Raw genomic sequence first — 72089 nt, 5'->3', positions numbered from 1 at the left:
CGCTATGGCCCGGCACCTAAACGATGCGGATTGTGCCATCCTCAGAGAAGGCGTTAATCTCTTTTTTACTCTCCAAGGCTGTTCGTGACCTTACCATCCTGGTTGTTATTGCCCTTATGGCAATTTTACTATCGGTAACGATGTTCACACTCGACGTCCTCGCGTTAGCACTACACCACTTCAAACATTCCGTGATCGCCCGGATCTCCGCCTGCAGGACGGTATTATGGTCAGATCTCAGTCCTTGTATTCTCAATGTAGACCCCCAGAACCTCTCTGCCCTCTAGCTTTGAGCCATCCGTAATCTTCCAGATGGCAATACTGGGGTTCCGTCAATCCAAGCCCTGTGCCGCTGGCAGCAGTGCCTCGCACTCGATCTCAAGTGTCGTCTCAGGTTTCCGATCGGAAACCTCTTCCCTTTCTTCCAGGTTGACCATTGTCCCATTACATCTCGCATCCCCAATCCATTCTCCCATCGCCTTATGTCTCATAGCTGCAGTGTCTGCCTCATACTTAATCTGTATATCAATGGCTTTGATATCTCCAGTGCCTTAGTAGGTGTGGTCCTCATCGCTCCGTATATGTCATGACAACATATTCTCTGAGCCTTCCAGGTTTTCTGTGCACATAATGGTTCAATTCGTCGCCTCGATTATACCGCAATGGCATGGCCTGCTTCTATGCTCTATCTCTTCTCCCATTGCTGTAAGTCCCATAGCCGCAGTGGCTGCCTCACACTTAATCTGTATGTCAATGGGTCGGATATCTAGAATAGTATCCAGTGCCCTAGTGGGCGTGGTCCTCATCACTTCGCCTATGCTAAGACATCATGTTCTCTGAACCTGTTCTTATGTTGCACTTTTTCTCCATAGCAGTCCACCAAACTACTGAGGCGTAAGTAAGTATTGGTCTAATCACGCTCCTGTAGAGCCAGTCGACTATCCTCGAATTCAGGCCCCATTTTGAGCCTCTGGCCCGCCTACATAGAACCCAACATCTGTGAGCTATCTCAGTACGCTCCTGAATGTAACATTTCCATTTATGTTCCCTATCCAAGATCATTCCTAAGTATTTGACCTTATCAGATGTCGAAATCGTTTTGTTCTGGAAATGTGGTGCATCAAATTGGCCCACCTTCGTCTTAATCGTTAAAAGGCAGACTTCAGTCTTCTCTGGGTTAATATTGATTCCCCTAGATCTAGCACAGTTATATGCTATATGCAAAATATGCCCAACATCTGTGAGCCTTCTCGGTATGCTCCTTAATGTGACACTTCCAATTCAGTCCAAAGATCACTCATAAGTATTTGACTTGTCAGATATCGAGATCTTTCCATTGAGGAAACGTGGTGCGTCAAATTTGCCTACCTTCGTCTTCCTCGTTAACAGACAGATTTCAGTCTTTTCTGGGCTAACGTTGAGATTCCTAGGTCTATCGCAGTTATATACCCCATCTGCAAGACCCTTTCGCCCCTTCTGCATAGAATCCTTACCGCTTTGAAGTATCATAACATTGCCTGCATATCAGACGGGTTCCCTCCTCAGTCAGCATCCGTAATAAGTCTTTTATAGTGGCCACCCATAGTGTGGCGATAAAATGCCCCCATGTGACATGCCCTGTGTCACTTTCTTTCTTATATTTATGTGATAGGACATACAATTTATCTACCTGTTTCTTAGCATATGGCTTATCCAGTCTGTAAGGACCGGATCTATCCGATACTGATCTAAGGATTGGATCAGGGTGTCGCTCCGCACATTGTTAATAGCCGCCTCGATGTCAATGCATACCGTACGTCTTAGCATCGAAGGATTCTTCTATTTTATGCGCAACTTTGTGCAGGACACAACATAGGCGTGCTTTTTGTACTTGAGAAGTTCGCTGGATGTCCCACTCTTTATCATGGTATCCACAATACCTTCCATGGTTCTGAGTAGAAAGGACGTAAGGCTTATAGGTCTGTAGGCTTTTGGTGTCGCTTAATTTACCTTGCCGTGCTTGGGTATAAATACCATACAGGATATGATCCAGAAAGGATTAACTGGCATGTACATCAATTATCCGAATGAACTTTTGGGTTCATTATTGGTACATTTGTCACCATATTGTAACGCAATTTTTCCAAAGTTATTACGGCCAATTTTTATAACTTGGTTAAATCTAGCTTTTCTTAAATTTATTGTTTTTTTTTATTTTTCCATATTAACTTAAAAAAGCTTAGCTTATATTTATTTACTAAACAACAATAAATAAATAACATTTACGAACTAAACCTTCTTTTCAACAAGAAAACGCTCGTTTAAAATGATGCTGAGCTTGCTATATTCAATAGTTGTGAAGCAAAATCAATCACCAAATTTGGACCAAATATTGGTATAAGAAAGCGAATAAACTTGGAGAAATATCGGCGCCCATAACGACTTAAGACGCGATACATGGACATCCTTAGCTATTGTATTCGTTTACTGATGGAATCCAAAAAACTGTATCCCTCATAGGCTTTGCTCGTGCTCCAATCTTTGGAGTAGTATTGTCCGCCAGCCTCATGAGGATTAGAGCCAGAAGAACCGTGGTAGGAGTTAGGAAAACTGCTGCCCACGAATTGGGAATAATCTGATGGCGATTGTGGTCATCGGTCAACGAGGAGTGGTGATCAGAATAATTCATGGAAACGAAAATAAACAAATTATTTGTATTTTTTTCTTTAAATTAATTGAAGTACCTACCAGCAGGATCCGAGTCATAGACATGAGAATGATGTTGCACCAATTGTGGATGGATTTTACACAACGTCTTGAATTTGAGATAATGTATCAGCCATCCACCGCCACCCACTATGAGTATGTTTAGAGCCAACACACCAAGGATGAGACCAACCAATGTCATCTTCAAATGGGCAATTTTCATGAGGATAATTAGCGGTAGCAGGATCATCCATTTGCGTTGTTTCTTTTTATGCAAGCGTGGCTCTGAAAATAAAACAAAGCAACAACATTTTGGGTGATAATTTTTTAGTAAGAAAATCTTTTTTTGTACCCATACTGATTTCGGCATTCCGTTTTTAGCACCTTGAAATAATAACCTAAGACCCTATAAAGGATTTTCTCGATAGCACTGGCATTCGGAGTCAATCTAGCTATGTCCGTCAGTCTGTGAAAAGCAAGCCATTTCGAACGAAATGTCACAAAAATACATTTTATTTTCAACAATAATTGTTTTTCGTACACATGTCGTTTGTGGTCAAAGTCATTTTTTGTAGCATTTGTATTTTTAAGCTTTCATTGCGATGGTCATTTGTTATCACAAACTATTGATTTCCTCCAAAGTATCTTCCTTGCAGTTTCCTAGAAAACTGAAATTAGTTCATCAATTCCCTTTAGGTCTTTTTTTTATGTTTATTACATTTATTTGCCAACCCTTAAGTATTAAAAACAAGTAAAAACGTGCCAAGTTCGGCCGGGCCGAATATTTAGAACCCAACAGGCAAATGTGTACTTCAAAAATTGCAAATTTTGCCCATGAACATTCCACTGAGGAATAGGGGCAAACTTCTCACATATCAATTAGTGCAGTCCGATTCAAGTTTTAGCTCAATGATAAGGGCCCAGTCCGAGACCTCTTTGGGGAGAAGCTTTTACATGGCGTCTATGCATGCCATAGTACCTCATAAATGTCGCCAACATTTAGAGAGAAAAACTACCGCAAAAAATTTTTTTCCAATGGTCTCGCCAGGATTCGAACCCAAGCGTTCAGCATCATAGGTGGACATGCTAACCTCTACGCTACGGTGGCCAAATGTGTATTTTACGTACCAAATTTCCGCCAAATCAGGAAAAAATTTTGAATTTTCGAGGCCGTAGAATACTAATCGGTAGATCAGATAGATACTTACCACAGATTTTGGAAATCGTAATATGTGCAGACAACGGTATAAAAACTGAGGTTTCTAGGGGCTCAAGGAGTCAAATCGCAGGACCACTTTATATGGAAGGTATATTCAAATCTGAACCGATATGGCCCATATGCAATCCCCCCTGACTAAAGACGGGTTTCTACCGGGTAAATACCCAACGCTTGGGTATTACTTTGCTTTAATTGGATATGACAGAACATTTGTTCCACTAGCCGAACGTAGAATAGCGTTCCAAGCGCCTTGATCTTCGGCGCTCTATCTAAAACCTCTGACACCCAGTTTCGAGGTGTCTCCCACCACTTGATCTTTCCATCGGTCTCTTGGTCTTCCCTGTTTGCGTGTTTGCCTTCAAAAGACTTCTTTGCTGGAGCTTCTTCATCGATTCTGACAATATGACCTAGTCAACGCAGCCGTTGTATTTTGATACGTGTAACTATGCTGTTGTCGTCATACAGCTCATAGAGCTCGTGCTTCATACGACGCCTATATTCTCCAGTAAAGCAAACTGGTCCATATATTTTACGAAGAATCTTTCTCTCAAACACTCCAAGCACTGCCTCATCTGCTTTAACAAGTAGCCATGCCTCAGAACCATATAAGAACGCGGGTTGTATCAGTGCCTTGTGTAGTGTAATCTTCGTTTGTTTATCCTGACACCATGACCCAGTCAACGCAGCCGTTGTATTTTGATACATGTAACTACGTACAGCTCAAACAGCTCGTGATCCATTCAACGCCATTCAAAGTCCATCGCACTTCCTGTAAGGCGGTAATATCTGCCTTGTACTTCTCTAATACATCCGTCAGCGCCTATACTGCACCTTCTCTATAAAGAGTACGGACATTCCAGGTGCAGATCCACAAATCATGGTCCTTTTTTCGTTTGCGTGGGTCGTCAACGTTGGATGGGGGGTTCGTTTTTATACCCTCCACCATAGGAAGGGGGTATACTAATTTCGTCATTCTGTTTGTAACACCTCGAAATATGCGTCTAAGACCCCATAAAGTACATATATTCTTGGTCGTAGTGATATTTCAAGTCGAACTAGCCATGTCCGTCCGTTCGTCTATCTGTCGAAAGCACGCGAACTTTTGAAGGAGTAGAGCTAGCCGCTTCAAATTTTGCACAAATACCTCTTATTAGTGTAGGTCGGTTGGGATTGTAAATGGGCGAAATCGGTCCATGTTTTGATATATCTGCCATTTAAACCGATTTTGGGTCTTAACTTCTTGAGCCATTAGAGGGCGCAATTCTTGTCCGATTTGACTGAAATTTTGCGCATGGTGTTTTGATATCACTTCCATCAACTGTATGGTCCAAATCGGTCTATAACCTGATATAGCTGCTATATAAACCGATCTTGGGTCTTGATTTCTTGAGCCTCTAGAGGGCGCAATTCCCGTCCAATTTGACTGAAATTTTGCACATAGTGTTTTGATATCACTTTCAACAACTGTGAATAGTATGGTCCTAATCGGTCCATAACCTGGTATAGCTGCCATATCAACCGATCTTAGGTTTTGACTTCTTGAGCCTATAGAGAGCGCAATTCTCATCCGATTTGACACATATTTTGTACAACGGCTCCTCCCATGGCCTTCAACATACGTGTGTAATATGGTCAGAATCGATCTATAGCTTGATACAGCTCCCATATAAACCGATCTCCCGATTTTGCTTCCTGAGCCCCGAATCGGACTATAACTTGATAAAGCTGCTCCTCCGTCCATATTCTAACACTTTGTTTGCCTAAAAACAGATACTGCGCAAAGAACTCGACAGATGCGACCATGGTGGAGGGTATATAAGATTCGGCCCGGCCAAACTTAGTACGCTCTTACTTGTTACTATTCCTTTGTTTCTCATAGAAGTTCTAATAGTTTTCCGAGGGCGGGGTACTGGCCCAGCGCTACAACCGCATGGGTTTGGTGGGATTGCACATGTATTTCTCGTTATGGTGAGCCACTGGCTCCAAGATCCGACGCTCGGCACCAGCCTCCCCTTACCTGGGAACAGACCCTAATGTTGGCGATAGGTTATTTAAAGGCGCCAATAACTCGTCTCGAGTATCATTGGCACTCAGTATTTAATTAAGAGCCAATGCCACCTGACTCCTCACTGAGACTCTCCTCTCGAAAATCACTGAGAGCCCCCGGCTGCATTTGCGGGTACACCGCATAAAAACGGAGCTTTCCACCATCTGCAACCGGTGAACGCGCCCGTTAGCTTTCAGCTAAGCTTCCCGTGGTAACGATGGACAATACACATATCGGAGCTCAAAGTTCCAGCCTGTGTGGTTATCCCGTGAAGCTTGGGTATTTTTTGGGCAAATACCCAATACCTATTTTGGGTATTTATAATTTTGAAGATATTTTGGGTATAAAAACATTTTCCAAACAATTTTTGAGATTTAGTTAAATATAGCCGCTATATATATATATATAAACCGCGGCTATATACAACTAAAATCCGATTATATGAAATTAGTAGGTCAGGTTTATATACAAAGAATATGAAATCATCAAAAATTGTTTGGAAAATGTTTTTATACCCATGATATCTTCAAATTCTAAATATCCAGTTTTTGGATATAAATGGGTAAATACCCGGGTACCCAATTTACCGGGTATATACCTTTTGAGTATTTACCCATCGCCCATCTCTACCCATGACCTACATCAATAAGAAGTACCTACACAAAATTTTTAGGTGAATATCTTTATCGTTCCACCGCTATCATGATTTCAACAGACGGACGGGCTTGGCTAGATCATGTCAAGACAATCAGGAATACATTGCGTTATGGGATTGTAGATCAATATTTCAAGGTGTTACAAACGGTATGACTAGTTTAGTATACCCTCCCTCCTTTGATCATGAGTATGAAAACAAACTTCAAGAAAAATAATTTCATAAGACCTAATCCCTTGGCATCCCAAAAAATTATAATGAATGTCATTTTTTCCAACCATGATGGTCCATTTCTTGAACATTTCCTTGCAAAATACTTGTTTCACCCTTGAGGAAACAGCATCAACAAAACCACTTACCCATTTCATTAGATGTAACCCTTACTCCGCTATCACTTGTTATGGTCATCTGTATGGCATGGTTTCGTCCAAAGTACTCCAGCGACCTTTTGAGAAATTTTGTAATAGCGGTTAGTTCATTGTCACCTAAAGCGCGAAGGAAAATAAGAGAAAATGATGTTTACAAATTATTATAATTTGAATAGAATAATTAGAAATTCACTATTCCTGCATAATTAGTAGAGATGCTTGAACTTGGAATCGCATGCCACAGTTGCTTGTTTACATTGGTCAAAGATGGTGGCATGTCCTTTATTATTCATTGTAGTAGCCTCATAAGGAAATACCCTGGAAATGTTATTATCATTTCATGTTTCATCTTCTTCTCAACAATGTTGTCAAAGCTGTAACATATTCTCCAAGGGAAATGTGGAATTTTCAGTTTGAAATGACATTCCATTTAATTATATTAAAACAAAAACTCATCATAGTATCTATGATGATATTGAGTGTTTGCCAATTACAAGCGATATGGTGGGGTTGCCACTCTAGACTTTTTAAATAAATTTCAAGATAGGTATAACAAATAAAAGCTTTAAGTTCTGCCGGGCTTAATTTGATATACCCTTCCCCAGGGATTGCAGAATGGGAAAACGTATAAAGGGTGATTTTTTAGCTATTATCCTTTTTGCAACACTGGCTTAAACAGCTCACGCAACTTTCGTGTTAAGTTTCATTATCAAACATCTTCAGTTTGGTCTATAATTTAACCATAAATTTTCTTACAAAAGAACAAGGTTTGAAAATTATTGAATTTTATTATCAAAATACGTGCTCTATTTTGTTCATGGCGCGCTTCTTCCATTTTATGGACCAAGCTCATTTTTGCCTTGATGGGTACCCAAATAAGCAGAATTTCCGATTTTGGAGTGAAGATCAGCCAGAAGCATTGCAAGAGCTACCAATTCATCCAAAATTAGTCACAGTTTGGTTCGGTTTATGGGCTGGTGGCATCATTGGACCGTACTTCTTCAAAGATGATGCGAATTGTAACGTTACTGTGAATGGTGAGCTCCACCTTGAGAACATATCCCACTTTTTTTGCCCAAAATGCAAGAGCTTGACTGGCATGACATGTAGTTTCAACAAGACGGTGCCACATGCCACACAGCACGCCTAATAATAGACTTATTGAGAGGCGAGTTCGATGAACATTTTATTATACGTTCGGGGCTGGTCAATTGGCCACCTAGATCGAGCGATTTATCGCCTTTAGACTTTTTTTTGTGGGGTTATGTTAAAGCTTCTGTCTATACAGATAAGCCCTCTTGAATTGACGCATTGGAAGACAACATTGAAGCATTTATTCGTGAAATACCGGCCGAAATGTTGAAAATAGTATGCCAAAATTGGACTAAGCGGATGGACCATTTGAGGCACAGTCACGGTTTGCATGAAATAATCTTCAAACATTAAATAATATGGACCGTACTATCGATTCAAATAAAGATTTTATCCGTTTTTCTGAACATTATATTTTTTTTTTTTTTTGAAAAACTTTCCTATAGTTCTTAAAAAATAACCCTTTGAAAGCCGTTTAGTTCGGCCGGGTGGAACATTGGATACCAACCACCTCGGATACAAATAAACATTAAACAAGTAAAAGCGTGCTGAGTTCGGCCGGGCCGAATTTTATATACCCTCCACCATGGATCGCATTTGTCGAGCTCTTGCCACTGTATCTCTTTTTAGACAAACAAAGGATAAAAGAAAATAATTGCTATGTTATTGGAACAATATCAAGTAATGGTTCATTTCGGACCATAATTGAACTGAATAGGGAGATCGGTTTATAGGGGAGCTGCATTAGGCTATAAACCGATTCATGCCATATTCGACGCGTATGTTAAAGGTCATGAGAGAAGCCGTTGTACCGCGTTGTGCCGCGCCCTCTAGTGGCTCAAGAAGTCAAGACCCCAGATCGGTTTATATGGCAGCTATATCACGTTATGATTATGACAAATCGGATAGGAATTGCTCCCTGTAGAGGCTCAAGAAGTCAAGACCCCAGATCGGTTTATATGACAGCTATATCAGGTTATGGACCGATTTGAACCATACTCAACACAGTTGTTGGAAGTCATAATAAAACACCTCATGCAAAATTTCAGCCAAATCGGATAAGAATTGTGCCCTCTAGCGGCTCAAGAAGTCAAAATCCCAGATCGGTTTATATGGCAGCTATATCAAAAACGTGGACCGATATGGTCCCAATTGCCCTTTTTGCGATTGAGTATTGTTTTTGACCTATGTAAACTGTAACATATTGTTTAAGTTCTTAAATGAGTGATAGAAAATATTTTTCCCATTAGCAACTCTGGTCATGCACCAAGGTCACAATGGTGTCCAACAGCTGCCCAAATACCCAAGATGGCAAAGAATTCGTGGAACATTTTCATTTCCATTTGCTGATATTTTTAATAACGCAAAGAACAACAAAACCCAAATATAAGAAAACAAGTAAGAGCGTGCTGAGTTCGGCCGGGCCGAATCTTATATACCCTGCACCATGGATCGCATTTTTTGAGTTCTATGCGCGGCATCTCTTTTTAGGCAAACCAAGAATATTGAATGAATGCTGAACATTGTACAATAGATGTCATTGTGTAATGTTTCAGTTCATTCGGATAAGAATTGCGCCGTGTCAGGGCTCAAGAAGCAAAATCCCGAGATAGATTTATATGGGAGCTGTATCAAGCTATTGATCAATTCAGACCATATTAGATGCTTATTTTGAAGGTCATGAGAGAAGCCGCTGTACAAAATTTCTGCCATATCGGATGATAATTGCGCCCCCTAGAGGCTCAAGAAGTTGAGATCCCAGATCGGTTTATATGGCAGCTATATCAGGTTACTTTTCGATTTGCGCCAAACTAGGCACATGTGTTGGAAGTCATAACAAAACACCTCATGCTAAATTTCAGCTAAATCGGATAGAAATTGCGCCCTCTATCGGCTCAAGAAGTCAAGACCCATGATCGGCTTATATGGCAGCTATATCAAAACATGGACCGATTTGGCCCATTTACAATCCCAACCGACCAACACCAATAAGAAGTATTTGTGCAAAATTTCAAGCTGCTAGCTTTACTTCTTCCGAAAGTTAGCGTGCTTTCGACAGACAGACGGACAGATGGACGGACATGGCTAGATCGACTTTAAATGATATGACGATCAAGAATTTTGGTTTATATGGCAGCTATATCAGGTTATGTTCCGATTTACGCCATTCTTAGCACAGTTATTGGAAGTCATAACGAAACACCTCATGCAACATTTCAGTCAAATCGGACAAGAATTGCGCCCTCTAGAGGCTCAAGAAGTCAAGATCCAAGATCGGTTTATATGACAGCTATACCAGATTATGAACAGATTTGAATCATACTAAACACAGTTGTTGGAAGTGATACCAAAACACTACGGGCAAAATTTCAGTCAAATCGGACGGGAATTGTGCCCTCTGGAGGCTCAAGAAGTCAAGACCTAAGATCGGTTTATATGGCAGCTATAACAAAACATGGACCGATTTGGCCCATTTACAATCCCAACCAACCTACACTAATAAGAAGTTTTTGTGCAAAATTTCAAGCCCTACTCCTTCTGAAAGTTAGCGTGCTTTCGGCAGACAGACGGACGGACAGACAGACTGACGGGCGGACGGACGGACAGACGGACGTACAGACGGACAGACGGACGGACAGACGGACAGACGGACGGACAGACGGACGGACGGACGGACAGACGGACGGACGGACAGACAGACGGATGGACAGACGGACGGACAGACGGACGGACAGACGGACGGACATGACCAGATTGACTTAGAATGACATGACGATCAAGAATATACTTTATGGGATCTAAGACGCATATTTCGAGGTGTTACAAACAGAATGACGAAATTAGTATACCTCCATCCTATGGTGGAGGGTATAAAAATCATGTCTTGCTTGCCAAAAAGCTTTAAAGGAATTTTTAAACTTTAACTGTGTTTAGCTAATAAATGAAATATAACAGAAATTTGGACTATATTCTCTTTATGACTTTTTCAATACCAAACTAGCCTCTTCTCATTGCTACCAACATATGGCGACATTTAGCCATTCAGGAATGCTGACATAAGCCGATTGGCAAAAAGGGAGCTGCTTAGGTTTGCATATTAATTGAATTTCTTAATGTATTTGCAATTCAATGGTTTGCTAATGAGAATTTTCATAATCTTGGGTAGAAATTCCTATGGGAATAATGAGTTGAGAGGGACATTTTAAAATCTTAGCTATAAAAGATAAAATTTTAAAATATTTTGGAAAGGACTCAAAACTCAACATCTTCATAAAAAAATTCAAGAAACTGTGTGTTGTGCTATTCTTTCTATAAAAGTATTGATCTTAATGGTCTTAAGTGGGACAATGTCGTGTTGAAATTTCACCATTTTAATAAACTTTATTAGATAGCATCATTGCTGGTGCTGTGTTTCCAAACCATGTCTTCATGAAAATTCTGTATTCATTAGGCCTCAACATAAATTTGGTATTGTTCATTTTACTTCCACTACAAGTCCTTTCACTTTACACAAACTCACTCACACACCATCAAAACTTCTGGCATCACTGAAGACAACAAAGTTGGCAGGCTCACTTAGTTGCACCAGCCGTATTCGTCGCTTATCCTCTGACAATTCTCGCCCAAATTCCTTGGGAAAGTAACCCAAACTATTTGTGGCCAGTTTCCAAACAATTTTGGAGGTTTTGTACTTGATACACGACACTAGGTTACGCGATTGCAAACATTGTTTTTGATTGCGCAGCACATAGGCATCACTGTCGGCCAATAAATCACGGGGACGATTATTCAGGGTGGCATTTACGGCCGTTACAAATGTCCTTTGGATAAGGGCAAAACTGATTATCACAAAAATGCAATTCAATGAAACGAATTTTGTTAGGGTTAACATTTTTGTTATGTTTTTCTCAAGGAACTTGGGATTTGGGATTCACTTTTAGTGCAATGGTTTTCACTTTTGTTTTCTTAACGTCTACGTCTAAAATTGAAAGTGCTGTTGATATGCAACTGCAAGGAGCTTAACTGATAGAATGACAGGAAAATTAACTGGGCAACAGCTTTTATGTGCCAACTATTATCCATGGGATGGTGGCCAAGACGAGTACATTTCTAGCAACATTCATCATTGGCATGCAATTAGAGTGCAAGAGAAGACAAATGTCAGGAGGATGATGATGTTGTGGATGGTGATGCAGGCATTCACATTGGCACTGTGAATATCTCACGTACTCGAATGTGTAACATGATCTTATAAACATATATCAGTGTTGCCAATGTACCTTGGATTTTTATATGCAAGTTACACAAAAGACTTGGAGCCCCATTTAGCCGCTATTTTCACAACGTACTTAGGACTAGCATATACTCCGATTCTCTTCTTAGTGGAATATTTCTATACCAAGATATACACATTAGTGGTAAGTATTGAATTTAAGGGGCTTTAAAAATATAAGGTACTAGCCGAAACGGGCCCGCTCCACTGGGACACTTCGCCCTGAATGTGTACATCGTATTCGTGCCACTGTAGCCTATGTCCGCCTATAACGCTGAACTCCTGCATTCAAATCCTGGCGATATCATCGGACAAAATTTTAAGCGGTCGTGATGCCCTCTTAATGCTGGCGACATTTGCCATGCATGGTCATGTAAAAATTTATCTACAAAGAGGTGTCGCACTGCGGCGCGCCATTCAGACTCGGCTAAAAAAAAGTCCCTTATCACTCATAGGAGTGCATCCTCCCTCAGTCACGCCAGAGGGAGGATGCACTCCTATGAGTGGCCACTAGACTGTCCCACGCTATAAAGGAGATTTTTTTCACAAATGGGGAAATACGAAATATTATGGCTATCAGTTAACGACAGCCCGTGCCGATTTCGATCAAAATACGTACATATTGTAAGAGCCATAGAGTAAATCGTTGTGCAAGTTTGGAGAAGTTCAAATGAGAAATGGGCTAGCGAAGGCCTTAAAAGTGAAAATCAAGAGATGCATATATATGGGAGCTATATCTAAAACTAAACAAACTTCTATGAAATTCAGCAGTCATCAGAAGAGTTATAAGAAAAACCTTTTTCAAAATCGGACGAAAATATATAAGGGAGCTACATCTAAAACTGAACTGATTTCTATTAAATTCAATAGTAACACCGAGAATCATAAGGGAATCCTTTGTGCCAATTTTTGGACGAATGGATTAACAACTGATCAAATTGTTGCAATACTAGTCCAAATCGGACGAACATATAAATGGGAGCTATATCTACATCAGAATCGATTTCTATGAAATTCACCAATAATGTCTAGACTTTTAAGAGAATCACTGGTGCAAAATTTCGTGAGAATCGGTTTACAAATGACTATATAATTGCAATTTTAGTCCAAATCGGACGAACATATATATGGGAGCTATATCCAAATATTAACCGATTTTTTTCCAATCAATATGCTTCGGCTCTAGGGTCAAGAAAATACTTGTGCCAATTTTGAAGAGGGTTGGATGAAAATTGAGACCTGTACTTTGTACACAAATTAATATGGACAGACGGACAAACAGATGGACGGACAGACAGATGGACAGACAGACGGACAGACAACTGACGGACAGACTGACAGACAGAGAGATAGACCGACAGACAGACGGACGGACAGACAGACGGACAGGCAAACAGACAGACGAACATACGGACAGACAAACAGACGGACAGACAGAAAGACGAACATACGGACAGACAGACGGACAGACAGACGGATAGACAGGCGGACAGATGGACAGACAGACGGACAGACAGATGGACAGACAGACGGACAGACAAACAGACAGACAGACGGGCAGACAGACGAACAGACAGACAAACAGACAGACGGACAGACTAACAGACAGACGGACAGACGGACATAGCTAAATCGAATCAAACAGTGATTTGGATTCGAACGGTATACTTATCAGTGGGTCTATTTCTCTTGACTATGTTATAATACCCTGTTCCACAGTAGTGGTATAGGGTATAAATACCACCAAAATTTCAGGCAAATCGAGTAAAAATTGCGCCCTCCAGTGGCTCAGAGTGACAAATTGGAAGATATAATACCCTGTTCCACAGTAGTGGTATAGGGTATAAATACCACCAAAAATTTCAGGCAAATCGAGTAAAAATTGCACCCTCCAGTGGCTCAGAGTGACAGATTGGAAGATAGGTTCATTGCAAATTTTTTGCCCAATTTTTTTGCAAAATTTCAGCCAAATCGGACAAAACTTGCGGCCTGTAAAGGCGCAGGAAGTCAAATCGGCCGATCGGTTTATATGGGAGCTACAGCAGGTTATAGACAGATTTAGACCGTACTTAGCACAGTTATTGGAAGTCATAACGGAACACTACATGCTAAATTTCATCTGACAAAAATTGGGGCTCCCAGGTGATCAAGAAGTCATATCTGGAGATCGGTTTTTAAGGGAGCTATATCAGGTTATAGACCGATTTGGAACGTGCTTGGCATAGTTATTGGAAGTTATAACAGAACATCGCATGCAAAAATTCAGCCAAATTTTAGTTAAATCGAACAAAAATTGCGGCTTCCAGGTGCTCAAGAAGTCAAATCTGGAGATCGGTTTATATGGGATCTATATCTCAATCCGAACCGATGTGACCCATTTGCCATCCCCAACGATCTACGTCGATATTTAGAATATGTGCGAAATTTCAAGCGGCTAGCTTTACGCGTTCGACCTCTATCATGATTTCGATAGACGGACGGACGGAAGGATATGGCTAGATCGATTTAGAACGATGAGATGATCAAGAATATATATACTTTTTGGGGTCTCAGACGAATATTTCGAGGTGTTACAAACGGAATGACCACCACCCATCCTATGGTGGTGGGTATAATAAAGAAATTGTCTTTTCATATCTTTACCTGGTACCAGATTTCCTTCTTTGTCTCTGCAAGAGGATGTGGGTGTAACAAAACTTGATGTTGGATTCATTTTTAAAATTTCGGGAATTCATTCTGAAGAAGCGTATCGCTTATATTCCTTAAAAACCTCTACAAAGTCTACACAGCCATCCCAGCATGCCTGGGTTTTCTTCCACTGGACTGCATTTGTTTCTTTGATTATCGTTGCCGTTTATATTATCGGTTCACGTAAAGTGAATTTTCTGGGTCAGTGTTGAAGTTATGAGCAGACGAACAACCAGCGGCGTCAAGCAGTTGAAACGCTTTTGTTTTCTTTTGCAACGCCGAGGAAAGAAATAAGAAAAACAATTATTAGCAGATACACAGACCACTATTCACCTCAAGACGACGCACAAAACATAAAAAAACAACAGCAAAACGGATAATCACATGCCATATACCAGCAACCGCATGTTGGTAATAAACGGTCTCGAAAGACACACCACCACCCCGCAGAATAACATCACAGCGAACATGTCACTTCACTTCCCAGCATCCGTTCGGACAAAAGTGCCAACATCAGATCAAAATGAGGCCTCCATGTGACCACAACAGCTGCCACAGTTGCCCACAACTGGCCGAGAGACAGACATTCACCACCAGTAGCACTGAGCTGGAATTGATGCCCAGCCTGTTTACAATAATGACTATGTTGATGGATACACAGATCTGAAGTAGGGAGCTGATATTTTTCATTTAAATCACTGTGGCCATTCCTTGGTCCATTTATTTTGACCACAAATAACTTAACAAGTCTGTGTGTGAAGCTGAAAATGTTATGGCCAACACATTGCCGCCACAATGGCATGGTGACATGCCACCATCACAAATATTCAAAAGATGTGAGGCAGACAGTTTTTGCACATTTGGGCGCTCAATTTGCTCGAATTGGCCGCATCATTAACATTAAGAACTCGTGCGTTTGTCAATTGAATGGAGCTACTGTTTCACTCTTCTCTCATTGTGTCTATTGTTTCCAATCACTTGTCGGCGAGCTAACACGTTTTTTTACAAGCGAAAGTTTTACTGAATCAATTTTTAAGTTGCGCGTGATGATGAATGGCGGTATGAATTGATTTATTTTTCCAGTTTAATTTTCAATTCGTAAAAAAAATATGAGTTATTCATGAGAGGTGATTTCCAAAATCCCAAAGGTGGGGGAAAATCATGACCACTCAAATGTGGTTCACCAATCAGTTGGCCTCAACATTTCACATTCTCTGCTAATATGGATAGAAGAGGGAGGAGCAGCTCTTTGGCAGATTTTGATTTTTGTGTGGAAAGCTACCTTGGAATGGAAAGCTTTTTGAGTGCTAATTACTTGGGAATGTTCAGAATCGATTCATTTGCCGAAATTCCCATGAAACTTTGAAATTACCCCCCTTTTAAGAACGATGAATTGGGATTCTGCACCTGGAATGACTGAATCCTCTATAGGGAAGTTCCATTCTTCTTATATATAAAATCTTCTTATATATAAAAATAAATTTGTGTTTGTTTGTTTGTTTGTTCTGGTTCCTTACAGACTCAAAAACGGCTTAACCGATTTTCTTGAAATTTTCACTGATGGTGTATAATGATCCCGTGGTGATATCTGAAGGGGGAGCGGACCCTCCCCCTTACTCTAATTTTCAGAAACGCCAGATTTCGGAGATGGGTGGTGCGATTCAAGCGAAATTTTGTGTGCTTCTTATAGCACCCTACAAACAAAAATTTGGTAACCAAATTTCGGATGGGGTACCCACCCCCAAAACCTGTCATATATATAAGCGCCAATCACGACAATATGGGACTCAAATAAAAGGTATTTAAGATTAGAAAACGTATCTGATATCGAATTGTCGAACCAAGTGTTTGGGGGACCACCCCAACCCCCAAAACCCTCCTAAATCAGACATATTTACCGACCATGGCAATATGGGACTCAAATGAAAGGTGTGTGCGTTTAAAATACGAATCTGATATCCAAATTTTCAGTTTCTGGGGGTCCACCCCTTCCCCAAAACACCCCCCAAACAGGACATATTTACTGGCCATGGCAATATGGGGCTGTAATAAGAGGTATTTAAGAGAAGAACACGAATCTGATATATATTTTCAAAGCCAAGTTACTGAACGACCACCCCATCCCCCAAAACACCCCCCAAACTGTACATGTTTGCCGACTATGGAAAAATGGATCTCAAAAGAAGGGTATTTGGGAGTAGACCATGAATCTCACATCAACATTCGGGACCAACTGTCTAGGGGACCTCCCACCACCATAACCACCCCCAAGTACGACGTATTTGCTCACCAAGACAATTTGGGTCTTCAAGACTGTGGAGCTCGATATTCATAGTTTTTAGGGCCCATTCCCCAAACCGGACACCCCTTTCAATAAGGAGTTAAAGTGAATGGCATTTGAGATTAGAAAACGAATTTGATATCCAATTTTGAGGCCTATGGCAATATGGGGTTCAAATATATGAGAATAGAGCACGTTGCTGATATATTTTCAGGGCTTAGTGCTTGAGGGACCACCCCACTCACCGAAACACCCCTAAATCAGGCATATTTACCGACCATGTCAATGTGGGGCTTAAATGAAAGGAATTGGAGGTAGAGCAAGAATTGATACCCACTTTCGGGACCAATTTTCTGGGGGTCTACCCTTTTCCCAAAATACCGCACAAACAGCTATTTTTACTGACCATCGCAATATGGGGCTTAAGTATAGGTGTTTGGGAGTAGAATACGAATTTTATATCCAAATGTAGAACCATGGATATAAGGCATCACCCCTTCCCCAAAACACCCCCCCCCCCCCCCCCCCCAAAAGGTTAACATTTTTCGACCATGTCAATATGTGGGTCAAATGAATGGTATTTGAGTAAGAAAACGAAATTGATAACCAATTTTCCACGTTTCTGGGATTCTACACCACCCCCTATACCCACCAACCACCATCCTGGGGGCCTTTCCACTTCCAAAATCCCCCAGAAAAAATTTCGACCAAATTTTTTATAGGAAAAATTTCGATCAAATTTTTTATAGAAAAAATTTCGATCAAATTTTTTATAGAAAAAATTTCGACCAAATTTTTTATAGGAAAAATTTCGACCAAATTTATAGAAAAAATTTCGATCAAATTTTTTATAGAAAAAATTTCGATCAAATTTTTTATAGAAAAAATTTCGTTCAAATTTTTTATAGAAAAAATTTCGACCAAATTTTTTATAGGAAAAATTGCGACCAAATTTTTTATAGAAAAAATTTGGACCAAATTTTTTATAGAAAAAATTTCGACCAAATTTTTTATAGAAAAAATTTCGACCAAATTTTTTATAGAAAAAATTTCGACCAAAGTTTTTATAGAAAAAATTTCGACCAAATTTTTTATGGAAAAAATTTCGACCAAATTTTTCATAGAAAAAATTTCGACCAAATTTTTTATAGAAAAAATTTCGCCCAATTTTTTATAGAAAAAATTTCGACCACATTTTTTATAGAAAAAATTTCGACCACATTTTTTTATAGAAAAAATTTCGACCAAATTTTTTATAGAAAAAATTTCGACCAAATTTTTTATAGAAAAAATTTCGACCAAATTTTTTATAAAAAAAATTTCGACCAAATTTTTTGTAGAAAAAATTTCGACCAAATTTTTTATAAAAAAAATTTTTTGTAGAAAAAATTTCGACCAAATTTTTTATAGAAAAAATTTCGACCAAATTTTTTATAGAAAAAATTTCGACCAAATTTTTTATAGAAAAAATTTCGACCAAATTTTTTATAGAAAAAATTTCGACCAAATTTTTTATAGAAAAAATTTCGACCAAATTTTTTATAGAAAAAATTTCGACCAAATTTTTTATAGAAAAAATTTCGCCCAATTTTTTTATAGAAAAAATTTCGACCACATTTTTTATAGAAAAAATTTCGACCACATTTTTTATAGAAAAAATTTCGACCACATTTTTTATAAAAAAAATTTCGACCAAATTTTTTATAAAAAAAATTTCGACCAAATTTTTTATAGAAAAAATTTCGACCAAATTTTTTATAGAAAAAATTTCGACCAAATTTTTTATAGAAAAAATTTCGACCAAATTTTTTATAGAAAAAAATTCGACCAAATTTTTTATAGAAAAAAATTCGACCAAATTTTTTATAGAAAAAATTTTTAACTAATTTCTATAGACCTATTTTTTTTTGTGGCAAAAATTCCGACCAAATTTGTTATGGAAATTTTAAATTGGCCTTATCTCTTAAACTAAGGATCCTAGTTCAAAAGCCAAAACAAGTAAAAAGGCATTTATCTCGGCCGAGACAAACTATCGATACCCAAGGCCTCGGATATATATTGACCACCTTTCGTCATAATACGGTGAAAAACGTATCATTTATATCTTAATATGGTCCTATTTGCGCCAAACTAGACACGGACGTCGAGGAGCCTAACCCAATATATTCCTGATCGTCATGTCCGTCTGTCTGTCGTCCGTCCATATAAACCGATCTTGGGTCTTGACTTCTCGAGCTTCCAGAGAGCTCAATTCTTACCCGATTTTGCACATATCAATTTGGTATGACATCCAACAACTGTGTCAAGTATAGTCTAAATCAGCCTATATCCTGATATAGCTGCCATATAAACCGATCTCCCGATTTGATTTCTTGAGCCTCTGGAGGGCGCGATTGTTATCTAATTTGGCTGAAATTTTGCACATGTCGTTTTCGTATGACTGCAAACAACTGTGTCAAGTATGGTCTAAATCAGTATTTATCCTGATATAGCTGCCATATAAACCGATCACCCGTTTAGACTTCTTGAGCCTCTAGAGGGCGCGATTGTTGTCTAATTTTTCTGAAATTTTGCACATGTCGTTTTCGTATGACTTTCACCAACGGTATCGTCTAAATCAGTTTATAACATGATATAGTCGCCATATAAATTGATCACCTGATTTGACTTATTGAGTCCTAGATGGCGCAATTCGACCCGGCCGAACCCGCTTTTACTTTTTACTTATTTGTAATAAAACTTTATGTTGGATAGAGTTTTATTGAACTGTTGGTTATTGAATTGAATTGAATTTCAAATAAATACTCAAAAGAATTGTGTAAATATACGAATGTCCACCTCCTCCAGATGGACGAATGGGTAGAGCTAAACTGCACTTCTTGTTAAATTATCTACATGCATAATAAGTGCAATCATTAAAAGTCGATATCATCGCTTCATAAAGAAATAATTCAATTCAAAATCCATTATTTATTGTTAACAGTCAACAGCTTGTATCATAATGATGTGACTTGATTCACATTTGTTTGAGTCCACTACTCTGTCCGGCTATGAAGCACACACATACATGTGCTTCATAGAGTGTGTGAATACGAACATGTCTCAATAGCTTCACATCACATGCAATACGTTTTCACATAAATTGGTGCATTGTTCCTAATGCCAGACAGACTACAGGATAAAACATCCAATCTATTCAGTTAAGAGGTTTGTGATTCAAATTAAAATTTCAGTTATGATTTCGATGACAGAGGGAGAAATGGAGAGAGAGAGAAAAATAACATGGACTCGAATGCCATTGTTGCAATTATTTTCATTTGTTTCGAATATATTGCAGATGATTTTAAATTGTATTCGCACACACACAAACACACATAGGAGCCATGGGGATATTGTATTGATTAGTTGCGATTTTATTGAGCCATATACACATGCCATGGTAACTGGTATGGAATTCACTTTGAGTTTCGAAAGTAATGTGAAATTGATATGAGATTTATTTTGATAGAAATAGTAATGCATTTATTGTTTATGAAAAATTTGCTCTCTAATAAAAATTTTTAGATCTTAATTTTGCAAATTATGGGTTGCCCAAAAAGTAATTGCGTAATTTTTAAAAGAAAGTAAATGCATTTTTAATAAATCTTAGAATGAACTTTAATCCAATCACAGAGTCACAAGCTAGGGAAAAATTTGTCAACGCCGAAAAATGAAAAATCCGCAATTACTTTTTGGGCAACCCAATAACTTGCTAACAAGACGTGCTTCCCTAGGTAACGACCAGCGGAGCATAGTTTTGACAGCGCATATTGAAAGCTCCTCGTTTTATACGGTGAATGAGGATGCCTCTACTAAGATTACGAGAAAGTGCAGAGGCTCGCCTGACCTTTCCATTGCATCCCTTGATCTCCTGAGTGACGTTTACTGGCAAGCCGTCATTTCATTGGGATCAAACCACATCGCCATAATTTTCGCCATCGACCGACCATCCGACTTCATAACCTCTCAGCGTTTATCAAACAGAACAAGTGAAAAGGCGTTAAGTTCGGTCAGGCCGAACTTTGGATACCCACCATCTCGGGTATATATGTAAACCACCTTTCATCATAATCCGGTGAATAATGCATAATTTATGCCCCCATAACAGCTTTATCGGAATATGGTCCAAGTCATACAAGTCATTGTTCAATTTTGTAGAACAAAATATTGGTCTTTTTGGTACCCATATCCAAATATAGACCGATTTGAATCATATACGACACGAATGTCGAAAAGCCTAACATAAGTCCCTGTGTAAAATTTCGGCGTAATCGGCCCAAAACCCTAAATCGAGAGACTGGTCTATATGACAGTTATATCCAAATCTGAAACGATCTGAGCCAAATTGAAGAAAAATGTTAAAGGGCCCAAATTTCGGCGAAATCGGACAATAAATGCGACCTTTATGGGCCCAAGACCCAAAATCGAGAGATCGATTTATATGACAGCTATATCCAAATCTTTACCGATCTGAGCCGTATTGCAGAAAGATGTCGAGGAGCCCAACATAAGTCACTGTCCCAAATTTCGACGACATCGGACAATAAATGCGCCTTTTATGGGACCAAAACCTTATATTGAGAGATCGGTCAATATGGCAGCTATATCCAAATCTGGAGCGATCTAAGCCAAATTGAAGAGGGATGTCAAAAGGCATAACGCAACTCACTGTCCCAAATTTCGGCGACATCGGACAATAAATGCTCCTTTTATGGGGCCAAAACCTTAAATCGAGAGATCGATCTATATGGCAGCTATATTCAAATCTGGACCCATCTGGGTCAAATTGAAGAAGAATGTCGAAGGGCCTATGGCAGCTCATTTTCCCAAATTTCGGCGAAATCGGAAAATAAATGCTCCTTTGATGGCGCCAAAACCTTATATCGAAAGATCAGTCTATATGGCAGCTATATCCAAATCTGAACCGATCTGAGCAAAATTGAAGAAGAATGTTGAAGGGCCTAACACAACTTACTGTCCCAAATTTCGGCGAAATCGGACAATAAATGCGACTTTTATGGGCCCAGACCCAAAATCGAGATATTGATCTATATGGCAGCTATATCCAAATCTGAACCGATCTGAGTCAAATTGAAGAAGAATGTTGAAGGGCCTAACACAACTCACTGTCCCAAATTTCGACAACATCGGACAATAAATGCGCCTTTTATGGGCCCAAAACCATAAATCGAGGCAAGCTATATGGCAGCTATATCCAAATCTGAACCGATCTGGGCCAAATTGCATAAAGTTATTGAACAGCCTAACACAACTCACTGTCCCAAATTTCGACGACATCGAAAAATAAATGCGCCTTTTATGGGCCCAAGACCCTAAGTCGCGAGATCGATCTTTGTGGCAGCTATATCCAAATCTGGTCCGATCTGGTCCAAATTGAAGATGAATGTCGAGCGGCCTAACATAACTAACTGTCCCAAATTTCAACAAAATCGGATTATAAAAGTGGCTTTTATGGGCCTAAGACCCCAAATCGGCGGATCGGTCTATATGGGGGCAATATCGAGATATAGTCCGATATAGCCCATCTTCGAACGTAACCTGCTTATGGATTAGACTTTTACGCTGATCAAGAATATATATACTTATATAGGTTGATGCGTTGCAAACGGAATGACAAAATGAATATACCCCCATCTTTTGGTGGCGGGTGTAAAAAGGCCAACTGGGTCGGCATCAGTGAGTACGCCGTGAGTTTCGCCGCTTTAGTAAACTGACACCCCCCTCAAATGTGGTAGATGCTGAGAGGAAATTCCGAGTCATTTTTAACGCAGCAGCCGCTCGCTTTATACCAGCTGGTCTAACACCCCAATTGCGTCCCAATTTCCTGGCGTAGGCAGTGGTACTCGCGGACAAGCGTGGTTGGATGGACCCCTCAACCCAGAATCATCGAGCTGAATCTGGAAATAAATAGGGTAGTCAAGGAACATAAGTGGAATTTGTGGCTGGAACACTTGCAGTAATGCAACTTAGGCACCGGATTAGGCAAGCTGTAGTCTACTGTTAAGTCACTCTCGAACCCCGGTACACGGGAAAACAGGATCACATTTTGCGAAGTAACTGTGACTGATACGAAGAGGTGAGCCAGGTTGTTCAGCCGTCAATTTATTGTGCATCCCGAGACTGACAGGGCTAGAAGGAGAGTCATTCATCGTATCCGTGGTCTCCGAGCCGATGGACAGCCATCACAATTTACCGTGGGTGAAGTTACAAATATCATCCATGGCGCCAAATCATTCAATGTTTTGGGCCCCGATGAAATTTCTATGCAGATGCAGTTCAGTTGTAAGGTACTCGACCTGGAGTTGAGTATCTTACTACTGTCCTTAATCTGTCATTCAACACTCTTATAGTTCCCGATATCTGGAACGTGGGCTGAGTGATGCCGCTACTGAAGCGAGTTTGGGAGAGTCGTATAAACCGATTTTTCTTCTCTTACCAGTAGCCAAGACGCTTGAGGCACTACTCCTCCCGAGCCTCGTTGGAGAATTTCCATTCGCCGGGCATCAGCATGGATTTCGACGACTGCATAGCACAACAGCTGCTTTGCAGGCGATCACAGCGCACATAGGGCGGTCCTCGTGACACTGGACCTATCGAAGGCAATCGTAGCCATGCCAAACTATTTAAGGAGTTCGCCAACACATCGCTTCAGAAGCGATTCGAAGCACTGTAGAGTGAAACTGGGAGTTCCTCAAAGCGGGGTAATATCTCCGGCACTGTTTAACCGCTACCTAACCCCCATTCCACGACAACTATATAGAGCTCTAATTTAACTCCTTCGCCTTCCATAGGCTCAAGAACTTAGATCGGTCTGGTGCGATTGGGCCAGCTCAAGAACATCGTTTATTTATTGTATTATCTTAAAATTTTTGCAACGATCAAGAATATGTATATATGTACATTTTGTAGGGTCGGAGATGTATATTTCAATATGTTGCAAAACAAATGACAAAGAAATCAATTTACACTACAAAGTTGTGGTAATGTTTGTGGCGAGTAAATTACTGCTGAGGTTATACTTAATACACTTTCAACGAATTTGTTATGAATAATTTGGTAACGCCATTCGTTTTGGTGGTTGTCTTTACTACAAATCTGCTAATGTTCTCGGTGAATATAGATGGCGCTTTCAATATAAAATGCTATAAACCAGTTATCGACATATCGATATGCTGACACAGATTCTGTTATTGTCATTGCAGTCTGCCTTTAAATTAGTGCTACACAGTGCAACGGGGGCAAACTTCTCACATATTAATGAGTGCTGCTGTCAAGTTTAAGTTCAATGAGACGTGACTTCCTTTATAGCCGAGTCCGAACGGCTTGCCTCAGTGCGACACCTCTTTGGGGTATAGCTGGCAAACTATCGATGGCCGCAACATTCGATATTTCTAATATTAAATATCTATAGTATCGATCTATTCAAGAAGGATTTAATTGGATGTCTAACGCGAACAGTTGTTAACAGCCAGCAGGGTTTGACAGCATTTAGTTGTACAAATGTTGTTTGCCTTCTCTTAGTCGTTATCTTCTTTCTCGCATATTCTCTGCTCATGTACGCACACGTATGCACACACGCACTTAAATTTGTTTGCGTGTGTAAGCAAAACGCCGATCAGCTTGATGACAAGATGGCGGACCATATGATTTGTGATTGTAGAGGTTTTGGCTGAACTTAGGAATTAGAAACTGGCAAAAATTTGGATTTCCTAAAAGATGGTAGATTTGGTTAAATCTCGGAAATATATCCATTCAATGTCGGTGATATGGAATTAAAAAGCAGAAAGAAATACGAAAAACAAACGAAATCAGGTTTCAGTAAGCCACGAGGGAGAGTTCGGTTGCTTAGCCTTACCAAAATGGTTCCTCTTTAAGAAAACGTAGAAATTTATGGTTAAGTAGACGATGACTTTTAACTTTATTATTCGATGGTAACAAATTGAATGAACGAGAAATCACTCGGTGAGCTAATACAAAAGAACAAGTAGTAAACTTAACGCAACTACTTTTTAGCCTTATCTAAGATGAAAAGTGACATCTGGATATGAAAATTCATTTGACTTAACACTAAACGGCGAAGGTATGCGGCATAAACATTCCGGCCCCTCTTGCAGTAATGCAAATATTAAAAAGTTGCCTTATTTTCTAAAGGAATTCATAATAAATTGTATAATTCATATTTGATATTTCAAATGTTTATAATAAAATAGGCTACTAAGCTGAGCACGATCCAGACAAAACCCATCCAAATATAGTATTAGTTGCAACGGGAAGCCCGGCATTGCTTGGTAGAAGACCTGGTAGAATTATCTTGGCGTATAAGTCGGATCCAAAAACGATGTCGAATGGTCCACTTTGATAAAATTGGGGATCCGCCAACTTCATGTTTGGGAACTTGTCTGCAGTTGTTGCTGGAATTGATCTTTTTGGGGTGTCCATAGATATGCGATGGTTCACAGTCATCATGGTTTCTAATAACCTGTTGGTGATACATTTGGAATGGATCGCGACAGGGCAGATAGTTTCGCTGCCAAGAGTAGTAGTAGTTAGCCCAATTTTCTCTATCAATCGCTGTGAAATTTTGCTAATAGATGTGCATGGATCTATTACGGCTCTGACCGAGTGCTTTTTCTTGCCATGGAGTACATCTACCACGGCCGTTGGGAAAAGATTAGTTGTATGGGGACTGGTAAGTGTTTCAAGGCTCACGGCTTGAGATATGGTTGTTGTTGTTGGACGTTTATGTTGGGTTGTTGTTGAACGTTTGGGTTTTTGATAGTTATCCTTGGCTTCTGTTTTTTGGTTGTCGTGTTTCTCGGAGTGGATATGCAAATAGGAATGATGACTGCCTCCACAATGTTTGCATCCTAAGCTAGAAAAACATTTTCCGGATGAATGCGTATGGGCCAAGCAATTGGGACAGTAGTTATTAGCTATAACTGCATGCAAACGTTTATCGACGGTCATGCAGAGAAATTTCTGGCATTTTCGCAGCCCATGGTTGCCCTTACACAATCTGCAATTAAAGCTGAACTTGGTGCGACGTCCTTTGGACACTTTACATTTTATCGAAGGCATACTGAAATTAAATAAGGATATATTGTAATAAAATTTAGCAAGGAGGGAGGAGAACAATTTTCACTATCGGACGAGTGATTATACCCCTTGTCGTGACAATATCGGCCACTCTTACCAAATGGTCTTTCCCAGTATAAATTTTAGAAACTCTACCCAGTCTCCACTCATTTGGGGGTAAACAATCATCTCGAATAACGACCATAGAGCCAACTTCTAAGTTCTTCTGAGGGGTTTGCCATTTCATACGTTTATGTATTTCTTTGATATATTCATGTTTCCATCGGATGCTAAATTGTTGGCATAGAGCCCTTACTCGACGCCAACGGTTTAAAACGGAAAGATTGCCATCGGACTCCGATGGTTCGGCAATGGAGAGGATCGGACCACCGGTAAGAAAGTGACCAGGCGTCAATGCCAATAGGTCATTTGGATCCTCAGATACCGGAGAAATTGGCCTGGAATTTAAGCAGGCTTCAATTCGGGCTAGAATTGTAGCGAACTCTTCCAGAGTAAATTTATGATTGCCAGCCATTTTACGGAAATGTAGCTTAAAACTTTTTACCCCGGCTTCCCAGAGTCCTCCCATGTGAGGAGCTCCCGGGGGTATAAAGTGCCATGTTATACTCTGGTACGAAAAATTTGCGGATATTGAATCGCGGGAACAGCGAAGAAAATTCTGAGAGATTTCTTTAGAAGCGCCCACGAAGGTGGTACCATTGTCTGAATATAGATTACGTGGACACCCTCGTCGTGACACGAATCTGTGAAAGGAAGCTAGAAATGCTGCAGTGGAAAGGGAAGTAGTGAACTCGAGATGGATTGCTCTCGTGGCGAAGCAGACAAAGATACACACATATCCCTTTGTAGTTTTGCAAGAACGCCCTGTATATGCCTTTATCTCGAAGGGGCCTGCAAAGTCTAACCCCGTATTCGTAAAGGGGCGGGATAGTGTTGTCCGCTCTGGAGGAAGGGTTCCCATCAATTGCTTTTGCAACTTATGCTTAGCAATAACGCAAATCTTGCAATTGTGAACGGTAGATTTGATGAGATTCTTAGCTCTAGGCATCCAGAATTGGAGCCGTAGCATACGAAGCATCAGATTGTTTCCGCCATGTAATGTTATGGTATGAATGAAACGTAGTAAAAGCCTGGAAAACGTACTGTGGTATGGAAGTATAATCGGATATTTTTCGTCATAAGTTAAGCTTTCTGACCCAGCGATACGGCTACAAACCCGCATGAGACCATTCTTGTCTATAAAGGGATTGAGATTAGAAAGTGAACTAGAGGTGGGTATTAGCTCCTTCTGAGAAAGTTTGCGATATTCGTTTGGATATTGGTGCATTTGCGCCAACTTAATTATCGAATTTCTAGTCGTCTCGATGACATCTCCCTCAGAATGAATACTGTCATTTGAAGCCCTACTGCCCTTCAGACTGGCAATAAATCGGTACACGTATGACATTACTCGGAGCGCCCTTCCTAGGCAAGAAAATCGGTCAAGAAGGTCTTCGAAATTCGGAAAGTACGCGAAATTATTTTGAACTTGGCGAACCTCCATTAGAGTTTCGTCAATCTGGACCGAACTTGGTATTGGCCACAAACTTGGAGGAAGTTGCAACCATGGCGGTCCACACCACCATGTACAATTACCGGAAAGCTCTTTCGGATAAGCACCCCAAGAGGCAATGTCTGCAGGATTGTGTCTAGATTCCACATGGGACCAATTGTCCCCACTGATAATCTCGGAAATTTTGGAAACCCGATTGGCTATGAACGTTTTCCAAAGGAATGCAGGTTTCTTCAACCATGCTAGGACAATCATGGAATCCGACCAGCAAAAGATTTTCGTATTCGGAATAGGGAAAACCTGCATCAATGCCTCAATCGTCTCGGCAAGTAAAAGTGCGGCGCAAAGTTCTAGCCTTGGGATCGAAACGGTTTTCAAAGGAGATACCCTGGACTTTGCCACGAGTAAATAGGTATTTATATTGCCATTGGAATCGATGGTGCGTGAATAAATGGTAGCGGCATATGCCTTCTCGGAGGCGTCACAGAAGCCATGCAGTTGCACCTCGCAGTCGGGTGTGTATTGTACCCAACGGGAAATACGGAGGTCATTTATATCAGAATAATTGGCCAAGAAATCTAACCAATTAGTCAATAAATGTGTCGGAACTGGGCTGTCCCAGTCGGTATTGGAGGCCCATATATCTCGCATTAATAGTTTGGCTAGTACAATATATGGACAAAGCCAGCCAGCGGGATCAAACAGTTTAGATATCTCGGATAAAATGAACCTCTTAGTAGGCCTCTCCTTAGGCCTGATGGCTTTGGCAGAAAAATAGAAATAATCATATCTGGCGTTCCACCTTACGCCCAAAGTTTTAGCCGTGCTATTGTCATTAAACTGTAGGAAATCTTCATTGAGTAAATGTTCCCTAGGAATGGAAGCAAGGAATTCGGATGAATTGGAGGTCCATTTCCTCAATGCGAATCCAGCGGATTCCAGGGCAGCAGTCAGTTCTGTCTGGACCTTAATGGCTGATGACACGTCATGGCCTCCTGCCATAACATCATCTACGTACATACACGACATTAAAACATGACTAGCTAGCGGATAAACATCCTTAATGTCAGTGGCTAGCTGTTGAATTGTACGAAGTGCGAGATATGGGGCGCAATTCAATCCAAACGTAACCGTTTGGAGCTCATATTCGTGGAGGTTGTCGTTTGGATCATCCCTAAAGATTATACGCTGGAAGGGTGTGTGGCTAGGATTAACGGAAATCTGGCGGTACATCTTTTCAATATCGCTGTTAAAGACGATTTTGTAAAAGCGCCATTGGAGAAGCAAACTAGTCAGGTCAAGTTGGAGGGACGGTCCGCAGTAAAGGACGTCGTTCAAGCTTACACCATTCGAAGTTGGATTCGAAGCATTGAAGACGACGCGGACCTTCGTAGTCACGCTGTCAGGGCGAACCACAGCATGATGTGGAAGGAAATATCTGGAATCATCTTGGGAAGGATTTGACGGAACCTCTTTCATATGGCCAAGTTCCAAGTATTCCTTGAGCACTTTGTCATATTGTACCTTCAGATCTGGTGTTCTAATCAAACGATTCTCGTTCCGAAAATATTGGGCCGTTACATTCCTCTTCGACGGACCTAGTCTCAAAGTATTTCCAAACTCTTTCTTGAATGGCAATGATACAACATATCGGCCCGTTGGGCCCCTTCGCGTGGACTCAGCAAAGTACTCTTCACAGTATTTGTCATCATCCGACATGTGTTTTCGTTTAGGAATATCTTCCATCTCAAAAAATTTGGATATCCTCTCACCGAGCGCTAACTCGTTAAAGTAGGAGACCGTTGTTCGAAAGGAGGAAATATTATCAGAAGCAACAGGCCCTGTCAAAATCCATCCGAACACTGTCTCTTGAGCCATCAGTGTTCCACAAACCTTGTGTCTCACCCCACCAAGCATTACCTGAGGAATTAAGTCTGCCCCGATCAGAATATCAATGTATGATGTTCGAAAGAAATCAGGATCCGCCAGACGAATGTCCGGTAAACGGGAAAACATGTCGCTATCAGCCGTAAAGGTGGGCAATGAAGATGTCAGTCGGGGAAGAACGATTGCGGAAGCATTTATGAAAATTCCGGAGTCTATGGGTGAACTTAAACATAAGTCGCATATTTTCTGTGAACATGCGGACACACACCCATTCAGCCCGGAGATCTGGGCGGATATCCTTTTGCTATTAAGTCGAAGAAGGTTGAAAAGGTGTTCAGAAATGAACGAAGCTTCTGAACCAGAATCAAATACAGCCCTTGCTTTAAATATCTCACCTCTATGAAGGATGTGAATAATTGCTGTACCAAGGAGAACCTTTCTGGATGTGGTAGCAGCACAAGACTGAATTGTCACACCGCTAGAAATTTGGGGCGTATCTTCGGATGTGGACTGTAGAACTGGTGTATTTGGAGCGGTGATATATTGGTTACCCGATTCAGTTCCTGTATTGCAAAGCAAGGTATTATGTCTTCGTTGACATTTCGAACAATTAAATGCACTTTTGCAATCTTTTACCACATGTCCCTTCGAAAAGCAATTCAAGCATAGCTTTATCTTCTTTATAAAAGCCAACTTGTCGTTGTAGCACATGCTTATAAACTTTGGGCACACTCGGATTGTATGTGATACGTCTGGACAAAGTTTACAAGGAGGAAGAGCTAAGCTGTTCTGATAAGAATTAACCCGTTTCTGACCGGATAGTTTGACATTAACTTTGGGAGGTTCGCTCGATTTAGAAGTGGAAGGCTGATCACTTAAATTTCGAACCGTCTCCAACGTTTGGTATCGGCTAGTGAGGAAGGAATCAAGGTCCTTCCAGGACGGACATTCTGTCTTGTTATTGACAGACTGCTCCCATAATGAAAGGGTATTTTCGGGAAGTCGAGTGCTACATAGGTAGACGAAAATAGGGTCCCAACCTTGTATCTCGATCTGGTAGAGTTTCAGAGCAGATATTATGCTGTTGATGGAATTTTGAATCTCCTTTATGGAGTCTCCGGATTCGACAGATATTCTTTGAAGGCTAAACAAAACCTTCAGTTGGCTATTTATAAGCAACCTCCTGTTTTCATACCGAACTTGCAGAGCTTTCCAGGCAATATCAAAGCCCTCATTGGTCAATGGGGCTTTGCGGACAATATCCCTGGCTTCATCTCGCGTTTTATTATTCAAATGGAAAAGCTTTTCCACCGGTGAAAGCCTCGAATTCTTTATATAGATGGCCGTAAACAAGTCTCGGAAGGTCGGCCAAGCTAGATAATCTCCGTGAAAGAGCTCTGTGTCACACGGTGGTAAATGAACTGACGGATATTCATCTCGGACGGAAGATGTATTCATCGGGATTGGATTGGATATCGACGCCCGTTTGGATTCTATACAGGCACTTATCTTAGCTACAGAATCGACATATGTAGTGTAAGTGCTGTGGTACCGGGCTCGAATAGTCTCAAGATCAGCTTTGCTATTCTCGTCCGCAGAAGCCATTAGTTCCTGAACACTTTCCTCATACGTGGGTTTCATTCTCTGCCAAATATCTCGCAGTTCTTCCTTATGTACCTCCAAAGAGTAGACTGAAGAATTGTTGAGAGATTCTCCGCAAATATCGGCGTTGAAAATAATCAAAGCGTCAGATATTTGCGTAAACCTTGTCAAAGCGGACATTCTGACCACACAATAGTCCAAACCTCAGAATCTCAACGAACATATATATCAATATTAGAAAAATATCTGTAAACCCCGTTCAAAAAGAGTATAAGAAAATTAAATGTAAAACGAATGAATTCAAAACTTCGATCCAATCAACTTCCTGCCCTTTTGGAGCAAAAACAAAATTCAAAATATACTCCAAAATTTAACCTCAATTAGAAAAACATTTCATATGTGGGCAAACGCAATTGGATTGAAAATCGAAGACCACAAATGCAGCCATGTGGAATATTCTCACATAAGTTGTATCCGTACAATGGACTAGAAGGAAAATTTCGTTTATGGCAGGGTAATTCAATGGTAAATTTAATAATTTTTAAGAAAAAATGAACGAAAAAAATAGTCTACAAATGATGCAACTCGTATCGGAAATCCAAAAAAATTATCGTAGGAACAACAAAACCTAAAGACCATTCACGAATCTGATCTAATATAGTTTAGCTCGACTTCACTTTTATTATCTCACAAAATACCTGCATTAATCCCCAGAATTTGGTTCAAATTTGGTATTCTTCCTTGATGTTCTTTTCTCCTTCTGGGCCATGAACTTGGTGTAGGATTATAGAGGTTAAGGCTTCTTCACTGCCCTTAATGCCGTCTTCTAACTGATGGAGTCTTTATGATCCAGCCTCTTTTGGAATTCTTCCCAAAGTATATATCGCCAAAATACTTTTGTCTCTATGTTGTGTTCAACCAAAAATAAACACAAAAACTAAGGTCCTCTGACGTATCTCGTTCAGCAATGAAATTTACTCTTTATAGTCCGCAGTTTCAAAAATCGATAAATGTAGCAAGTAGCACTTTCTAACTTTTCTATATTTAATTCACACACGTTGCTTTGATCAACAATATCAGTAATGACAAATAGGGCGAACAAAGGCAAAATAATGACAGTATAAAAACGATGTAAGTGGATATGGCTTCCGACAACACACTGCCCTTTTGATATTTTACTTCTCCTTCAATTTTATGATCTGATTATCATGAATACATAAACGGTACCCATAATGGAGTGTTATAAATCCCTATGGAAGGGAACCTGTTTTAATAGTCAGCTGAATCAAAACAAAAACGAAACTGTGCTACCGCTGCTCACGACTGCTATATCAATTCGCTGTTGCTATCTATTATGGAGCAGTGCTGTAGCAGATCTTGACCAACGATTGACGCGTATGTCAACAAAACAGGCAAAAATTAGCATTGATATTCCCAATTAAAGTGCCGAATCAAATGGATTGAAGAGGAATGGGATTCTCACCACTGGGTATGTTAAATCGATGCCCAACAAAGAGATTGGAAGTTTATTTTCGCCTTACACAATGTACGAGCAATTGTACCAAATTATTGGAATATAAATGTTGTTGCTATCTAAGAGCACATATGTAGTCTCATTTAGATTTTTTTTTTTTTTTTGTTTTTCTTTTTTGGACTTCTATGTTAAATGCACCATTTAACACCTGTCTCCGCAGAAAAGGAACTTTGTGAGGAAAAACACGTTACGTAACTTCTGTCCCTCTACTTTTATACGAAAATGGTTTTTCATTAGCCGAACATACCTGGATTCGATTTTATTTCTGCTTAAACGAAATTGCAATTGTGGATGAAAAATTTCTTTTAGGCTTTCCAGAATCCGGTTCGAAGGACCATGTAGAGCTTTTGGCTGAACTTAGGAATTAGAAACTGGCAAAAATTTGGATTTCCTAAAAGATGGTAGATTTGGTTAAATCTCGGAAATATATCCATTCAATGTCGGTGATATGGAATTAAAAAGCAGAAAGAAATACGAAAAACAAACGAAATCAGGTTTCAGTAAGCCACGAGGGAGAGTTCGGTTGCTTAGCCTTACCAAAATGGTTCCTCTTTAAGAAAACGTAGAAATTTATGGTTAAGTAGACGATGACTTTTAACTTTATTATTCGATGGTAACAAATTGAATGAACGAGAAATCACTCGGTGAGCTAATACAAAAGAACAAGTAGTAAACTTAACGCAACTACTTTTTAGCCTTATCTAAGATGAAAAGTGACATCTGGATATGAAAATTCATTTGACTTAACACTAAACGGCGAAGGTATGCGGCATAAACAGTGATTGTTGTACATATGAGACCACCTTTAATTGTTTCGCCATGGATGCGATAGTTAATTTCCCGTCACCTATAATTCAAACGAAAATGAGAAGTGACAATCGGGAGATCGATTTCTATAGAAGCAATATCAATGCACAAATATAATAAAAAAAAATAATAATAATAAAAAAAAAATAAAAATAAAACCAAATTCAATGAAGTCAGTTGGAAGTCATAAGAGAAATAAGTGTATAAAATAATTGTAAAAATTTTAGCCACATGGTTTAGTCAAATTTTAAACCATGTTTCCGCTGAAGCGCAAATCCACTTGATTTGAGATAATCTCCAAAGCCCGTTTCCACTACGAATTATTCGGTTTTTATTTGTCAACAGTGACTTTTTTGACAGCGTTTTTATTGTGATTAGCACAGTGACTTTTTTGACAGCGTTTTTATTGTGATTAGCATTTTTATTGTGTTCAGCATAGACATTGCGGTCAGCAATTAAGTTTGTGAAACGATTTTATTAAATTATTAGTAAATTTTCTAATTTCAATAAGAAATTGTCAGATGTTAAGAAAAAGTGCTGCCCAAAAATCCCAATAATAACCGGTATTCAATGCAAACGTAGTGTTGCATTTGATTCGTCGCAAATCTAGATTTTCTCCAAGTGGAAACACGGTTTTATACGATATATTTAGTGTCGGATCGCTTATGATTGTTAAATTTTGCTAAAAATGTAACTTTACTAATAGTATCGATATGAAAAATATCAATCGATATTCAGATAAAAAATAAAATATCGATAGTATCTTTGGATAGAAGTTTTAACATCGCAATGTTTTCAATACCACTCCCCTTAGTTAGTTCATGTCTGGTACTGTGTCTCCACCTAAGTGCCGGTATCTGTTAGACGCGAAAGCCGGGCAATGGCAAAGGAAATGCTCCAACGTCTCATCATCTTCCCCGCATGCCCTACACATGCTATCACTTGCCGCATCGATTTAACATAAGTGAGCTCGTAGTCCTATGTGTCCCGTCATGATACCAATAGCTATACTGACCCCCTTCTTACCTCCTTTCAGTAATACCCTCGTCTTCTCACGATCTGGATACCCCCATAGGGGGGTATCCAGATGTTACATGCGCATTCGACGCCCACTCCCTTAACTCGAACTGCGTCGACCCGAAAAGCTTCGGGTTAACCAAGTTTATTGACGGCAGTACTCTTGCCTTCACCGGCAAATCGTCTGCTCTTTCATTTCCCCTTACTCCGTTATGGCCCGGCACCCAAACGATGCAGATTTTGCCATCCTCACAGAAGGCGTTAATATCCTTCTTACACTGCAAGACTATTTGTGACCTTAACCGCCTTGTTGATATTGCACTCATGGCCATTTTACTGTCTGTCCTCCCAATCGAAACGCACCACCTCAAGCATTCCGTGATCGCCCGGATCTCCGTCTGCAGGACCGTATTATGATCAGGCAGTCTAAAACAGATCTCAGTCCCTGGGTTCTCAATGCAGACCCCCTGGCCCACTCTGTCCTCTAGCTTTGATTCATCCGTGGAACATGATCTTCCAGATGGCAATACTAGGGTTCCGTCAATCCGAAACTGTGCCGATGGCAGCAGTGTCTCGCACTTGACTTCAAGGTTCATCTCAGGTATCCGATCGGAAACCTCTTCTCTTCCTTCCAGGTTTCTTATCATCGCCTCGATTATACCGCGATGGTATGAGCTGCTCCCATCCTCAATCCATTATCCCATCGCCTTTAGTCTCATAGCCCCAGTGGCTGCCTTACGCTTAATCTGTCTCCAGTGCCCTAGCGGGCGTGGTCCTCATCGCTCCGCCTATGCCAAGACAACATGTTCTCTGAACCTCTTGTATGGTCCTTATGTTGCACTTTTTCTCCATAGCAGTCCACCAAACAACGTGTGTACGTAAAATAGAAGAATCGAGGGATTCTTCTATTTTATGCACAACTTCGTGCAGGGCAGTCTCCACCGGCCTTCCCTTGACATAGGCGTGCTGTTTGTATTTGAGCAGTTCGCTGGATGTCCTACTCTTTATCATGGTGTCCACTATACGTTCCATAATTTTGACTAGAAAGGACTTAAGGCTTATAGGTCTATAGGCCTTTTGTGTCGCATAATTTGCCTTGCCGGGTTTGGGTATAAACACCACCCTTGCCTCCTACCAGGCTTTCGGAGTATATGCAAGTCCTAGGCACGTTGTGAAAATTTTGGTCACACGAAGCGCCAGATAGTCTGCCTAGTAACGCCGCAAATATTCCATCAGGTCCAGGTGACTTAAATGGTTTGAAGCTCCTCAAGGATTCCTTCACCATAATTTCCGTATTTATAAACCTTCAATCAACGTCATTCTAAGATTCCGGTGTCTCCGTGAATCCCTTCGCATCCTATGGAAAATGGGTTTTCATAAAAAGCCTCAACATGTCTTTCGTTGTCTCTGCTCTCACTCACAGAGTGCGGCTCCTCACCATTCTCAGCGACCATCTTCCCCTTCCGTGATGGCTGTGGCCTCCTTTTATAAGTCACAGTCCTCCATGAAGACTCAGGGGCCGTGCGCGCTTCCTTAGTTCCTGTTCCAACTTTGTCTACCTCCGCAGGACCCTGTCTGGAGTCTCCATTGCGGGATGGCTGGCTTGGTTTTCCCTGAGTACTTGAAAGCGGGGAGCTCTTTTTCTTCTTCAGTATTTTAGCAGTGTTATGCTCTTTGGGAGATCTGATTCTTTTTCAAGCTTCCGTAGAAGTGCTTGGAATGTCAGTTCTATCCCTTCCAACATTCTGCACTTTCGACCGATTACGCTGCCGGTCATGCACCTTCGTCTTCTTCGTCTTGCACCGGATCGCTTTCTCGGTCTGCTTGTGAGCTTAGGAAAGCCATTGCTCATTTCTGCCGTCATCCCGATGCCCTCATCTCCCGATTCTGCTGCGATGACGGTTTCAATGACACCGTCGCTATCTGAATCCGTGTCGCAAACACCACCTTTACTTAAAGGCTGGGGACGAACTGTGCATCCCTCTGGTATCAGTCTCTTCCTCATTAATTAGTCTGACGACTAGTTGTGCGCTTGAAGCATTACTCTGGACTACAGGTGCCAAGGCACCCAAACTATAGGAGGAGAGGACAACATGCTGCGATCTGACGCCACCACCGCAGACGTTGAGTCTTTGGAGTCCATTTCTAGCCTACTCCAAAAGGCTTTAAAATTTTTTTCGTAATACGTAGTACCCATTGCGAGATACGGACATATATTTATTTTTTCTTTGAGGAGCGAAAAATACGTACCTTGTAGTGCTAATATAAAACACAGCAACTATTACAATGACCATACATCAATACATGCCTTGTAAAATCCCCATTACGCAAACTTCATTAAGTAAATCGATAACTTGTGTGATAAATCGATAAGTTTCAACTTCAATACCGAATAGTTGGTAACGGGTATTGCCATTCTCAAAATATTCGATGAATTTACATACTACAGAAAAAACAACAGCTGACCGAGATTGGACACATAAAAATTTTACAAAGGTATCGCCCATCCCAAAATAAAAATATTCACCTGTAATAATAAAAGACTAATCATTAGCAGCGATTACAAAGGTTCAAAAACAAAAACAAGTGTGGATTGAGGAAACACCCACGACGGAGCTGAGGTTAGCTGCAAAAGTAAGGTAGGTAAGCAGCAAATCATTAGTGTGTGTACAAATTACGGACAGACATGGTGCAAGTGTAAGTGTGGAATCAAATGTGTGGCCATTGTGAACAAATATTCCCAAGGATTTTTGGGTAATTCATATTGTAAAATGTAAAATCTCCATGTCTTCTGGAACATTTACTAAATATATTTTCCTATTTCCTTTTATTTTATCCCTTCATTGCTATACAGCTCTCTGCTTGATCTCTGTACGTACGTAAGTGGCCAACATGTCTCAGGCTGGAGCTGTGGGTACACCATCAGCTTTGCAAAATGGTTTTAACAAAGTGTTCATTCAACGCGACTACAGTGAAGGCACTGCTGTGAAATTTCATACCAGATTACCGGGAGAGTTGGAAGGCCTGGTAAGTGTTATATTTGTAACATGAATGAATTAATGAGAGTAGCGAAAATCTTTTTACCAATGAATCACGACATAGTGACTTCCAAGATATGCATTGTTTGAGGCAGTGCTACTGATTTCAGATAAGATTTTAAGTAAAGTGGGATGGCAACTACGCCCTTAATTGTTTTTAAAGTAATTTTTAGATTTTAAATGAGGGGCGGTTGGTAAAATAATGCAGATAGGTATGTATGCTTGTGGAAAAGTGAAGAAATTGCAGAGCTTTGGTAGTTAATGTTTTGTTTTAGCCACATTTTCATGTCGAGGTGGGGATCCTCGTCAAGCTCCTGTAGGTGAGCAAGCTCGTTTCGATCCAAAGGGCCGATCGTCGCGGGAACAATTTGCTCATTGGTTATCGAGCATATCGATATTGTCATATCGAGCATAATAGGCACTCAGTATTTGTGCAAGAGCCGTGCTACCCGGCCTTTCTCCGCTCGATAACGCTGATTGTCCGCGCCTGCCGTTGCAGCTACTTCGTATGGAGGATTCCACTATCTGTGCCTGTGGACGACCTGTAGCTCCCAGCTAAGCTTCTCTTGATAGCAATGAACACCACAGAGAGCGGATCTCAATGTTTCAGCCTGTGTGGTGCTCACAGCTATCCCGTGCCGGGCAGTGTGACACCTCTTTGGGTAAAAGTTTTTACATTGCATAGTACCTAACAATGTCGCCAGCATTATGGTTATTGATTATTGAAGAAGATAATACAATTTAGAATGGACTAATTGTTGGAGGCCCTAAACATAATTTACGTTTTCTGCACAAATCTAAGCTCGTGGGGACCCATTTGCGGCTACCTCATTGAAATCATGGAAATCGATAAAAGCTAAAAACCTGAAGATAGGTTATACTGGACTATCTCAGTATAAAGTTTCCATAGCCCAGTCTACCGTGGTGGTTCTGATTTCTGGGGCAATGAGGTGCGGCTTGAACAGACGCTGAAAGTCATTCTCGATTTTAGGCCTTTGACTCTATATGTTTGTTGGTGTGCTACGGGCACCTCGGCTTTCCCTGGATCTTCTGTATAAACAGAAGGGCTTAAGTTGCATAAGGAAGGAATGTTGTTGTAGTAGACATACATATATTTGCGTGTGGGGTATCAATTCTCCTCAAGATCCTGTAAGCGAGCAAGGTCATTGATGTCTATATCACCGATTCCCGCGGGAACAGATGGCCTATCGATACCGATGATAGTGACTGCAATTATATATACGGAGCATACCACAACTCGAAACCTGTGAACGCACCAAGTAGCTCTCAAATGAGCATCTCATAATAACGATGAACACCACACAAAGTGCCAACAAATCCCATGGCAACCGGTTTTACGTACCGGATTGGCCCGATGGAGTTGTTCATCGGCAAGGGCTGCCGCCTTCGTGTATAATACGCTGCTACAACAACAAAAACATGTGGTATTCATGGCTCAACCATGCCGGAGACAGGAATCTTCATTGGGTTCCTTCGATGTTGCGTCTTTCACATGGGGTCATTGCTGTCCGGAAGAGACTGAAAACGATTTCGATGCGGAAGAGACTTAAAGATCTGATATTCCACGATATTCGTGGAAAGTTTAACGCCGTTGAAATCTCGACCGTCGGACCATATAAGGTTGAGACTGGTTAGAAGAAGCAAAGACCTTCTCCGGACCTTGGGGAGGTCTGCCGGGCTTTGCTTCGTCTTGGGCAATTGTACTGGGAACAAGTCGTTGACGAGCTAGCCAGAAAGAAAGACTTTTAATCGGAGATCGTTCTATCAGCGAACCCTTTCCTGGGCGAAAGACCGCGCGTATGAGGCTTGGGCCGGTGATGTGGATTGCAGGGCCTTTGTCAGCTTTGTGGCCTAGTGTTTCGAGACGCGAAATGTCTGGATTCAAATCCCGGCGAAAACATCAGAAAAATTTTCAGCGGTAATTATCTCCTTACTAATGCTGGATACTTTTGTGAGGTATCCTGCCATGTTAAATTTTCTCTACCAAGTGGTGCCGTTCGGACTCGGCATTAAAAAAGGCCCCTTATCATTGAGCTTAAACCTTAATCGGACTGCACTGATTGATATGAAAGAAGTATCCCCTGTTCCTTAGAGGAATGTTCGTAAGAAATTTAGTAGGATGTTACTTATCTTGTGCGTGAAGAAGGAAGAACTAGGACTGCTTGCAGGAAACCTGGCCATTACATAGTCAGGTATTTGACATTGCGCTGTATGCTGGGAGAGGTGGCCTTCGGCAGTGTAAGAGTAAGAGACGGTTGTTGTTGTTGTAGCATTTGATGAGTTCTATCTTTCGTCTGCTTTATTATGTTGAGTAGCCAGATCGAGAAACTTTGCGACTAAGGTGCGGTGCGTTCAGAGGGATCTGGGTCTGAGTCGAGTGGGTCTGGCTGGACAGATAAAAAGGTAACATGTGTTGTGTGGTTCCTGGTAATAATCAGGACATAAATCCTTCACATCGGAAACAATCATTGCTCTGTAGGAGTTAAGGCGTCTGCATCTCGCAGATCGTAATGGAGCCTGAACTACTCTGGTTAGCCGGCGGAGGTCAATTTCTGGAATGGATTATAGGTAGAGGTTAAACAGTGTCGAAGATATCACCCCGCCTTGGGGTACTCCCTTTCACTCTACTGCGCTTCGACTTCTTATTCCTAAATTCCATAAAAGACTGGCGACCACAGAGATAATTCGCGACCCAGCGTTTCAGGCCTGGCTGGAGGGACGTGTTGGCGGTGTCCTAATATAGTTTGGCATGGTTGAATGCCTTCGGTAGGTCCAGTGCCATAAGGATCGTCCTATCACATGGCCTGGGCTGATTGAAGCCACGGCAAATGTGTGCGGTGATGACATGCGAATGGAAATTCTCCAACGAGGCTCGGGAGGAGTAGTGCCTCAAATGTCTATGGTGAGAGAAGGGAAATTGGTCTGTACTTTGGTTGAGTCTTCTCCAGGGTTAGGGGCAGGATCACTCTGCCCATCTTCCAAAAATCGGTCGGGCACCTTTGTGTCCTTGCTACGAAAATTTCAGAAGAATAATGAACGAATACCTTTTTATGAGCTTGGATTCCTTCTAGGCACTTGGTATGCTCTTCTGCCTACCACGCTGCTTAATCTTAAGTAGCTATAGACACGCGCTTACGCCACGGTATAACAGTGAGCACCATACAGGCTGTAATTCTGAGCTCCGATATGTTTGGTGTTCGAGAAGCTCAGCTGAGAGCTACCGGGTGCGTCCACAGGTTTGTGGATAGTGGAATGCTACATACGGAGTAGCTGCAATTGCAGTGGCGGAAAATAAGAGGTATCGAGCGGAGAGTCTCAGTGGGAGGACGGGCGGTACCGGCTCTTGCTTAAATACATATGATGCTTGGTATGACAAGGTGAGTTATTGGCGCTTTTAAAAAACTAATGGCCACCATGTTCCCGCGGCGATCGGTCTCTTGATCGGAACAAGCTTGCTAATCAACAGGAACTTGATGAGGAAGGACACCTGTTCGAGTACCCTCTTTAATCCGGAGTCAAATCAAGCTTGCTTAACTCTTAATAAATCTCCGAATCAAGGTGTATAATTCGACCCGAGAGTCAAACTCCTCACACCTGTAGTAAAAAGACAAGCGGTTGCAAACCCCAACGATTGCCAGTAGCCATCTTGCTGATGTATAGGACAAATATTAAATTCGATTTTTTTTCCATCCGAAGTAGATAGGTGCCATTGTGGTTACCCTATATCTGCTCCCTTACCTTTAATAATTTTACGTCGTAAGAGTGTAGTTAGACGAAGGGCAGGCCCTCAAACGTTAATTCAAATTGTGTTAGTTTTTCTTTCGAGATGAGCTCACTCTACATTAATTGGCCATTACAGAAAATGTATTCCTCTAGGCGAACTTAGAATAGATTCCAGAGCGCCTCGATCTTCTGCGCTTCTTCTGCAATTTCTGACAACCAGTTTTGAGATGTCGCTCTCTACACTCTCTACGTTCTCTCACTCCATCGGAGTTTTTGTCTTCCCCTTTTGCGTTTTCTTTTATGGACACTTCGTAGCTGGAGCTTCTTCATCCATCCTGACAATATGACCTAGCCAACGCAAACGACGTCAAGCAGCTCATACAAATCGTGGTTCATACGACGCCTGTATTCTCCATTAACACAAACTGGTTCATATATTTTACGAAAGATTTTTCTCCCAAACCCTCCAAGTACTGCCTCATCTGTTTCGTAAGTTCCCATGCTTCAGAGCCATATAACAGCACTGGGAGCATCAGTGTCTTGTATAGTGTAAGTTTTGTTTTTCGAGTGGTGGCTTTGCTCCTCATTTGCTTGCTCAATTCAAAACAGCATCTGTTAGCCAATATTATCCTTCGTTTTATTTCAAAACTGGTGTTGTTTGATTCGGGTACGGCGGTTCCGAGGTGGATAAAGTTGCTGATTATCTCAAAGTTGTAGTTCTCAACTTTTTTCACTTTGTCTTATCCCCATTTACTGCAAAATCCACTTTCGTTGATTCTCTTTCGATCCTTTCAAAGGCTGCGATTGCTTCTTCCGGTGACCGATATCCATGTCGTCGGCATAAGCAAGTAGCATATGTTCTCCCCAGCATCTCGTATAATCTTCTCAAGCAGGATATTAAAGGGATCACATGAAAGGCTGTCTCCCTGTCTGAAACCTCGTTTGGTTTTGAACGGCTCGGAGGGATTTTGCAGGGATACCAAACTAAGATATGACCTGAAATACCTTTGAACGTATAGGGCTGTCGAAGGCAGCTTTGTGGTCAACGAAAAAATAGTAGGTATTGATTGATTTGTTCTTCTCAGGTCTTTTCCAGGACTTGGCAGAGTGTAAATATCTGGTCGGTGGTGGAATTACCAGGTTTAAGGTCACACTGATAGGGCTCTATTATTTCGTTGACTTTAGAATTTAATCTTTCACAAAGTATGCTCGATAGTATCTTGTATGCGTTGGGAAGGAGACTTATTTCTCTGTAGTTGGCACATACCCTCTTGTGCCCTTTTTTGTGTGTGGGACTTGGTATGCTGAGGTTCCAATCATCGGATATGCGTTCTTCATTCCAAATTGCACAGACGAGCTGATGCATACGTGTCGCCTCCGGTCTTAAACAGTTCAGCCGGCAAACTATCGGCTCCTGCTGCATTATGATTTTTCAGCCGAATTACGGTTTTATGTTATCTTAACCTTTTTCTTATCCTTATTTCACAGATTGAGCGCCATGTCTTTGAGTCAACCATAAATAGACTAAACGAATTTTTCGCTGAAGCCGAAAAGGGATCCTGCAGTACATATTGCGAAGGCTGTATTGGTTGTATAACTGCCTACTTGGTGTACATGTGCTCGGAAACACATTATGAAAAGGTGAGATTAAGAGAAATTCCATAAAGAAAATAGAGCTACAGAAATTCTTCTCCTCCATTCAGACGCTTCGTAAAATTTCCAAATATATTGCTTCCCAAAATGAACGCATTTATCATCCAAAGGGCTTACAAATAATCGATCCAACTTATAGGGGCTTGCGTGTAATAGAAATCACAATTCTAGATCGTCCCGGACGAACGTGACTTCCGTTGTCCCACTCCACCGAAGAGTTTTTCATGTAACACCTACACACGCTCTCCCATGAAACGGTTGTGGTTTATGACCAACCGCAAGCACTACCACCACCACCACCATTGACATCTTGATGAAAACGCCTCCTTCGCCCCCTATGCCCAAAACAAATTAAAGGATTTATGATGGTGTTTGAAACACAAATCCTACCTTCCGCTGACTTGAGTAATAATAGATTGATTGATGATAAAGTAAAGCCAATGTTTGGAACTCTGATCATGGAAAAAAGGGAAGATCAGAGACAGATTTGTTATAATACATACATAGCTTTAGTCTACACAAGGTTAAATGAAAAAAAAAACTAAGGCAAACTCAAAAAATATTATAAACAAATTGAAGCAAAACATAAATAATTTATTAACATTACCATATATGCCCATATACGCCCCTCCTCCCCTGATGAAAAAGTAGATGATATAAAGTCAAATCAATTCGTATTGACAAAGTCAAAAAAACTTTAGCATGCAAAGATATTCCGAGTTACTTACAACATCAAGTTTATTACCTTTAGATGAAAGCGTAACCGAAACCCCAAATAAACCCCCACATATATAAATATTTATATTAAACTGTAAGTTTATAGTTAAGCCTCTGGTTAAACCTTAACAATAGTATATGATACATTTTTCACTTCAAAGAGAAACAGAATAACAACAAAAAAAACAAGAATTTTAACAAAAACATTGCGAGGTTTTAGTAAAATTAGAAAGTTCATAACTAGTTACATACTGTATAACACAGTGTTCTCCCACTTCTTTAGTAACATTATTACTTAGTCCATTTTTAGCATGGTTATTGAATAAAATGTAATCTAAAGTTTTTTTAAAACATCGTAGCATTATCATTTTTTTCATTATCTTCGCCCCATATTGTTAATGTTCATGGTTTTTGTATTCATAATTCTGCCCATGCCTCTAACACTCTTTCGGTGTTTTCATTTCATTTCGTTTTGTTGTTTTTTTTTCTACAAATTTTTCTACTTTTAGACGTAATTGCAGATGGAGGAACCCCATTTTAATGTTTTCCTTGCCTAACTGTTTAAATAGTTAGCAATTGTGTATTAAATCATAGATTCAATATATAATAGAGAATTGTATCTGTCTATTAAGTATTTATAAAACAAAAAAGAAATGAAATAAAATAATTGAAATAAAACGTTTAGGATGTCTAAATCTTTTTGCTGGCATCTAAACGGTAATAAATATTTAAAGCTGAAGTAACTATTTAACATAGCCAAATCGAGCAAAGCTAAGGTGGGCATAACTCTGTACAAGGAACCATTGAAAAAGTACGAGAACGAAAAAGATTAGCTCTGAAGCAAGCGGCAAGCAGCCCTTGCCGATGAAGAACTCCATCGGGTCAATCCGGTACGTACAACCGGCTGCCATGGGATTGGAAAGTTGTTGTTGTTGTAGCAGTGTGTTGTGTTCTATATTTCGTCTACTTGATTCTTTTGAGTATCTAGATCCAGGAACCCTGAAATGGGGTGCGTCCGGAGGAATCTAGTTCTGAGTCGAGTGGGTCTGGCTGGGCAGTTTAACAGGTAATGTATTGTGTGGTCCCTTGTCACAATTCGCACACATCCTGCACGTCGTCATTAATCCTTGCTTTGTAGGAGCTTAGGCGGCTGCATCTGCCGCATCGTTATTGAGCCAGAATTAATTTGGTTTGCCGGGGTAGGTCAATTTCTTCAGGTGCAATGGAAGGCGGTCGTTTTCCAACGACCACATTCACCAGGTAGCTATTCACCACCTCTGTTACCGTGTCTGCATGAATGTTGTCTAGGCCCGCTTGATCTAGGGGTTCTCTCTGGAAGCGCTGAACCTCATGCTCTAGATCATGTAGATCACGTTCTAGATAGTGTAGATATCTCCCTGCCTTGGGGAACCCCTTGTTTCACTCTACGGTGTTTCGATTTTTTACCCTAAATTCCACAAATAACTGGCGACCACACAGATAATTCGCGACCCAGGGTTTAAGGCCTACCTGGATGAACGCAATGTTCTCAAATGGTGTCAAATGCCTTCGATAGGTCTAGTGCCTAGAGGATGGGCTGATTGAAGCCACGGCAAATGTGTGCGGTGATGCCATGCAAAGCGGTTGTTGACTGTCTTCAAAATCCATGTTGTTGTTCAGCAAATAGAAATTCTCTAACGAGGCTCGGGAGGAGTAGTCTCTCAGGCGTCTTGGCTATTGGTGCGAGAAGGGAGATCTGTCTGTACGACTCCCCCTAACGCGTGTTCTCTCCAGGCTTCAATAGCAGGACCACTCTGCCCATTTTCCAGATATGGGTACTAAAGGAATGTTCAAAGCCAGATTGAGGACAGTTCTAAGGTACTCGACTCTAGGTAGATCCAGATTCTTCAGTTTCAGTGTAGAGATTCTGTTGGGGCCCAACACCTTGCATGATTTGACGTCACGGATAACATTTGTTACTTCGCTCACGGTATATTGTGGTGGCTGTCCATCGGCTGGAAGACCACAGATACGACGAATTGCTTTCCTCCTAGCCATGTCACTTTCAGCTATATGGCAGCTATATCAAAACATGGACCGATGTGGTTCATTTACAATCCCAACTGACCTACACTATTAGGAAATATTTTTGCAAAAATTTCAAGCGCCTAACTTCATTAATTCGATAGTTTGCGTACTTTCGACATAGTGACCGACAGATGTAGGGACAGACAGCGGACATGGCTGCGGACAATTAGTATACCTCCATCCTATGGTGGAGGGTATAAAAAACATCAAAACTCAGTCGGATTATAGAGCCCTTCATAATGTTATGGGCTGTATAGCAGGGAATTTGGGGTAGAGGCGGGCAATCTTTTGATTCTTCCATTAATATAACGGGCCAAATTAGCGGATAAAAAATCCATTGAGGAAATTCGGGCGGTTTGCCAAGTTTCTGATAAGAATATGTGCAGTTTTTTTTATATAATCTTTACGAAACGAGGGATTGTAGAACTGGTATAATTGGGCCAGGCTGTAATAACCGATATATGCTAATATAAGAGTGCCAAAAGTGTAGCCGTATTAAGGCACATTTAAATATTAATTTTAGTTTTTGTTTGTTAAACTCTTTTTTTAGACAAATTTAAAGTTAGGTTAGGTTGAAACGAGGGCGCAGATATTAATCTGCCCCGTGCCTCAATAGACATGCACCTAAGCCAGAAATCTAAGTTAGGAATTCTTTGCTACTTACAAAATCCTTAATAGTTTTCCATGCCATGCCTCTAAGTTGGTTCATTTCTGGTATTGTGTCCCCACCTAAGTGCCGGTATTTGTTAGACGCGAAGGCCGGGTAATGACAAAGGAAATGCCCCAATGTCTGATCATCTTCCCCGCATGCCCTATACATGCTATCAATTGCCGCACCGATTTTGCTAAGTGAGCTCGCAGTCCTACGTGTCCTGTTATGATACCGAAAGGTATACTGACCTCCTGCTTACTTACTTTCAGTAATAGCCTCGTCTACTCACAATCCTGATCTCCCCATAGGATTTTCGCCGTCCTATCGACCATTTCGCTGTTCCACAGTTTGTCGTCCGCGTTTGTCGTCAGGTTAACCAAGTTTATTGACGGCAGTCCCCTGGCCTTCATTGCCAAATCGTCTGCCCTTTCATTCCCCGTCTTTCATCTTACTCCGTTATGATCCGGCACCCAAACGATGCGTATTGTGCCATCCTCAGAGAAGCCGTTAATCTCCTTACACTGCAAGACTGCTCCTGACCTTGGTTGGTATTGCTCTTATGGCAAATTTACTGTCCGTAAAGATGTTTACACTCGATGTCCTCGCGTTAGCACCAAACCACCTCAAGCATTCCGTGTTCGCCCGGATATATGCCTGTACGACCGTTTTATGGTAAGGCAGTCTAAAACAGATCTCAGTCTCTGGGTTCTCAATGTAGACCCCAGGCCCACTCTGTCCTCTAGCTTTGATCCATCCGTGTAACGGAATTTAGTGTTTTAATAGTGTTTTCCATATTCGTAAGAAGGACAGTACCATTAGCAGAGTAGGGTTTTTTCTCTTTTTATACCCTGCACTATAGGATGGGGGTATACTTATATCGTCATTCCGTTTTTAACACATCGAAACATTGATCGGATCGTTTCGACATTCTGAGTCGATTTAACCATGTCCGTCCGTCCGGCTGTAGAAATTACGATAGCGGTCGAAGGCGTAAAGCTAGCCACTTGAAATATTGCACAGATACTTCTTAATAATATAGGTCGTTTGGGATTGCAAATGGTTCATATCGGTTCAGATTTTGTTATAACCCCCATATAAACCGATCCCCTGATTTGACTTCTTGAGTCCCTAGGAGCCTCAAACTTTCATCCGATTTGGCTGAACAAAGTGTTATGACTTCCAGCATCCATGTCAAGTACGAGCCTAATCGGTCCATAAACAGATACAGCCCCCATATAACCCGACCCCCGGTTTTGACAAAGACTTGGGTCATATACGATCCTACCTGGTCTATAAACTGATATAGCCCCCTTACAAACCGATCCCAGGATTTGACTTCTTGAGCCCCTAGAAGTCTCAATTTGCACCCGATTTGGCTGAAATTTGTACAAAGACTTGTGTTATGACATCCATGCCAAGTACGATACTAGTCGGTCTATAAACTGATATAGCCCCCATATAAACCGATCCCCCGATTTGAATTCTTGAGACCCTAGGTTCCTCAATTTTCATCCAATTTGGCTGAACTTTCGAACAAAGACTAGTGTTATGACTTCCAGCATCCATGTCAAGTTCAATCCGAATCGGTCCATAAACAGATATAGCCCCCATATATACTGATTCCCGGAATTGACATCTAGAGCATCTAAAAGCCTCAATTTTCATACGATTTGGCTGAAATTTGGAACAAAAACTTGTGTTATGACTTCCAACATCCACGTCAAGTACGATATTAGTCGGTCTATAAACTTATTTAGTCCCCATATAAACCGACCCACGGTTTTGACTACATGATCCCCTAGAAGCCTATTTGGTGGAAACTTGACCCTAAAACCTATCTCATGACTTACAACATCAGTGCCAATCACCAGTGAATTAATCAATTCCCATTTTGATTGCTGCAAAATAATTTAATTACAAACTCAGTTACTAAGGGTAAATTTTTAGCAGAATACATGGTGGTGGGTTCCTAAGATTTGGCCCGACCGAACATATCACGTTTTTACTTGTTATACCCTCCACAATAGGATAGGGGGTATACTAATTTCGTCATTCTGTTTGTAACACATCGAAATATTGGTCTGAGACTGAGACCCAGTCCGTCCGTCTGTCGAAAGCAAATTTGGGATTGTGGGTGGGATTGTAAATGGACTATATCGGCCCATGCTTTGATATAGCTGCCATATAAACCGATCCTGGATCTTGACTTCTTGATCCTCTAGAGGACGCAATTCTTATCCGATTTGGCTGAAATTTTACACCAGGTTTTTTGTTTCTTTCAACAACTGTGACAAGTATGGTCTAAATCAGTTCATAACCTGATAGAGTTCTCATATAAATCGATTTCGGATCTTGACTTCTTGAACCGCTAAAGGGCGCAATTATTATCCGATTGATTTGAAATTGTGCACAAAGTTTTTTTTTCACCTTCAACATCTGTGCCAAGTTTGGTCTCGGTTGAGTTGAAAAGAGGGTGCGAATAATAATCCGCCCAATGCCACTATGGACATACACCTAAGCCAATAATCGGCATGTTGTGCGCTCTTAAAACTAAAAAGAAACCCCGAAAAAGCGAATTTTAAGTTAGGAATTCCGTGCTACTTACAATATCCTTAATTCTTTAACATACCACTCCCCTAAGTTGGTTCATTTATGGTATTGTGACCCCAAACTAAGTACTGGTGTCTTTTTGCCGTGAAAGCCGGGCAATGACATGGGAAATGCTCCAACGTCTCATTATCTTTCCCACATGTCCTACACATGCTATCACTTGCCGCACCGATTATGCATAAGTGAGCTCGTAGTCCTATGTGTCTCGTTATGACGCGAAGAGCTGTACTGACCTCCTTCTTACTTCCATTTAGTAATAACCTCGTCCTCTGACGATCCGGATCACCCCATAGGATTTTCGTCGTCCTACCGGCTGTTTCGTTGTTCCACAGTGTTCGTCGCCCACTTCCAATAAATGTGCCAAGTATGGTCCAAATCGGTTCCTTACCTGACAAAGCTTTCATATAAACCAATTTCGGATCTTGACATCTTGAGCCGCTATAGGGCTCAATTATTACCCGATTTGGCTGACATTTTGCATGCGGTGTTCTGTTACTACTTGCAACTGTATAAACCGGTCTCTCCATTATCCTTGTTCGGTTCTTAGAAGCTTTAATTTTGAATGTCTTCTCAACAAAAATCCCATCAACAACAAGTGTCACATCTTAACCCTAAATCTATTTGTAGGCAAGGATGGTTTATCAAGATTTGGCGGTCGTCTTGAAAATGCTGGTCTTAGCTACTGAAAGCGACATCCTGTCATAATTCAAGAAAAATCTGATTTTTTTAGAATGTACACCCTTAGTAGAACGAATAGTGTGAAATGTGAAATGGTGCGTCCTTAAGTGTCTTCAATTTTAAGTTGACAAAATTCTTGAAGATATAATATATTTTTTGCTATATATTTGCTATAGCATTACAGAACATCTTATCACTAACATTTTCTTCCAAAGTAAAGCATTAATCATAAATTATAAGAAGATCATCGTTGAGGTCTATCGGCATTATGCCTTTCTATTCAGTGTCCTTGCAGAGTTGCCAGTTGTGCTATTTGCGCGATTTCTTTGAATTCGCCTCACCACAGTGTACTGCATGTTGGTGATGGTGAACTGCCTCCGATTTGCCGCTGTGGTCTGCGCTGCTACTTGGAATACACCAACGATGCTAACGAAAAGGAAAAATAAGACCAAACACTTCATGATGATTTTTTTTTAGAATTGAAAATTTCTTTTGTAAAAGACGATATTGAACTATCTGTGCTGCTGATGGTATTTGTTGCAAATGAAGATGGTGTCTTCGCTTATATAGGTCTATGATGGTTAAAGGATATGCTTCAAAGTTGTTTGTTTAGGTGAGTCAATATACTTAGACAATATGTATTGGAATCCCCAGTATTTTCGTTTAGTTATAAATAGTTTTTTTTTTAAAAATATAACAACAGTTTAGTTTTCAAATATGCATGACCTAAAAATAACATATTTATCCCCTACACCGCTACTTTGGTTCAGGGTATTATAACATAGTGCATTTGTTTGTAACACCCAGAAGGAAGAGAGATAGACCCTTTAGTAAGTATACGGATCGACACGGAATCACTTTCTCTTCCGATTTAGCTATGTCCGTCTATCTGTCTGTCTGTCCGTCTGTCCATCCGATCGTCTTCAAATTGGATTCAGGCATGTTTTCGGCCTAGAGACGAAGCCTATTGAAATTGGAAAAAATCGATTCAGATTTGGATATAGCTCCCATATATTGAATTTGTGTTTGTTTGTTCCGTATAGACTTAAAAACGGCTGAACCGATTACCTTGAAATGTTCACAGATTGTTTAGGTTGGTCTGAAAGGAAACATAGGCTCTATAATTTGTTGATATCGGAAGGGGGGGCGGACGATAAGGGGGAGGTATCGTAAAAGTACTACCCAAAAATAAAAGTGGACCGATCGGGACAATATGGGACTCAAATGAAAGGTATTCAGGAGTAGAGTACGAATTAAATATTAAAATTTGGGCCCAAGTAACTGGAAGGCCGCACCAACCCCAAAACCCCCTAAAATAGGTTTTTTGGACGAACATGACAATATGGGACTCAAATGAAAGGTGATCGGGAGTAGATTGCGAATATGGTCAGGAAGGAGAAATAGCAAATTTTGCCTATTAACATTCCACTAAAGAACAGGCGCAAACTTCTCACATATCAATGAGTGCAGTCCGATTCAAGTTTTTTTAAGCTCAATGATAAGGCGTGCCGTAATGCGACACCTCTTTTGGAGAGAAGTTTGGCATAGTACCTCACAAATGTTGCCTGCATTAGGAGGGGAAAACCACCGTTGAAAATTTTTTTCTGATGATCTCGCCAGGAAAAATAGGCTTTATAATTTGTTGATTTCGGAAGGGGGCGGACCCTCCCCCGTTACCCAAAAACACCGACCAAAATTGAAAGTGGACCGATTGGGACAATATGGGTATCAAGTGAAAGGTATTAAAAAATAGAATATGAATATAATATTAAAATTTGGGTCTAAGTACCCGTCGGGCCGCCCCAACCCCAAAATTCCCCCTAAACAGTCATATTGGACGTTCACGTCAATATGGACCTCAAATGAAAGGTATTCGGCAGTAGATTACGAATCTGGCATACAAAATCGGATCGAAGTATCATGACTATATGGGACTCGGTTTTTTTGTTTGTTCCGTAGAATCGAAAACGGCTAAACCGATTTTCTTAAAGTTTTAACAGATTGTGCAAGTTTGTCTGGAAGGAAACATAGGCTATATAATTTTTAGATATCGGATGGGGGCGGTCCCTCCACTTTACCCCAACAACGCCATTCAAAACCAAAAGTGGACCGATAGGCTAAATATGGTTATTAAATGAGAGGTATTGGAGACTAGAAAACGAATATTGTATTAAAATTTGGGTCCAGGTACCGCGGACCTCCCCAATGGGCATATTAGCCGACCATGTCTATATGGGACTTAAATGCAAGGGTATTTGGGAGTTGATTACGAATATGAAAAGTATTCGACAGTAGAAAGTATGAAAAGTATTCGAGAGTAGATTACAAATATGGCATACAAAATAAGGTCCAAGTAATAGGAGGTCGCTCCAACCCCAAGTTCTCCCAAATGGGCATATTAGCCGACCATGTCTATATGGGACTCAAATGAAAGGTATTTGGGAGTTGATTTCGAATATGACATTAAAATTTGTGTTCAAGTCTAGGAGACGCTTTTCCTTCCAAAAATACGTCAAATAGGTTGACTGACCCATTATGACAATATGGGACTCAAATTAAAGGTGTTTGAGAGTAGAAAACGAATTTGATATCCAATTTTGGAGCCAAGTGTTTGGGAGGACGCCCTAAAGTACCCTTTAAACTGAACTTTATTTTCGATTATTTCAATATGCAGCTCAAATCAACGGTATTTGGAAGTAAAGAATGAATTTGATATCTATTTTCAGGGCAAACTGCCGGTGGCCGCCTCAGCCCCAAAAACACTCTCCAAATATTTAATTTTCACAGGCTATATGGGGCTCACTTTAAATGGATTTGGGAGTGTAGCACGGATTTTATATCCATATTTGAGTTGAAATATCTGAGTACCATTCCTCCCCAAAAGAGCTCTTCTCATTACCCTAATTTTCAAAACCACCAGATCTCGGAGATTGGTAATTTGATTCCTTCAAATCAAAACATGGTTTCTATTGTTGGGATCGGGTGACTCGGGGGCCGTCCAAAATTCGCCAAATGGGTATATAGACCAATCATGACAATATAGAGCTCAAAGGAAAGGTGCTTGAGAAAAAAAAAACGAATTTGATATCCAATCGAAGAGCCATGTGTTTGGGGAACTGCCCCACCCGAAAACACCTCTCTATTATAAAAAAGCTATTTGATGTTTAAATTGATTAATTTTCATTTTCGGGACAAAGCCCTGGGGTCCATCCCACCCTCAAACAGAATTTATTTGCCGATCATGCCATTATGGGGTTCATATAAAATGTATTTGAAAGTAGAGCACGAAGCGTATATTTACATTAAGGGCCAAGTGTATCTCGAAACCAAAAATTTTTACTTGGGAGTGGAGTAAAAATTTACCCAGGAACCGAGAAGGGGCACACTTCTCACACATCAATGAAAGCTTTCCGATTCAAGTTTAAACTCAATGATAAGGGACTAAGGCGTGCCGCAGAGCGACATCTCTTTTTTATATGACCATGCATGACAAATGTCGCCAGCATTAAGAGGGGATCATCACTGCTTTAAATTTTTTCCGAAGTTATCGCCAGAATTTGAACGCAGGCGTTTAGCGTTACAGGCGGACATAGGCTACAGTGGCACGAATTCGATATAAACATTCAGAGCGAAGTGTCCCAACCCTAAAAAGATATTAGAGATTAAAGAAGGCGCGGCGGAGCGGGCCCGGTTCGGCTATAATGGAATAAAATGGTCATTTGTTAACCGATTCTCTTGAAATTTGGCAGAAAGGATTTTCTTTTGACTCTCGACATTACTGGCTTATTTCATAGAAATGGGTTCAAATTTAGATATACATAGCTGCCATATACCGCCCGATTTTAACTTCTAGAGTCACAGCAAGCGCATTTATTGACCCATCTGGCCAACATTTTTTTTTTGATTGTTTAATAACCCCTCTGAAAACATATGCCAAGGTCCATCAGAATTGGGTATAGCTCCCACATTGTACTTACAAGGTAGGTGTAGGATATTATGTAGTCGGCACCGCCTGACTTTTGCCTTTCCTTATTGGTTTCGTTATGAATTTGGTCATCGAAAGTGTATTTTTATCTAATTTAGGTGTGATTCATACTGCCATAATTTCAATTTAGCGCTATAAAGCGCTATAAAGAGTTTAAAACTAGGAATGCTATGCAAGTATACACATGTATGTTTTAGGACTGTTGGAGTGTCTAGCAAGAACAATTGACCTACACACGTGTCACCTAAATTGGATAAAAATACACATTCTATGACCAAATTCATAACAAAAGTATGTTTTTTTTAGGTCATGCATATTTGAAAACTAACTGTTGTTATGTTTTAAGAAATTATTTAAAAGTAAGCGGAAATACTGGGGATTCCAATACATATTGCAGCAAGGTCGAAATCTATTACCTCACCTAAACAAACAACTTTGAAGCATATCCATTAGCCATCATAGCCCTATATAAGCGAAAAGACCATCTACATTTGCAAGAAATACCATCAGCAGCACAGATAGTGAAATATCGGCTTTTTGCAAAAGAAATTTTCAATTCCAAAAAAAAAAAAAAAAAATCATCATGAATTGTTTGGTCTTATTTTTGATTTTTGTTAGTATCGTCGGCGTATTCCAAGTAGCAGCGCAAACCACAACGGCAAATCAAAGGCAGTTCACCATCACCAACATGCAATACACTGTGGTGAGGCGAATTCAAAGAAATGGCACAAATAGCACAACTGGCAACTCTGCAAGGAGACTGAGCAGAAGGGGATAATGCTAGTACACCATAATTTGTGATTAATACTTTACTTTGGAAGAAAATGTTAGTGATAAGATGTTCTGTAACGCTATAGATTAATAAATAAAAACAATTATATCTTCGAAAATTTTGTCCACTTAAAATTGAAGACACACCAGAATTGGCTGAGCCAAACCCTTAACATTTCACACTATTCGTTCTGCTTAGGGTGTAGATTCTAAAAAATTAGATTTTTCTTGATTTATGACAGCATGTCCCTCTGAGTTGCTAATATTAGCATTTTTATGATGACCACCAACTCCTAATAGACCATACCTGCCTATAAATGGATGTGGATGTGACTTTATAGTTGATGTGATTTTTATAGTCACCCATTATAAGTCACTGTCCCAAATTTTGACGACATCGGACAATAAATGCGCCTTTTAAAGGCCCAAAACCTTAAATTGAGAGAGCGGCCAATATGACAGCTATATCTAAATCGGGACCGATCTGGGCCAAATACAAGAAGGATGTCGAAGGATCTAACATAACTCACTGTCCCAATTTTTGGTAAAATCGGACAATAAATGCTCCTTTTATCGGCCCAAGACCTTAAATCGAGAGATCTGTCTATATGGCAGCTATATTCAAATGTGGACCGATCTGGGCCAAATTGAAGACAGATGTCGAAGGGCCTAACACAACTCATTGGAAAATAAATGTGTCTTTTAGGGGTCTAAGACCCTTAATCGGCGGATCGGTTTATATGGCAGCTATATTCAAATCTGAACCGATCTGGGCCAAATTTAAGAAGGATCTTGAAGGCGCTAACACAACTCACTGTCCCAAATTTCGACGACATCGGACAATAAATGCGCCTTTAATTTAAATCGAGAGATATGTCTACATGGTAGCTCTATCCAAATCTAGAACGATCTGTGCCATATTGCAGAAAGATGTCGAGAGGCCCATTATAAGTCACTGTCCCAAATTTCGACGACATCGGACCAGGACCTATCCTACGGTGGCAATTCGTCACCTCGAGCGACAAACCTTTATTAAGGCTTTTTGATAGGTTTTTTCCATGTAAGGGGACGAGAATTGGGACCGGTCCCTATCACCAGAGGACCTATCCCGTGACAGGTTTGGGACCTGTCGCGTTTCCCGTACGCATGTTTATTTGTTTGTGATGCACACTGCCATAATAACCTAAGTGATAGGTTTTTTCCATGTAAGGGGACGAGAACTGGGACCGGCCCCTATCGCCAGAGGACCTATCCCGTGACAGGTTTGAGACCTGTCCCATTTCCCGTACGCATGTTTATTTGTGTATGATATAACCTAACCCAATTTAGCACTATAAAGCTTACAAGTCATTAGATTAAAATTAGACATGCTACACTAAAAAAAAACAGGCCCAAAATTTAAGATTTTTCCTTATCTGTAGGATTTTAGCAATAAAAACGAGCCAAAGAACCAAAACAACTAAAAAAAGATGCTATCATTAAATTTAATTTTCTATTTACTAACGCACATGACCATTCATTTCAAATTGTGATCTTTGAACGATTCTTATTTTACTTTATAGATGACGGATTTATTGACGATGATGAATTTATTGAAAAATTCTTTTTTTAACTTCTTAATCTTATCTTACATGCAATTCTAGTTAAGGCCCATACAGTAAGATTTTTCGTAGGATTTTAGAAATGGAAATTTTGCTCGCTGATTGATTCTTATTTTACGAGTATTTCATAGATGACTGCCCAAAATGTTTGCTAAAATAGCAGTGCTTGTCTGCTGAAAATAGGAAAGCAGATATTTCTGCTCTTTCAGCAAACATAGGGCTGCTATATTAGGTTAGGTTAGGCTAGGTTAAAAAGAGGGAGCAGATATTAATCCGCAACCATGCCACTATAGACATACACCTAAGCCAGTAATCGGCTTGTTGTGCGCTCTAAAAACTATAAAGTAACCTCTTAAAAGAAAATTTTAATTTTAATTTTGTTTTTAATACCACTCCCCTAAGTTGGTTCATGTCTTGTATTGTGTCTCCACCTAAGTCCCGGTATCTGTTAGGCGCGAAAGGCGGGCAATGTCAAAGGAAATGTTCCAACATCTCATCATCTTCCCCGAATGCACTACACATGCCGCATCGATTTTACATAAGTAAGCTCGTAGTCCTGTATATCCCGTTGTGATACCAATAGCTATACTGACCTCCTTCTTGCTTCCTTTTCAGTAATAGCCTCGTCTTGTCACGATCTGGATCCCCCCATAGGATTTTCGCCGTCCTACCGACCGTTTCATTGTTCCACAATGTTGCAAGCGCATTCGTCGCCCACTCCCCTAACTCGAACTGCGTCGACCCGATAGGCTTCGGGATAACCAAGTTTATTGACGTCAGTCCTCTAGCCTTCACCGCCAAATCGTTTGCCCTTTCATTTTCCCTTACTCCGTTATGGCCCGGCACCCAAACGATGCGCATTTTGCCATCCTCAGAGAAGGCGTTAATCTCCTTCTTACGCTGCAAGACTGTTCGCGACCTTACCGTCCTGGTTGTTATTGCCCTAATGGCAATTTTACTGACGGTAAAGATGTTCACACTTGACGTCTTCGCGTTAGCACCACACCATTTCACGCATTCCGTGATCGCCCGGATCTCCGCCTACAGGACCGTATTATGATCAGGCAGTCTAAAACAGATCTCAGTCCCTGGGTTCTCAATGTAAACCCCTAGGCCCACTCTGTCCTCTAGCTTTGATTCATCCGTGTACCATGATCTTCCCGATGGCAATACTAGGTTTCCGTCAATCCAAGACTGTACCGATGGCAGCAGTGCCTCGCACTCGACTTCAAGGTTCATTTCAGGTATCCGATCGGAAACCTCTTCCCTTCCTTTCAGGTTTCCTATCGGGCTGCTATATTAGCAAACATTTCTTAATGCTATTTCAACTAACAGAATATGCTGCTACGAGTACACAAGTCTTCTGAAAAAATTTGTATGCTACTTTTTATGGTTGCCTGTTACATGTTTTGATTACTTTTGGCATTTGTTTTAATTTTTTTACCCTCCACCATAGGATGGGGGGTATACTAATTTCGTCATTCTGTTTGTAACTACTCGAAATATTCGTCTGAGACCCCATAAAGTATATATATTCTTGATCGTTGTGAAATTTTATGTCGATCTAGCCTTGTCCGTCCGTCCGTCTGTCTGTCGAAAGCACGCTAACTTCCGAAGGAGTAAAGCTAGCCGCTTGAAATTTTGCACAAATACTTCTTATTAGTGCAGGTCGGTTGGTACTGTAAATGGGCCATATCGGTCCATGTTTTGATATAGCTGCCATATAAACCGATCTTGGGTCTTGACTTCTTGAGCCTCTAGAGGGCACAATTCTTATCCGATTGGAATGAAATTTTGCACGACGTGTTTTGTTATGATATCCAAATCGGTTCTTAACCTGATATAGCTGCCATATAAACCGATCTTGGGTCTTGACTTCTTGAGCCTCTAGAGTGCGCAATTCTTATCCGATTGGAATGAAATTTCGCACGACGTGTTTTGTCATGATATCCAACAACTGTGCCAAGTACGGTTCAAATCGGATCATAACCTGATATAGCTGTCATATAAACCGATCTGGGATCTTGACTTCTTGAGCCTCTAGAGGTCGCAATTATTATCCGATTTGCCTGAAATTTTGTACGACGGATTCTCTCATGACCATCAACATACGTATTTCTTATGGTCTGAATCGGTCTATAGCCCGATACAGCTCCCATATAAATCAATCTCTCTATTTTACTTCTTGAGCCCCCAAAGGGGGCTGACATTTTACACAGGTCTCCAACATATAATTTAATTGTGGTCCAAACCGGACCATATCTTGATATCGCTCTAATAGCAGAGCAAATCTTTTCTTATGTCCTGTTTTGCCTAAGAAGAGATGCCGGGAAAAGAACTCGACAAATGCGATCCATGGTGGAGGGTATATAATATTCGGCCCGGCCGAACTTAGCACGCTTTTACTTGTTGTTATTGATCTACTAATGTGCACATGACTGATATGGCCTTTTGTGTCTAAATTAAAAAAAAAGAATGGAAAGTACCATTCATTGGTGATTATAAATATCCACAGAGACACTCATTTATTTTTTTTATCATCCCCTTCATAATTAAGCAGCAGTCATTTTCAGCAAACAACAGACTTTTCAGCAGTAAGCCTCCAAACACTGCCTCGTCTGCTTTCACAAGTACCTATGCCTCAGAATCAGGGACGTAGCTAGGATTTTATTTTTGGAGAGGGGGAGGGGGGTCACCCCATTTTTTTTTAAGTCTAAAATTGCCAAAGTTCTTCTATTACTGTGAAAGATACCTTATTTTTTTGAAAACTGTGGGCGTTATTGGTTGCACGAACTGACCCATCGCCGGTGACATTTTGTCACAAAGTCAGACCTGAATTTTGTACTGATTGCCAATACACTATTTGTAGGCCGATACTAATCTTTCAAAGCCTACAAAGTGTGATTGTCTTTGCAAATATCTTAGTTTTATAGTGAAAGTTTGATTTCAACAAGTTATTGTTTGTGTCGATTTCAACAGGTTATTTGACCAATTTTTACGAAGAACCACCTACATTCGGCTTAAATGTTATAGCTAATTTCTTCTTCGAGCTTTATTAAAATCGATCGAAAATCCGTTTTTGATGGAAAAGATGTCCGGTAAAAATTGCATGCAACTATTGTCGTATCTTCTTATATATAAAAAACGGCTGAACCGATTTCTTTGAAATTTTCACAGATTGGGTAGGTTAGTTTGGAAGGAAACATAGCCTATATAATTTTTTGATATTATGCCAAAGCAAATTTTGTCCTTAAAAATATGGGTTAACATTTTGTCTTTAAAAAATATTAATTGAAATTTCTATATAGACCAATTTTTAGGAAATGTTGTTTGGGACATATAATCATAATAAAGCTCGTCTCGAAAGAGAAACAAACAAAAATTGTAAAATTTAATGATCTCGCCCTGACAGGCAAACAACTTGAAAAATTAAAAATTCGGTAGAGCCCAGCCAGGATTCGAACCTGGGGACACGGAGCAACAGCGTGAGCTATTGCCGTTGTCTTGGCGTTCGAAGCCATTAATACAACTTCCAACAGATGCACAAAATCATGTGTAGTACGGACGAAGTGTAATTTGTCACAGAAAGAATGTCTGTCATTACCCAAAAATACATGCATTAGGAAAAGTACAGCTAATAGACAGGGTTGTCGAGTGTGGTTAATGTGGTAATTGTATCATAAATGTGTTTTCGCTATAAATACGATTCAAATACAACACATCAACGCACGGCCCTTGAAGCCATCACACCTAATATGGTTTAAAAGTCTTCTAACCAAAGACGAAATGTGTCTCATAGTGGTTGGTGTTTCCTTTTCCATTTGGCTTTCTTTTTCCATTTGCATCTCCGATCATTGAGTTCGTCTCGAAAGAGAAACGAACAAAAAATAGTAAAAAACTTTAAAAATGTTTATGCAAAATATAGTGTCGCAAAATAAAAAAATATTTTATAGAAATTTTATTAGATTTTTTTATAAAAAAATTTTTTTAAGAAATTTTGTCAAAAAAAAACAACTTCAAGGTGGACCTGTGGTCGTTAGAGAATGTTACGCTGAAATTTTTTCTTAATAATTAATATTAAATTTTGTTATTTTAAAAATATTACTGAAATTTTTTGTTTAGAATAAATTTTATTTAAATTATTTCTTTGGACAAAATAATTTTGGGGTAGACAGGGCTCGGGCCCGAGGGCCCCCCCTGGCTACGTCCCTGCTCAGAACCATATAACAACACGGGTGGTATCACTGTCTTGTATAGTGTGATCTTTGTCTGTCGAGACGTGGCCTTGTTTCTAAGCTGCTTACTTAATCCAAAGTAGCATCTGTTAGCCAGTATTATTTTCGCTTTATTTCTAAACTGGTGTCGTTCATTTCGGTTACGGCGCTGCCGAGGTAGATAAATTTTCCGACTATCTCATACTAGTGGTTCCCAACTTTCTCTATTTTCTTTATCTGATCGGTTGTACAAGGCGTTTAAGGATTCCTTCAAAGGCTGCAGTTACTACTTCCGGTGATCGACCTATGATATCGGCATAGGCGGGTTGCATTTGTCCTCTTGTGAGTAATGTGGCATATCTATTCACATCTGCATTTCGCATAATCACACTCCTTGTCTGAAACCTCATTTGGTGTTGAAGGGTTCGGAGAGATTCTTTTCTATTCTACGAGGGATGCCTTTTATATAACGGGATTGGACAACCATTGTGTTGCAATCTGCCAACTGACAACTCTGTCGTTAAGCTTGACATTTTCGAGGTTATACGTACTCAGAACGTTTTGACTTACGAGCGCTATTTGTGTTGTTTACAGTTACTTAAAAATTTATCTCGGTCAAAAAATGGAATTAAATAATGAACATTGTTGTGCGATTATTTTGACAACTTTCGACGTGGATTAACTCAAGCACAGTGCATCGATGAACTTAATTAAATTTTTGGCGATGAGGCTCTATCAAGGACCAATGATGGTGGTGAATTCAACCGAAGTCGTAGTTCACTCCGAGTCGAATTTCGTGAAGGAAGGTCATCCAAAACCATTGATGCTGTACGCCAATTGATATTGCATGTTCGTCATGTGACCTGTCGTGAGATTGAGACAACCTTAGGTATTAATGGGACCAGCATACATTCAATTTTGCATGAAATTTTGACTGTCAAACAAATTTCGCGTTCGCAGTCGACTGTATGGGTGGTTCAAGATGAGACAAATCCAACACAAAGCACTTCCAAGCAAATGATCGCCCTTTTTTTCGGAAAAACTGGACATCGTACCACTAGAACAATGCAGAACAGTCAATTCTGAGTGTTACACAGGCATTTGTTTGCCAGTTGTCTTCCAAGAAATCAGGAAAACCAAACGCCGAAGACGGATCACTCTTCACCACCACAATGCGAGCTCTCACGCATCGGCTCAAACAACTGCATTTTCGGGCATTCAAAAAGATCGATTTGATTATTGATCCGCCGTATAGTCCTGACTTGGCACCGAATGACTTATTTCTATTCCCGTACGTAAAAAATAAAATGAGAGGTCAACGTGTTTCGACACCTGAAGCAGTGGTAGATGCGTTCAAAATGCATGTTTTGGAGATCCCTCAATCAGAGTGACAAAAATGCTTCGATAATTGGTTCAAACGCACGCAAAAGAATATAGATCTCAATGGGGAATATTTGGTAAAACAATGAAGCTATTTTCGATGATTAAGATTTGTTTTTGTTCTCTAATTCCGAAATATAAAAGGCAACCCTCGTAACTGTGGAACGTGTTTCAGCAAGTGTCATCCTGCAGAGTCTTATTAATTTTGCACGCATACCAAACTCATACATGGCTTGAAATACCTTTGAACGTAAAGGAATATCGAAAGTGGCTTTGTAGTCAACAAACAGATGGTAGGTATTGATTTGTCCTTTTCGTTTCTTTTTCAGGATTTGGCACAGTGTGAATATTTGGTCTAGAGTGGATTTACCAGATCTAAAGCCGCATTGATAGGGCCCAATTATCTCATTGACTTTAGGTTTTAATCTTTCACACAGTACGCTCGAGAGTATCTTGTATGCGATGGGGAGGAGACTTATTACTCTGTAGTTGGCACATTCCGTCTGATCTCCTTTCTTGTGTACGAGACAAAGTATGCTGAGGTTCCAATCATCGGGTATGCGTTCTTCTTGCCAGATAGCGCAGAAAAGCTGATACATACGCGTGTCGTTTCCGGTCTTAAATAGTTCAGCGTGCAACCCGTCGGCTCCTGCTGCCTTGTTGTTTTTTAGTCGGGTCACTGCTACTTGGACCTCATTCTGACTAGGAGGTATACATACTATACCATCATCAGGGATTGGTTCTGCAGTTTCCTCTTCGCCGTCATCGTCGGACACTTGCAATTGGGTAAAATGCCCTTTCCATATCCTCAACACACTGTCTGTGTCAGTTACCAGATTTCCTTCTTTGTCTTTGCAGGAGAATGTGCTAGCACTAAAGCCATCGGTTTGAGGTTTAATTCTTTGGTAGAATTTCCGGACATCTTTCTGACTCCTGTACATCTTTCGCTCACACTCACGCTTTTCCATTTCCTTTTTCTTCTTGCGGAAGAGACGTTTCTCCTGTCTCCTTTTCTCCTGATATTTCTTCTTCATCTGGTGCGTTACTACTGATCGCAGGGTCGCTTTGTATGCCGCAACTCTTTGTCGTACCATGGGTTATTTGGGGGAGGCTTTCTGTACCCAAGTACGGATTTCGCAAAATTCTCCAAGGAAAGGGCAATGGATTGTCACTGCGCCATTATATCATCGGAAGAAGGAGTTATTCCATTAAGCAGTTGGGTCAGTCGAGTGGAGTATGGTGTGCCATCTGTTGTGTTTGCAGCGTTCGTGCAGTGTCAGATCGTACGTTTATTATTTTTTGAAAAATTCTTTTTATACCCACCACCATACGATGAGGGTATATCTAGTCATTCCGTTTGTAACACCTCGAAATATTGATCTAAGGACCCGAAATTCTGATTCGAACTAGTCATGTCCGTCCGTCTGTCGAAATCACAATAGCGGTCGAATGTGTAGAGCTAGCTGCTTGAAATTTTGCACAGATGCTTTATATTAATGTAGATGCTTAAAGATTTCAAATGGGCCCTGTCAATTCAGATTTGGATATAGGACCTATATGAACCGATCTCCCGATTTTACTTCTTGAGCCCATAGAAGAGAAATTTTTTGTTCGATTTGGCTGAAATTTTGCATGTAGTGTTCTGTTAAGACTTCCAACAACTGTGCCAAGTACGGTCCAAATAGGTCAAGAACCTGATATAGCTCCCGATTTGATTTCTTGAGCCCCTAGAAACCTCAATTTTTATCCGATTTGGCTAAAGTTTTACATATAGTATTCTGTTAGGACCCCCAACAATGGAGCCAAGTACGGTCTAAATTGGTCTATAACCTGATATAGCTCCCATATAAACCGATCTCCCGATTTGATTTCCTGAGCCCCAGGAAGCCGCAATTTTTGTCCGTTTTGGCTGAAATTTGCACAGAGTGTTCTATTTTGACTTCCAACAACTGTGCCAAGTGCGGTTTAAACTTGTGTATAACGTGATATAGATCCCATATAAACCGATCTCCCGATTTGCCTTCTTCAGCCCCTTGAAGCCGCAATTTTAATCCGATTTGCACATGGTGGTCGAAATTTTGTGCATGGTGGTCTGTTATGACTCCCAACAACTGTGCTAAGTACGGTTCAATTCGGTCAAGAACTTGATAAGGCTCCCATATAAACCGTTCTCCCGATTTGATTTCTTGAACCCTTACAAGCCGTGATAATATCGAGAGTTATAAGAAAATCCTTACTGCCAAATTTCGAGAGAATCGGTTAATAAATGACCATTTTATTGCTGTATTACTGCAAATCGGACCAACATATATATGGGAGCTATATCCAAATCTGAACCGATTTTTATGAAATTCACCAGTACTATCGAGAGTCATAAGAAAATCCTTTCTGCCAAATTTCGAGGGAATCGGTAACCAAATGGCCATTTTATTGCTGTGCTACTGCAAATCGGACGAACAAATAAAGGGTGATTCTTTTGAGGTTAGGATTTTCATGCATTAGTATTTGACAGATCACGTGGGATTTCAGACATGGTGTCAAAGAGAAAGATGCTCAGTATGCTTTGACATTTCATCATGAATAGACTTACTAACGAGCAACGCTTGCAAATCATTGCATTTTATTACCAAAATCAGTGTTCGGTTCGAAATGTGTTCATTCACCGTAACGTTGCGTCCAACAGCATCTTTGAAAAAATACGGTCCAATGATTCCACCATCGTACAAACCACACCAAACAGTGCATTTTTCGGGATGCATGGGCAGTTCTTGAACGGCTTCTGGTTGCTCTTCACTCCAAATGCGGCAATTTTGCTTATTTACGTAGCCATTCAACCAGAAATGAGCCTCATCGCTGAACGGTGAATGAACACATTTCGAACCGAACACTGATTTTGGTAATAAAATTCAATGATTTGCAAGCGTTGCTCGTTAGTAAGTCTATTCATGATGAAATGTCAAAGCATACTGAGCATCTTTCTCTTTGACACCATGTCTGAAATCCCACGTGATCTGTCAAATACTAATGCATGAAAAACCTAACCTCAAAAAAATCACCCTTTATATGGAAGCTATATCCAAATCTGAACCCATTTTTTCCAATTTCAATAGGCTTTTTCTCTATGCCGAAAAATATGACCATACCAAATTTTAAGACGATCGGATAAAAATTGCGACCTGTCGTTTGTACACAAATTAACATGGACAGACAGACAGACGAACATAGCTGAATCGAATCAGAAAGTGATTCTGAGTGGATCGGTATACTTATCAATGGGTCAATATTTCTTCCTTTTGGGTGTTACAAACAAATGCACTAAGTTACAATACCCTGTACCACAGTAGTGGTGTAGGGTATAATAAACATTTAAAGTCGCTCCTATTTGTCCTAAGGTCAATTTCCTAATTTCCAATGATATTTTGACCTTCATTTAAGTCTTTGGTCTTTAAAGTTAAAAAATTTTAATATGAAACAACATATTTTTCACCAAACGGAATGTTTTCTTAAAAAATTGGAAAATTGATCATCTTTAAATTAAGTTTGCTTATCTTTGGCACGAACCTTTAAAATTAGCACAAACATTTTACAGGGTATGCAATCATGTGCGGTTCATGGACTGTTGAAGTGTCAAGCAAGCGCAATTGACCTAGACACGTGTCACCTTAATTGGATTAAAATACACCTTCTATGACCAAATTCATAACAAAAATATGTTTTATTAAGGTCATGCATATTTGAAAACTAGATTGTTGTTATTATGAGAAAGTTCTTTAAAACATAGCGGAAATACTGGGATTCCAATACGTATTGCAGCAAGGTCAAAATATATTAACACACCTAAACAAATAACTTTGACGCATATCCATTAGCCATTATAGCCCTATATAAGCGAAAAGACCATCTACATTTGCAATAAATACCATCAGCAGCACAGATAGTTCAATATCGGCGTTTTACAAAAGAAATTTTCAATTCCAAAAAAAAAAAAATCATCATGAATTGTTTGGTCTTATTTTTGATTTTTGTTAGCATTGTCGGCGTATTCCAAGTAGCAGCGCAGACCACAGCGGCAAATCAGAGGCAGTTCACCATCACCAACATGCAGTACACTGTGGTGAGGCGAATTCAAAGAAATGGCGCAAATAGCACAACTGGCAACTCTGCAAGAAGACTCAGGAGACTGAGCAGAAGGGGATAATGCTACTAGACCTCAACAATGAGCTTGTTATAATTTGTGATTAATGCTTTACTTTGGAAGAAATTGTTAGTGATATGAATTGAGTGATAAGTTGTTCAGTAATGCTTAAGCTTATAAATAAAGTTATCTTTTCGAGAATTTTGTCAAATTAAAATTGGAGACACATAAAGATGCGCCAAACACTTGACACGTAACACTATTCGTTCTGCTTAGGGTGTAAATTTCGAACAAATGAGAAATAAGACCAATTTGTCTTTCCATTTTAAGCAAGTACCCAAGCTTCGGAGCCGTCCAACACTGGGGTAGTATCAGTGTCTTGTATTGTCTGATTTTCGTCTGTCGTGTGGTGGCTATGCTCCTGAACTGCTTTCTCAATTCAAAGTAGCATCTGTTAGTCAATATTATCCTTCGTTTTATTTCAAAACTTGTGCCTTATATTGGGTTGCCCAAAAAGTAATTGCTGATTTTTCATATAGTCGGCGTTGACAAATTTTTTCACAGCTTGTGACTCTGTAATTCCATTCTTTCTTCTGTCAGTTATCAGTACTTTTTGGGCAACCCAATATTTCCTCGAAGGCGTTGCCGAGTTAGATACAGTTGCTGGCTATCTCGAACTTGTAATTCCCAACTTTTTCCATTTTCTTTATCTGGTCGAATGTACAGGACTTTGTGTATATCATCCCCTTCGTCTCAGTTCCATTTACTGCCACCCACTTTTCTTGATTCTCTTTCGATACTTTCAAAGGCTGCAATTGTTTCTTTCGGTGACCTACCCATAAAATCAGTGTCGTCGTCATAGGCGAGTAGAATGTGCTCACTTATGTGTATTGTGTCATGCCTATTCACATCTGCACCTCGTATTAACTTCTCCAGCAGCTTATTAAAGAGATCACATGATCACAGTAGTTTGGTGGACTGCTATGGAGAAAAAGTTCAACATAAGGACCATACAACAGGTTCCGAGAACATGTTGTCTTGGCATAGGCGGAGCGATGAGGACCACGCCCACTAGGGCACTGGAGACTATTCTAGATTTCCGACCCATTGACATACAGATTAAGTGCGAGGCAGCCACTGCGGCTATGAGACTTAAGGCGATGGGAGAATGGATTGAGGATGGGATTATACCATAGCGGTATAATCGAGACGACGATAGGACACCTGGAAGGAAGGGAAGAGGTTTCCAATCGGATACCTGAGATGAACCTTGAAGTCGAGTGCGAGGCACTGTTGCCATCGGCACAGTCATGGATTGACGGAACCCTAGTATTGCCATCTGGAAGATCATGTTACACCGAGGACAGATTGGGTCTGGGGGTCTACATTGAGAACTCAGGGACTGAGATCAGTTTTTGACTGCCTGATCATAATACGGTCCTGCAGGCGGAGATCCGGGCGATCATGGAATGCGTGAGGTGGTGTGTTGCGATTGGGAGGACGGACAGTAAAATGGCCATGAGTGCAATAACAACCAGGAGGGTAAGGTCACAAACAGTCTTGTATTGTAAGGAGATCAATGCCTTCTCTGAGGATGGCAAAATCCGCATCGTTTGGGTGCTGGGCCATAACGGGGTAAGGACTGCCGTCAATGAACTTCGTTAATCCGAAGACTTTCGGTCGACGCAGTCCTATTTAAGGGAGTGGGCGACAAATGCGCATGCAACATTGTGGAACACCGAAAAGATCGGTAGGACGGCGAAAATCCTATGGGGGGATCTAGATCGTGAGAAGACGAGGCTATTACTGAAAGGAAGAAAGAAGAAGGTCAGTTATGTAAAATCGGTGCGGCAAGTGATAGCATGTGTAGGGCATGCGGGGAAAATGAGATGTTGGAGCATTTCCTTTGTAATTTCCCGGCTTTCGCGTCTAACAGATACCGGCACTTAGGTGGGGACACAATACCAGACATTAACCAACTTAGGGGATTGGTATTGAAAACAATTAAGGATTTTGTAAGTAGCACAGAATTCCTTACTTAAAGCTTTCTTTTAAAAGGTTACTTTATAGTTTTTAGAGCGCACAACAAGCCGATTGCTGGCTTAGGTGTATGTCCATAGTGGCAAGGGGCGGATTAATATCTGCACCTAATCTAGTATAGTTCGTAACCGTTTGGTGTTGTTGTGACGCCATTCCCAGTTCATCGTAATTCCTGTGGGGCAATAATAGCTGCCTTGTACTTCTCCAATATCTCTGCCAGCGCGTATACTGTACCTTCTCTATAGACAGTGCGGACATTTCAGGTGCAGATCCGCAAATCGTGGTCGTTTTTTGGTTTGCGTTCGTCCTAAAAGTTAGGGGGTGTCTTTCTTACTATTCATTTGTTTCTCATAGTGATTCTCATAGTTTTCCGGGGGCGGGTTCCTGGCACTGGCGAAATTTTGTGTGCTCTTATATAGTACCCTAAAAATAAAAGATTGGTATCCAAATTTCGGATGGGGTACCAAGGGGGGCCGCCGCACCCTAAAACCTACCAAACATTTACTTAGACCAACCACTACAATATGGGACTCAAATGAAAGGTAATTAAGATGAGAAAACTTATCTGATATCCAATTGTCGGACGAAGTGCTAGGGGCACCACCCCAACCCCCAAAACACCCCTAAATCGAACATATTTACCGACCATGGCAATATGGAACTCAAATGAAAGGTATTACCTCGTTGTCGCGAGCTACTTGCTCCAAGATCCGACGCTCGCCTCCAGCCGCCCCTAACCTGGGAACAGACGCTGATGTTGGCCTTTGACTTTGTCAACTCGAGTACCATTGGCACTCAGTATTTAATTAAGAGCCAGTGTCACCTGACTACTGATTGAGACTCTTCTCTCGAAATTTCTATATAATTTAGTTAAAATTTGGTATGTGAAGAAGCTATAATTTCTATCCGTTTTATATGAAATTTGGTACGTGTAATATACTCATGGCCTCTTATCAACACGTAAAATGTCGTTAGATAGGTAAATCAATAATTATAGCCATCATAAAAATCAATTTCGTGATTTCACTTTTGTTGTTGCTACAGTCTTTATAAAGATATTGAGCTGGAACTTTGCAAATATTCTTTTTCCTCCATATACAGGCTAAGTTTAAAGATGGACTATATGGGAAAATCCGATATCCAAATGTGGGATCACGTTTCTGGGGGTCCACCCCTTCCCCAAAACACCCCCCATCACCATGGGGCTTAAATAAAAGGTATTTTGGTGTAGAATTCGAATCTGATATCCAAATATGGGTCCAAGTATTTAGGGGGCTGCCTCTTTCCAAAAACTCGCCCAAGGGGGACAAATTTACGACCATAGCAATATGGGGCTCAAATAAAAGGTCTTTAGGAGTAAAGCACGAATCTGATATCAATATTCGGGAAAAGTGTCTATGGGGTCACCCCACCCCTACAACACCACCCAAATAGGAAGTATTTGCTGACTACTGCAATATGAGCCTCAAATAAGAGGGTTTTTAGAGTAGAACACGAATCCGATATATATTTTCAAGGCCAACTCACTGAGTGGTCGCCCATCCCCCAAAACACCCCCAAGCAGGTCATGTTTGCCGACTATGGAAATATGGGGCTCAAATTAAAGGTGTTTGGGAGTAGACCACATATCTGATATCAACATTAGGAATCAATTGTCTAGGGGACGTCCCACCACCACAACAATCCCCAAATAGGACGTATTTGCTCACCAAGATAATTTGGGTCTTAAAGAGAGTGGAACTAAATATTTATAGTTTTAAGGGCCAATACCCCAAACCCAATATATTTGCTGACTTTTGCAATAAGCAGTTTAAATGAGATTAGAAAACGAATTTTATGTCCAATTTTATATGGGGTTCAAATAAATGGTTTATAGATATATGAGAATAGAGCACGTTGCTGATATATTTTCCGGGCTTAGTGTTTGGGGTACTACCCCAATCCCCAAAACACTCCTAGATCGGGCATATTTACCGACCATGTCAATGTGGGGCTTAAATGAAAGGAATTGGGGGTAGAGCAAGTATTGATACCCACTTTCGGGACCAAAAATACCCCTATATCATGAGAATATCGGACTGAAATTAAGGATTTTAAGAATGGAGTACATCTTACATCCAAACTGAAATTCGTAGACCAATAATGGTCATATGGGATTCAGATAAAGGCACTTATATTGTTAAACTTTTAGTCAAGCGATATACTATTTGCGTAGCATAGTATTTCACTAAAATCTCTTTGTCAAAATTAAATATTCCTAGGAAAATTTTGTTCCATATAAAGTGAAAGAAGGCGCAGCGGACCCGGGTCAGCTAGTCCGCATATAAATTAAGCTAATTTTGTATGCATTTAAAGCTGAAATCATGTTGGTGGGTATCCAGTGTTCGATGTGGGGGAACTTTGTGCGTTTCTACATGACTAAAATTTTAAGGAGAGAAAAATTTCGACGGAATTTTATTTTATCATTTATTAAGCTATAACGAAACAATACAGGCTAATAATTATGTCATATCCTTAACACTTTCTTCTTTAGAAAAGCGTTAATCATAAATTATAGTTTTCGTCCAGCTTTATTATTTTCCTCTAGCCCTCCTTGCAGAGTTGCCAGATGTACCAGATGAGCCATTTCTTGAAATTCTCCTTACCACAGTGTATTGCATGTTGCTGATGGTGAACTGTCTTGGAACTGGGGCTGCTGGTGTGCTCTGCGCTGCTACTTGGAAAACGCCAACGATGCTAACAAAAACCAAAAATAAGGCCAACAACTTCATAATGATTTTTTATTTTTTTTTAATTTAAATTTCTTTTGAAAAAGAGGATATTGAGCTATCTGTGCTGATGATGTTACTTGTTGCAAATGATGACGGGTTCTTCGCTTATATAGAGCTAAGATGTATTTTGAAAGCTCTTCAAAGTTATTTGTTTAGGTGTGTCTATACATTTTGATCTTGCTGCAATAATGAAGTTTTTGTTAATTAAAATACTCATATTTTTTTTAAGATTTAATAGAAAAAGATAACACATTTGACCTACATTTTTATTTATTATTTATTTTTGATTGTTTCTCAAGACAACGAAAAATGATAATTCGCAACTTCTTTACGCCGTTTGCTGAAGAATAGTCTATTTGCGATTAAATATGGCCTACATGGGATTCTAGGTGATGCATAAGGTAAACGAAATGTGTATTTGTGTTTGAGCACCATGATGCAAAAGGTAACAAGTAATAAAGAAAATCCTGAATTCTGCTCAGAATTAATAGATATTATATCTGGGTTTGTTTGAAGAAACCATCTCGGCCAATAACTGACTTCTCTAGGGCCTTAAGAAATCGAATTGAAAATATTAGCGTGGTCCACGTACCAAATTTGAATCAAACACTTATGAAAACTGAGGTATATGGAGAATCAAGAACTCAAATCAAAAAGGCTACAAGAGGCTTAGTGAAATACCATGCTACGAAAACAATATAAATGCCTTTATCTGAATCCTATATGCCCTTTATTGGTCTATGAATTCGCTCGCAGGGTTTTGGTCCATTAACGTTTGGGTGTTAGATGCACTCCATTCTTAAAAGTCTTTATTTTAGGTCTATATTGTCATGATGTCCGATTTAGAGTTGTTTTCGGGGGTGAGGTGGTCCCCTAGACACTTGGCCCTGAAAAAATATCAGCATCGTGCCCTTCTCTCAAATACCTTTTATTTAAACCCCATATTGCCATTGGTTTAAGGTGAGTTTATGGGATGAGGCGTCCCCAAACACTTGACCCCAACATTTGTGCTCTTTGGGGGGTGTTTTGGGAAAGGGGCAGTGCCCCAAATTTGAATATCAGATTCGTATTCTACTCACAAATACCTTTATTTGAGCCCCATATTGCTAGGGTCAGTTAATAGTTGCTGTTTATGGGGTGTTTTGGGGAAGGGGTAGACCCCCAGAAAAT

At 40.3% G+C, this 72089-nt stretch overlaps 4 protein-coding genes and 1 long non-coding RNA gene across 5 annotated transcripts; 2 read left to right on the top strand and 3 right to left on the bottom strand.

The window, feature by feature from the left end:
• Positions 1 to 2266: 2266 nt before the first annotated feature.
• LOC106085871 (uncharacterized) lies at positions 2267 to 11958 on the bottom strand. Its single transcript, XM_013250315.2, has 4 exons — positions 11595 to 11958; positions 6966 to 7091; positions 2728 to 2970; positions 2267 to 2614 (listed from the first exon to the last, which is right to left on the bottom strand). The coding sequence occupies exons 1-4, from the start codon at positions 11956 to 11958 to the stop codon at positions 2451 to 2453; spliced, it is 897 nt and encodes a 298-aa protein (XP_013105769.2). The 3' UTR covers positions 2267 to 2450.
• Positions 11959 to 25255: 13297 nt separating this feature from the next.
• On the bottom strand, positions 25256 to 32321 carry LOC131995290 (uncharacterized). The gene is made up of 2 exons (XM_059363773.1): positions 32204 to 32321; positions 25256 to 26447 (listed from the first exon to the last, which is right to left on the bottom strand). Exon 2 carries the CDS (start codon positions 26444 to 26446, stop codon positions 25583 to 25585), a length of 864 nt encoding a protein of 287 aa, XP_059219756.1. The 5' UTR covers position 26447; positions 32204 to 32321; the 3' UTR covers positions 25256 to 25582.
• LOC131994680 (uncharacterized) lies at positions 26481 to 31685 on the bottom strand. The gene has a single exon (XM_059361484.1). It carries the CDS (start codon positions 31683 to 31685, stop codon positions 26481 to 26483), a length of 5205 nt encoding a protein of 1734 aa, XP_059217467.1.
• Positions 32322 to 37254: 4933 nt separating the features above from the next.
• On the top strand, positions 37255 to 44697 carry LOC106085881 (golgin subfamily A member 7). The gene is made up of 5 exons (XM_013250325.2): positions 37255 to 37359; positions 37418 to 37502; positions 37718 to 37890; positions 43134 to 43286; positions 43349 to 44697. Exons 3-5 carry the CDS (start codon positions 37756 to 37758, stop codon positions 43487 to 43489), a joined length of 429 nt encoding a protein of 142 aa, XP_013105779.1. The 5' UTR covers positions 37255 to 37359; positions 37418 to 37502; positions 37718 to 37755; the 3' UTR covers positions 43490 to 44697.
• An 18090-nt stretch (positions 44698 to 62787) lies between these two features.
• On the top strand, positions 62788 to 66309 carry LOC106085872 (uncharacterized). Its single transcript, XR_009397352.1, has 2 exons — positions 62788 to 63256; positions 66003 to 66309. It is a non-coding gene; the product is annotated as an uncharacterized LOC106085872 (long non-coding RNA).
• Positions 66310 to 72089: the final 5780 nt, after the last annotated feature.

The sequence above is a fragment of the Stomoxys calcitrans genome, chromosome 2 (genome assembly GCF_963082655.1).
Source record: "Stomoxys calcitrans chromosome 2, idStoCalc2.1, whole genome shotgun sequence".
In the NCBI taxonomy this organism is placed as follows: domain Eukaryota; kingdom Metazoa; phylum Arthropoda; class Insecta; order Diptera; family Muscidae; genus Stomoxys; species Stomoxys calcitrans.
This window is presented reverse-complemented; position numbering and strand designations above follow the sequence as displayed.

What these genes read in the sequence shown, in the direction of transcription:
- LOC131995290 (XM_059363773.1), bottom strand. Translation starts at nt 26,446, where the DNA reads ATGCCTTCGATAAAATGTAAAGTGTCCAAAGGACGTCGCACCAAGTTC.
- LOC131994680 (XM_059361484.1), bottom strand. Translation starts at nt 31,685, where the DNA reads ATGTCCGCTTTGACAAGGTTTACGCAAATATCTGACGCTTTGATTATT.
- LOC106085881 (XM_013250325.2), top strand. Translation starts at nt 37,756, where the DNA reads ATGTCTCAGGCTGGAGCTGTGGGTACACCATCAGCTTTGCAAAATGGT. An exon ending in CGGGAGAGTTGGAAGGCCTG is followed by an intron (nt 37,891 to 43,133) that starts GTAAGTGTTATA and finishes CTTATTTCACAG; the next exon opens with ATTGAGCGCCATGTCTTTGA. An exon ending in CGGAAACACATTATGAAAAG is followed by an intron (nt 43,287 to 43,348) that starts GTGAGATTAAGA and finishes TCCTCCATTCAG; the next exon opens with ACGCTTCGTAAAATTTCCAA.
- LOC106085871 (XM_013250315.2), bottom strand. Translation starts at nt 11,958, where the DNA reads ATGTTAACCCTAACAAAATTCGTTTCATTGAATTGCATTTTTGTGATA. An exon ending in TGATGCCAGAAGTTTTGATG is followed by an intron (nt 7,092 to 11,594) that starts GTGTGTGAGTGA and finishes TTCGCGCTTTAG; the next exon opens with GTGACAATGAACTAACCGCT. An exon ending in CTATGACTCGGATCCTGCTG is followed by an intron (nt 2,615 to 2,727) that starts GTAGGTACTTCA and finishes AATCGCCATCAG; the next exon opens with ATTATTCCCAATTCGTGGGC.